The following is a 61,923-nucleotide window of genomic DNA, read 5'->3' on the forward strand; positions in this document are numbered from 1 at the left end:
AAAGTTTGCATTTTCCTCCCTGTCTCTCCAGGTAACACTGAAGACAGTCTGTAAGCATCTGTGAGATGGGCAGTCTCAACCTTTATGGAGTGCCTGGAAGTTTGAGCTACCACATGTGGAAAACACCACCAAGATTTCTACTCCAGCTGCTGCTTGGTGAGGAATAATGTAAACAGAGACTTCCCCAGGGAATTAAGATCTTGTTTTCATGACAGCTTCTTTGATTTTTTGTTATTTAAAAATACAGAGAAAGGAAGGGAGTGTAATTACACAGAAATCTGGCTAAGGATAATTGCTATTCAGAGCATCCCACGAGGCCAAAAAGGGCCTTGGAGGGCAGCATATTTAACTCAGAACAGAAACACTGAATATGTGTGAGTATTTTATAAATCACTGGTTTCACCTCATCAGGGTCTTTATTATGGGTGTTTTTTTAATTTAAAAGACAGGTGAGAATCAGATGTGATCTGAACAGAGATACATACATGGTTCTGTGGGAAATGTGTGCATGTGTGGCTTTTAAAATCTTTTAAAAATTTTTATGCGGTCTTACAGGTGCACAATCACCCACTTGAAATCTTTAATCTGTTTGGCTCCCAATCAGAGCTGTGTAATTTGTAAACTTCTGCTTTGCATTTTACTATTAAGGTGCATATGGTTTCTCTGCAAAGCAGATTCCCACAGAGCTGTGTGAGTTTTCGATGCTTCTGAAAGTTAAAACCAAAGATGGGCTTGATCATGAAAGGAAGTACTAAAATAGAGAATTCACTGTTCTTTCATGTTCGGCTCACGCTTCATCGCTTCAAACTCTTAGAAATAATATTGCCGAGTATTAAACACATGGATTTAAGTTTAACAGTGTAAGGAGGGAAATATGAAGTTTTCCTTTTGATACCATTGGCTTTGCAAGTGTTGCATTAAACCTTGGAGGGAAATGGCATGTGCTGCACCTCAGAAGGGATGGGTGGATATCACAGACTTAATAACCAGACTATACATTTAAACATATATTTATCATCATGGAATCATAGAACACTTTGGGTTGGGAGGGACCTTAAAGACTATCTTGTTGCAACTCTCCTGCCATGAGCAGGGACACCTTCCACTATCCCAGGCTGCTCCAAGCCCTGTACAACCTGGCCTTGGACACTGCCAGGGATCCAGGGGCAGCCCCAGCTGCTCTGGGCACCCTGTGCCAGGGCCTGCCCACCCTCCCAGGGAACAATTTCTTCCTAAAATTTAATCTCAACTTGCCCTCTGTCAGTTTAACAGTTTTGATGTATATTCACTATACATATATATGTATATTCTGGTAGGATGTCCTGTTTGAGAATGAGCCTTGCGTTCACTGAGCAGAAGATTTTGGCTTCTTAGCCACGTTTGTGCTGTTGCCATTCCATTCCAAGTCTGGAGCAGGGCAGTGGATGCTGCCTGCAGCCTGCCAGGTGTGCAGCAGGGAAGGTCGGACTCGCTCCAGCCTCGGAGCCTTGGCAGATCCGAGCCCGAGTCTCCTCGGGCTGACCTTTGCCTGCACGCCCGGATTCGGGATGCCGGTGCCACCCGCACACCGCTCTCTCGGGACAGCCCAAATTCCTGTCGGGGGGGCTCAGGAGGGGCCCATCTCCTTCCCGATGCTCTCGATCCATCCCCCGGCGCTGCCGCTGGCGGTTCTTGGGGCCCGGGATGCCCGGGGGATGCCCGGGGGATGCCCGGGGGATGCCCCGCACCCCCCCCGGCGGGTTCCGCGGCGCATCCCCCGCAGCGGGACCGCTCGGCTCGCACCCCATCCCGGCACCCGCAGCCCCGGGGGGACCCCCGCAGCCCCGGGGGGACCCCCGCCCCGGGGAGCCGCGGGGCAGAGCCGAGCGGCAGCACTCCGCCTCCCGGGCTGCGCAGCGCGGCCGGCGAGCGGCGGGGCTGCTCCCTCCCTCCCTCCTCCTCCTCCTCCTCCTCCTCCTCCTCCTCCTCCTCCTGGTCCTCCGCCCCCCTCCCGCAGGGCAGAGCCGGCGGAGGCGGCGGGCGCGGGGCAGAGCCGAGCCGAGCCGGCGGAGGTAGGAGAGCAGGGATGGGATGAGATGGGATGGAAGCGGATGGGGTGGGATGGGATGGGATGGAATGGAATGGGATGGGCGCTGCGGGAAGGCGGGGGGTGCCCAGGCCGCGGCTCCCCAAGTTTGGAGGCGGCGGGACTTTGCGCGAAGTTGGGCAGCGGCAGCCCCGGGGGCAGCGCTGGGCACGGCTGGGCTCGGGGGACGCGGGGCTCCAGCCGGGGGCAGCCGGGGGACACAGGACTGTCCCCGCTCCCCGGCGGGCTGGGGCACCCCGGGCGCTCCCCGGGAGCAGCATCCCCCGCAGCCGCGGCAGGAGCGGGGCACGGCGGGGGGAACGCGCCCCGGAGCCGGTCCGTGCTCCGGGGGACCCCGCGGGGACAAAGGTAGCGCAGATGCTGTCACTGGCCGCGCTGGGCAGGTCCCCGCAGCCGCGGATGGCGCTGGGGTCGGGGTTTGGGAGAGCAGACACTTGTAAAGGGGCTTTCCTGAAAGAGCCATTCAATCCCGGCAGCGCATCCCACCTGGGATGGAGCCGGGCATGGATGTTGCCATTCACTGTGGATATTTTTGGGTGAAGAGGGGTATTTCTTAAATGCAAGCTGTTGGCTGTTAAAAATAGCTTCATAGCTGCTGAGAATGCAGGCAAGGTTCAGTGACGGGTTATTACGGTCAGAGTCTGTTAAGCAACAATTCACCAGCTGAACTTTGGCGGTCTCGTATGTGGGCTTCTCTTTTTCTTCTCTCTCTCTCTTTTTTTTTTTTTTTTAATTTTCCTCTGCTGCTTCATTGTAATACTACAGCCGTACTCTGCAGTGATCTGACTGTCTTAGGCACAGACAGATTTGTAGGTTAATAGGATATCTGAGAGTATTGCTCGGATGGTGCATCTAAACACCCACCAAACTCTTCGATTTGGAATTTTTTTTAAAATTTAATTTTACTTGTTATATCATTCTATGGCCTAAAGTCCCCTTCACATTGACTTCCTCGTGTATGACATCAGAATGGTTTCACTTCTTGCATTGTTAGACAGACCAAAAACCCATCATCGTCATCATCATCTCCTGTAGAACAAACATGTTCTTTTGTATTTTGAGACTAAAAAAAAAAAAAAAAAAGAGCAGAGTGGCCAGCTGAGCACATCACAGATTAAATCTCAAAGTTTGCTGGAACTGTTCATGAAAAGTAAATATTTTTAAGGTTTAACTGAAAATTGTATGCGCTCATTTGGATACACAAACACCTGATTGAACAGCACTGCACTTAATACTGACTGGGGACTGCTCAATTTCTGGCAAAGAGGGAAATTTCCATCAACAAAAGTCCCCAAATGTACATGAACTATACTGATATTTATATCTGTGCTGTTTATATACATATATGTGTTTATATACTCACACACATATGCACTCACTCATCAACAGTAAATCTCACTTAAAGCCAGCAAACACTGACAGAGTAGCTGCCTTGAAGCCTCTTTTTGTCAGTGATTAAAATGTTGTCACACGTCTCGTGCCCTGAGAGCTTCTCTGCTGCTGCTGCTGGTGCCATTTCACTCTTGGGCATTGAGTCAAAGGATTCATCTGGCTCTTCACATGCCTAAAGAAAGAAAATCAATTTGAATGCAGAAAGGAGGAAACTACTTGTATGAAGATTTAGTAGTGAAACTACCTTCTTTCTTTCCTTTTTTTTTTTAATAGCACTTAGATCCTGTGTCTGTGAGTGCAGCCACCGTGCAGTTCTGAAATCAGTAACAAAACAGTTTTGTGGCTCAGATTTTGCCATAGGAGGACTAATCTCAAATTCAGAGTGTTTTATTTGGTGGTTTGTAACAGGAACACGATGCAACAGTGGAGATTTACATTGCAAAACACTTAATTCCACTAATGCAGTGCAAGGCAGTAATGGATTTTATCTTCATTGCTAAATTAAAAGCAGGTACCTGAAAATCACATAAATGTGAAGGGTGAAGCAGGCTCTCATATTTGAATTATTTCATGTGGTTGAAGGGGAAGGATGAAGGTGTGTAATCCACTAGCAGCATTAACAAGGACATGATCATGTAGGCATAATCACAGAGATGCAAATAAGGTACTGCTTGTGTTATATTTTAACATTATTTTAAGCAGCCTGTGGCAGGAGCTCTGTGAGAACGGGGAGTTTCAGTGGTCAAAGCTTTTGTTGGTAGCCCAGGTGATTTCAGTGTTGCTGAACATGTTTTTAAGGTGTGGCCTGGTACCAAAGCAGCTCTCAAAGCCTTGGTTTATATTTAAGATCAAATGGTTTGGGGGATGGCAGCAAACTCTGCCCAAGTTGATGAGCTATTGCTGGCCAATAAGGATTTCTTATGGAATTCCTCTGCTGAAGGGAATCCTTCCTATTATAAACTACTTTTCCTACACTGAGTGCTTCCTTGTATGTCCGTGGAGCAAAATCTCACGGTTGTAACTCAGCATTCTGTCACCACTGGGTGCTGACACAGTTTCCCCAGAGGTGAGCTGGCAGCAGAGGGCTGATCTCACCTGAATGACACGTGGATTTAGGAACTTGGAACACCCAGCTGTGCTTCTCTTCCAGTGCAGATGCATCACTTAGATGAAGAAAAGCCATGACACAAACAGGTACCGATGTACTCCCTCTCCCTCCTAATTACCCCTACAGTTAATGTGTATCCCACCATCACGAACTCCAAGGAACTGTGCTCTTAAATCATTCAGTGCTACTCTGGGCACTTGCCCGATGTGGAACACTGTTTCTAACACCTCAGAGGGTTTGCAGAAGCTGTGCCCTGGTTTGAACCAGGCTCCTTAATTGCTGTCTTTGGACTTTCATTTTCCTCTTTAAGCCTTTTTTCTCTCCATATCTCGCACAGGGAGGGGTAATTCTAAATTCCCACCATACTCCTTGGCTGGAGTTATGCTGCTCAGCTGGAAGAATCCAAAGTGCTGTGGAAAAACATGGTAGATTTCCAATAAGAGAGCATTTTCTTCACCGCTTCCCCCCACAAATTAGTATTTCTTATTTATTTATGTTTCTTAGTGAAGTGCCCTGTTTTTCTTGCTGACCAAGTGTGGTGTCAGATCTGGAGTCTAAATACAGCTGTTCAGGGGAAGGGATCTGCAAACTCCTGCAAGTTATCTCAAATTGTGCCCATCTCTCCACTAACACTGCAATTTCACTGAAACGAACTAATGATCTATCGCTTTGCAGACCCATCCTTTCAAAAACTCATGTGACTGCCCACGTACCTGGCAGAAAACGTGTTGTGTTCTTCCCCACGGCCTGTTGGGTTGTGTTTCCTAGTCTCAAAGACATGATTACAATTCTGTCCTGGTGCCTGGATTGGGTTTTTACAGGCGAGGGAGACAGGGAAGTCCCCGAGGAGGTGGAGAGCCTTGTAGTGGGAGCACTGTAATCCTTTGATTACACAGCTGTGCCTGACATGCCACTAAACAGCACTTCAGGGGCAAGCAGTTAATGTAGCTTTTCCATGGAATATTTATTAATTTATGTTACACCTGGTTTCCAGCAGCTGTTGGACGTGGCTTGTAAGCTTTAGCTTTAAGGAGCGTCCTCTGAGGGAAGATAAGCAGGTGATGCCTTGCAAGAAGAAACAGAAGGAGAAATGTTTTCCTGATGGGCACTGGTGGCTGATGGCAGTGACAAGGCAGCTGTGGTGGTGATGAGAGACCTGATGAGGTGGTGAATGTGAGCAGGAATGAGAGACATGGCACACTCTGACTCATGGCCTCTGTCCCCTCTGGTGGCAGCACACCAGAGGTCACAAGACAGAATCTCAGACTGGTTTGTTCGGGAAGAGAACTTGAAGCTCATCCTATTCCACCCCTGCCATGGGCAGGGACACCTTTCACTATCCCACGTTGCTCCCAGCCCCAATGTCCAGCCTGGCCTTGGACACTGCCAGGGATCCAGGGGCAGCCCCAGCTGCTCTGGGCACCCTGTGCCAGGGCCTGCCCACCCTCCCAGGGAACAATTCCTTCCCAATATCCTGTCTATCTCTGCCCTGTGTCAGTTTGAAGCCATTCCTCTTGTCCTGTCCCTCCATCTCTTGTCCCAAGTCCCTCTCCAGCTCTCCTGGAGCCCCTTTAGGCCCTGGAAGGGGCTCTGAGATCTCCCTGGAACCTTCTCTTCTCTGTGCTGAGCACCCCCTCTCTCAGCCTTTCCTCACAGGATTGATGCTCCAGCTCTCTGATTGCTCTGGCCTGGAGCACCTCTCCTGCATGAACCCTCCAACCCCAACCTATTGCCCTGCCTCTTCTCATTCCCAGATCCACCTTCCTCAAACTCCCACAAGAGCCTGAGCTGCCTGAAACACTCGTTTCCCAAATCTCAGCAGCCGGCTGCTGATTTCCTTCTGATTTTGCCAGAAGTGAGGTAGCCCACGTAAGCTCCAGACACATTTTTGGAGCTGCTGGTGGTACGAACCTTCCCCTGTTGGTTTGCTGAAAGCAGCCACAGCCCCTGCAGTGTTGGGGATGACAGAGGGCACGTGGCTGCCTCCTGTGCCATGGGTTTCCTTGGAAATGAGCCCAGTCCTGTGGAGAAATGGTGGGATGGAGTGGCAGGGAAGCAACACGGGCTTTTATTTGTTTATACACCAAGCAGTACAAAGTACACACTTAATATTCTAAAACTTACTATGCTATCATTTACTCACCAAATAAGCACAGCATTTTATAAATAAATGGGGGTTTATGCCAAATCTGTATCTAAGGTGGGTCGTTCCTCACTGTAAAAGGTGCAGATCTGTAGCTAAATAGCAAAATACTCAAACTGACATTTTCCATTTGCTTCACGCCTTCCAGTAGGAAAAAATAAGTTTCATGAGGAGATATTTTTTTTCCTGTAGAAAAACCTTGATTTTCAGTGTGGGTGAATGCACCCTGCTATGTCACCGTAAAATTAGAAAAACTGATGAGAGTGAAAAAGGCTTTTTGTGCTATTATGTTGTATTTTGGTTTTGCATTTATTGGTGTTGGGCTTAAATATGACAAGATGAAGTTAGACTGGTAACTTCTCAGGATTGCATGGAATAGAGGGAAGGTCATTCCTTTCAAATAAGTCATTGAGTTCCAGGTGAGTTTCAGCTGGGGAGAACTCTGAGGTCAGACAGGAGTGAAGATAAAATGTAAAGTTCAAAGTCATACAGAGGAAACAAGATAAGACTGCTTTGAAAAATGAAAACCTCTGCAAGGTACAAAGCGAGAAAAATAAAGATTTATGTGCAGCATGTGTGCTTAGGAGATGGAAGAAACCTGGCAGTGTTGAAAGAGTGCTCTGAGGGTGGGCTGCACAGGGATGTGAGCTTGCAGTATTGGATGATTTGCCCAATTTCAGGTCTTGGAACAGTGTGGAGAAAAAGCATTTAATTAAAGTGCTTTATAACTGGCTCCAAATGAGTAGTGAGATACCAACAAATAGGAGAGACCTCAGGAAAAGAGGTGCAGAAATTAGAATTCTGGATGGTTTGGCCCATAATTTGGAGGAAATGTAAGAGCCCAGTGTTAGCCTTGCTGTGCCTAAACTGGGATATAATGGTCTGAGTGCCAGAATTTATTAATCCAAAGAAAAAGGATTCTTTGACTGGTGCAGCCAGGAGGTTTGTCTGTGAAAAGCTGGAAATAGGAGGAAATGGAGAAGGATGGTTTAATAGTTTATTAGGAGAACATAATGAGATTGGGTTTGCCTGCAGGCCCAGCTCCTCACAGGGGAGCTTCATCTCTTGAAAATTCTTTAGCAGCCCTTAAAACCAACACTTCCTTGCAAGCCCATCAAATACCTTATCTAATACTCCTTCCCAGCCTCTTTGATTTTGGTTACTTTTTAGTTGTAATTTGTCTTTTTGCTTAGCTCTGTGGATATTAGCTAATATTAAATAGATACTGGTAATATTAAGTAAATTAAATGGATAATGAATCTCAAATTTTCAAGTTCATCATTTTGCAGATGTATTTCACTCTGTTAGGCTGCTGGTTGGGCTCCTGCTCTTGCCTTCCACCCCTTCTTAGTGCATTTTTAGGGCTGCTGCTGTACAGCTCATCCTTCTGATTGCTGAAGCCTGAGGCTATTTCCTGGGGCCACTTCTGGAAAGGATTTTGGGTGCTGCTGTTGCAATGGAAGAGGGGCAGGTTTTGAACATGTCCATCAGGTTTTGAGCCCGTGCCCGGCTGATTCCAGGGAAGGAATACTGGTCCACATTGTGAGATTCACACCTTCAGCATCAGGGATTCTCTGCCTGCTTTGTGTCTCCCCAGAGCTCCAGGCTGGGATAGCACTGCGACATCTGGGTTGTAACTGCATCTATTGCAAGCGATAAAAATTCAGATAAAAACCCTGCTGTGCATTAAAGACTGCCAATAGAAACTGCAGCACGAGATGCAGTGATGGGCTCTTAACTTAAAAAGACAAAACCATGTTCCTGAGCACTCCAGCATTGAGTACTACAGCTTTATGCCCTGAGCAACTCATCGGAGCCGTTTGTAAAGTAAATAATTTAGATGAAAAGTTTCATCAATTATAAAGCTCTGAAAACAGTTTCTCAGGTTGAGGATTAACTTGCCCGAGGATCAGATAAGGATAAATCAGAATGAAGCTACTATTGCACTTGACATTTAGTAATAGAATTACTTTGTAAAGCTATTTATACCATCTTTAAAGCAGTTCCAACAAGAAATGAGATGTGAGAAGCAAGCAGAAGGGAGGAGTGGAATCTAAGCTCATCCTCTCATTGAGGAAAGAAGAAATAATAATTTGTCTGACATCAGGTGATTTTAAATGGTGAAGTTTTTAACCCTTCAGAGTAGATTTTTGAGCATTGCTGAGAGACCAGCAAAATGAAAAATACACAGCAGAGTAAATGCAATCTAGATTGGTATCCATGGAAATCCCACATGGATTTATCTTGCATTAAGCTAGATCAGGACTAATTCACCTTTTGGGTTTGGGTGGGACCAGAATCTTGTGGGAGTGGGAACAGTTTTCCAGCTGTTTGGAGGAATTCAGAGCCCTCTGCTCCCCAAGGTGTGTGGCAAGGCTGGAAAAGCTGGGTAACCCTCCAGAGCTTGTCAGGGAGCAGCTTTTACTGGGGTCAATAACTCTCTCAGATGGGTTCTGCTCACCTGCTGCTCATTTCTGCTACAGCTGTAAAAATTGAGCATTCTGGTGGTTTGCTATCAGAGTTAGAATGTTGCAATAACTCATTTTGGTGTAATACAGGGGAATGCATAAAAAGCCTCTGCTGAGTTTTGATAGTGTTTTCCTGTAATGATACTCATTAAGTGGGTGTAGTCATCTCTCCAGTTTTCCATTTTTTTTTTGTCTTGCTGTGCTGGTACATCAGACAATAAATGAAAAAAAAAAAAGCCCTAAAAAATGTGCCCTGAAAATACAAATAAACATGTAAATACCAACAGTATTTTTTTTTTTGGACTACTAAAATTCCTACAATCTAAAGCTTTCCAAAACTGCAGAATGAACAGGCACTTTATGACAATTAATATTTATGCATTAAAAACGTGCCTGTTACTGAAACAAGAGTATCCCATCCATCATCACTAAGCATTTTACACTGCAGAATTTTAACACCCTCCTTTCTGTGTTTTGAAAGATAGGAAATAATTCCGAAATAGCAAATATCATTAAGTTGCATTTAACAAAAAACTTGGAGGGTTTCAAATGAGATAATATAAATGCTATGCTCATTCCAAACAGCAATTCTCTGGATGAACCTCTGGCTTCATTAAAGTCAACGAAATGTCTTCCTGCTAACTTCATCATGCCAGGATTTCAAAAAATAAATTGAAATGGGATCTTTAAAAGTTTTCTTCTTGATGAGTGGCTGGAGCCAAAGCCGTTCAGCTGTGCTTTTCTGTGCATGTGTTATTTAGCTCAGCCAGGAGGTTTTAAGGTAAAGATAATGTCTGGTAGGGAGGAGGGAATGTGAGCAGGAAATAATATTTCTCTTTGAAATAATCCATCAGTAGCTGTGCTATCCCAGAGGCCCCTTTTCATGGAGATCCTGCAGATGTGGAGCCCCCTTGCAGTGCTGAGGGAAGCCAACCGTGCAGGTGGACGTTCCTCTTGAGGACATTTAGCCCCTAAAAGTGATGGAAAAGCCCCAAAGTCCCACTCTTTATTTAAAAGTATTGCCCTGCTGTGGTGTGCAAGTGCAGAATTCAGACATGGGTTTGGGGACATTTTTAGCTTTGTCCTCTTGGCACCAGGGGTTTCCATGCAGCAGTTGAATAGGAGGAAGGAATTAATTTGATTTAGCCATGTCAAGCTGAAAATGAAGTTCCTCCTTGCACATCCTTCGAGGAACCCTCAATGGTCTGGATTTAGCTGCCATCCGCTCCAATTTTGCTGGGATATTTTTGAACTTCCTCTGCTGATAAATATTTAGAGTCTGTTTATCTTTCATCTCATTTCTGTTACATAGTGCTTACAGATTTTTCCCCCCCCATAAATACTTATTACTGCAGAAATTGGTGTTGCAAGCCTTGATATTGCAGTGCCAGCAGTTTTGTAATTTTAATTGAGGCTGGCTGACAGTACTTCTATTAATTATCCAGGAGAGGCTTATGGCTTTCTAAAAGAGAAGTGTATTTCTGGCTGGAGGAGTTCGAAGGGGAGTTGTAATTGCTTTATGTCTGGAGTGCAGGTTTAGGTGCAGGATGCTTGGCTGGATTAGATGTAGCCATTGCTGAGGATCAATAAAGCACGAAAAGGGGAAAAGCTGTTTCAAATTTGTAAAAGTTTTAGCTGCCAGGGTGCTGCTAAGCTCAGAATGAAAAATGCAGCTGTTTCTTTTGGGTTTAATTAAAATCCAATGAAAGACAATTCAGAGAGACCTGAGTTGATATTAATTACTTTGAGCATGTGAATAATTGGGGCAGGTGAAGGATTTCCTTCACCAAATTCTGCACAGCCTTTTCCTTTAGCCTGGCTCTATGTGATTCTCACTGGTGCTGCCCAGCTACATCTTAGTGCTCTTTTCCTATGCCTTCCAAATTCCTTCATGGAGCTGTGTTTTTCCTGATGTGAGTATGACAATCTCACTTTAATTGGATAACAGCAGCTGTCACCCTGCAAGAGGGACTGTGATGCCCAGGGGTCTCAGAAGTATCTGTGTGAAAATAAATAAATAAAACATTTAAAAAGCTTTGCTAAGAAGCAGTAAATTTAAACACGGATTTAGTTAACAGCATTGAAATGAGGTGCCTTATTCTATTACAGTATAAAGCCACCAGATGTCACTTATTTTGTGCACCACTGTTCTGGGTATGAGCATGCTCTTGGCATAGAAAAGATTAAAAAGAAAAAAGGGCAACTTGCTGTAAGTGGCTTTGTTTCTGTTTGTGTTCCTAATTGGCAACTGTCTTCCTTGATAAATATTTTCATCTTAAATAGATCGTATAAACTCATTTCTCACAGATCAGACAGACTTGCATTTTTTACGAGCCTTAAATGTCAGCAGTGCCATTTTGAGATTCAGTCTTTAAGAAAATAATTAATAGGCCGACTCCATTTCCAGAAGGAGGAGAGTACACTTTAAGAAAGGATGGTTTTATTGTTGTGAGCTGTTCTGTCATCAAAGACACTTCAGCCAATGGATCACACAGATATTCATCTTCAGCCAAGTTAAAAGCAGTGAGAGGAGTTTTAAAGTCATGCAGGAGGTGGAAGTACTTGTGGAGAGAGAAAGGAATAATTCTGAAATCAGAGATCTGCTTCCAAAGTGGTGCAGTTCATCCTCAGGGTTTAAAGGCTTCGAGGAGAAGTGGAGCAAAGGTAGATGGAGAGGTGTCTCTAAAGGGGAAAAACAACACTTGGTACCCAATGCAAAGCTGGATTTTCCAATTCGGATGGGCATGGCCAGTGTCAGGGAGCAGGATGAGCTGACAATTCCTCACCAGTGAGAGTGAACAAAGGGCTCCTCGTCCTGGGTGTGTCCTGCTGTTCCACTGAGGGTTTTCCCTCCCATTACCAGAGATGCCAAATTGAGAGGTGCAGACCCTCTTCCCACTTTGTGGTAACACAACCCTCCTGCTCTTTCATTTTTTTGGCCTGTACTCAATGGCAGCACCATTAAAAAGGGGAAATTTAATTTTCTGGGCTTGAAGCAGGAAGACTGAAAATTGAGTAATTCCCTGAAGGGTAATGATTAGTGATTTTTTTCCCCCTGTGGTAGTACTGTAGTTTGTTTTTACATTTTAAATGTGTCTTCTCCCTCAGATTTCAGCTTGGGATGGAGTCATACTCACTCTGTGGATCTCATGCAGGTTGGAGGATGTAAATCCACAGCTCTGAGTGAATGATGTGAGAGTTGCTCTCTCTCCAAATAATTTTCCATTTCAGTCCTCAGGAGCAGCTGTGCTGAAAGGCTACCTGCCTTCATTTTTCATCTGAGGTGAAAAATGTACTCCAGCATGGCATTCTCCAGCTGGAGGCAGACTACATGACACACTTTCCTCTCCCTTTTTCTTCTGTGCTTGAGCCAAAATAGAGGTGAGCAAAACACTCCTGAACTGATAGAAAGTGTTGGCTTCTAAATGCACCAAATCAGTGTTTTAGCACCTCGTATGAAACCAATTATATTAATGAGGGCTCCAGTTCTTAACTGGGAGTTGTTTATGACAGGGAGGGTTTCATTTCCTACTGCAGGTCTTGCACCATTGCTCCCAAAAGTGCCATCTGCCAGCTTTGGCCCCAAAAAGTGCTCCCTGCCACTATTGTGCAGGGAGATTCTGGCACAGCTCTGGGATGGGGAGCACGGCTGCAGCTTGGGAAGCTTGGAAAATTCACTTTCTCTGTCTGTTGAGCTTATGAAAGACTGAAATTCATTCTGGTTAATATGGTTACTGGGGGAAAGTCAGAGTCAGTGCTGTCTGCCTTAGATGGGTTATTTAGAAATTGGATTGCTGGTGGCCTTCTGTCTTGTGTAACACAAATCTGAATTTCATTCAAAATCCCTCAATTCCCATGTAATGGGATTCTGGACGGTGAGTTAGGAGATCTAGATTTTGCTTGGACTTCTACCATTTTATTCCATGTGATATTGCAGGTGGCACATGCCAGAACTCTGTCATTTTGTCACCCAGAAATGGAGAAGCACCTTTGAGAAGCCCTCCGAGGTCTCATGCTGGGAGTTACCCACCCTTTATGGACCATAACCAAACCCCAAGATACATTTGAGTGCATTCTGGCCTGAGGCTCCTGTGTATGGCATGAATGGTTACAACTGCATTTTCCCATTTAATTAGTTTTCCCCTTGGGCAGAAGCTTCTCTGCAAAACCACTGATAAGATAATTCACGTTGTATTTAAACGTCCATGTTTGGATAAAACCTTTTGTGTGTTTCAGATCAGTTTTGTTGGCCCTACACAAGTAATCTGCAGGGGGAATAGTAAGAATAACATCAAGTGCAAGTTTTCATATGCAAAGGAAGGAAACCCATGTAGTGGTAAGGTTTCATTCTGATTTGCTATTCTTCTCAAAGTATAATTTAAACCACTGAGCCATGCAATAAAGAAACTGAGGAGTGTTATCAGCATATAATTTATTTTTTCACTTGATGAGAAGAACTGTGACATTTTTTGAGTTTATAGATTATTCTGCAGTAAGTACTTTGATTATAAATGGTTTGGATGCTGAAGGCATTTTCCAGGATTTAAACATGCAGGAAAAACTGCAAATTAAATCAAATGATCAGTGAGTGGTGAGACTTAGAATATTTCTCTCCTGCACCTAGGACGGTGTTCTAGAATGTCTAATTTTTCATATCCTGGTGAAATAACTGCTGTAAAAGGAGCAAGACTTGGTTATTCACATGGGAAAATTGGAGAGTCACAGAATGGTTTGGTTTGGAAGGGACATTAAAGCTCATCCCATTCCAGCCCCTGCCGTGGGCAGGGACACCTTCCACTATGCCAGGTTGCTCCAAGCCCCGTCCAACCTTTCATTTTTGTCCAGGAGGGCCAGAGAGCCCATCCCTGGCTGCCTTCCCTTGTGGACTCTGGTCTGGAGCTCTGCAGACCGGGAGCTGCTCTCCTGAAGCACAGAGGAGATGCACCAGGGGATCACCACACTCGAGATGCCAACTCCCCCTTGACAGCAGGAGCAGAGATGAGCTCGTGGGACAATTATTTTGCCAAAGGGTGGAGTTTTTCATGGCAGGAGCACCACAGCAGCTCATGATGCAAAAACTCAACCAAAACAACCAATTTTGGCTGGCAGCCTCCTCGCCCAGACTCAGGAGGGCTCGCCCAGCCGGGTGACAGTGCTGAAGTGGTGATCATGATTTAGAGGTGAAGGTGGCAGCTTTAGGTTGATGGTTGGCCTCAGTGATCTTAAGAGTCTTTTCCAATTTTAACAATTCTCTGATCAGGCTGCTGAATTGATGTTGGAGCTGTTGCTGTCAAAGCCAAGGCAAGCAGAGCTGGTGGGGTGTGGGCACCACAGCTGGTGGGGTGTGGGCAGTGCTGCTCTTTGGACCTCTCCTGAAGAAGACATAAGGCAGGGTGGAGGGGCTACAGTGCCAAAACTGCTCCAGCCCAGCTGCTGAGTCACATTCCCAAAGCTTTGATGGAATACGTGGCATTTCTTGGCATTTTGTTGCACGTTGCTGTCTTTAGCTATGGGTGTGGAGTGATTTTTGCAGGAGACAAAGATTGATACAGCTTGTGGTGGCACTGCTGTGCTTTTTAAACACTGTTCTTGAGGGTGGAAAGTGTTAAAGACACTGAGGCAGGGCAGCTTCTACAATGGCTCATTCCCAAACCCACACAACTCCGTTCAGTGCCCACTGAAAAATAACTCACTAGCATTACTGATAGGACAGCTGAGGACAGACTTGTTTTTCACATTTCTCTGGGTCTGAGGCACCAAGAGAAGCGTTGCCTCTTGCAGCTTGATGCACCAACTGGACTGAGCTCTTCTGCTGACCAATACAGCCTTTTTCTATTCAGTTATTTGCATATAATATGCATATTTTATTTATCATTGCTTTCTTGGGGCCAGGTGTCACTTTTGAGAAATGAACATTGCATTCCTCGAAAGCTCAAGTCCTCACTTATCTGACAAGGCTTTAGGGGTTTTCCTTAGTGTTATTATTTAGGTTATATAGTAGTGCTTAGAAGGAATAAATGGGCTTGGAAGCCACCTCTTCCAGCCTAAGACACCCCAGGAAGCTTTTATTTCAGTGTAGTCCTTGCTGCAGAAATAGATTAAGGAATTTCTAATCTATTTCACATTAAAAACATACCATCCAAATGTATCTGTAGGCTCTTGATGCCATCTTAGTCTCTTGTGTGTCTGAGAGCTTTGAATGCATTAACAGCCTAAACCAAGTTATTACATTAATCTCATGAAATCAAAGATTCATCTCTTTGACTCAAGGTAAACACCATCAGCAACAGAGAAATTTAACAGATGGAAATGCATTTCAAAACTTGGGAGGCAATTTTGCTGGTGATTTTTTTTGTTAGATATGTTAATTCTGCTAAAGTTGGAGTTTGTAAGTTCCTGTGAAGTATTTTGTGGGGTGTGTTCTGGAGATGCTTCCAGTTCTCTGCAGAGCTTTATAACGTTAACACAGTTTCAGTCTTTCTGCATTAGAAACTGAGCTTTTTGGGTTATCATTAACAGTCATGCATCTGTTCTTGAAAATCTGGCTGCCAACTGCAGTTGATGGGATTTGTGTCACTTCAGATTCCTTGTGTGATTTGCCTCAGTAAAAGCGGCGGAACCTGAGCTCAGAACTCGCGCTGGTGCCATTTCAGCTGCAACGTCCTGCAGTGACTCTGTGTCCTCCTCTATTTGTCTGGAACCAAATACATCAAAAAGCACTGCTGTTTAAAAATAAAACTTCATTTTACCTCCCACTGTTCACTTTCGTGCTCTGCTGCCTCCAGGGACACGGGGATTTTTCATGGGAGCGAGAGCTTTCTGGCTGGAGCAGAGCATTTGGGAGCAGTTGTTGTGCTCCCTTTCTCCTTAGAACTCTGCTCTCTGGGCTGTGTCAGGAGATGCTCTGTCCCACAGAGCAGATCTTGGACCCCCAGACATCCTTGTGTAGCTCCCAAAAGCTGTTCAGGTAGGGATCAGTAAGGATCTGAATAGGGCATTTGTGCCATCTCAGAGCTCCATTAAGGGTGGGCTTTGTCTTCTCAATTTCTCACTGCAAAACCTTAAAAAGTGAATTTTGACCCGTCTGCAGCTGAAGCAGAGGGAGAGTGGAAGGTTAGTTTGGGACAGTTTCCCAATAACAGAAGTTAAGTAATTAACATATCCATTGGAAAAAAAAAAGTCTCTTGGAACGCTTGCCTCGGGTTTCCTCTGCCCACAAATAAAGACCATCTAGTTTGCTAAGCTAAATGTTGTCTTTATATTGAAAAAAATGTTGCAGAAGAGGCAGGGTGTGAGGGAGTGCATGCCAAATTTCTCTTGGTACATTCATCATTATGCAGAGTTGGGGTTTTGGTTTGCTTTTTAAATTTCTTTTTCCCCTTGGTTTCTTTTCATGGAGATTCAGTAAAGAACACTCTCAGATTTTTATCTTGTTTGTTTACAATCTGCAGGCCAGCTAAGTGCAGTGTAAGGCCTGAAAAGGTATTTGTGGTTGTGTTCTTTCCGAGTGGAAAACAAACGTACTGAAGCCAAACACGAGAGAAACCTGCAGGAATAGAGACCCAAGTCAAGGGACTCAATGGTTCAGTGGCTGAGGAACAGACTTTCTTGTCATTGCCCTGGATATTACAGTGTCTACTTACTGGGTTCCATACACAGCATGGAATTTTCCCCTTTTGTTATGACTGTTGTAAACTGGGCTCTTTGTGCAGTTGCAAGATTGCTGGGCTGGATTTTGCCGTGTTACGAGAACAGCATCCACAGCTGTGATGTTTTTGAGAGGCTGGTGACAGAGTGCAGCACATCCTCTCTCTTCCACTAGTGGAAATCAGTAAGTTAAGATTTTGAGTCCCTTGAAGCTTGTGACAGAAGTGTTGTTCTTAAGATGTGGTGACATGAAGATAGGAGAGGACAATCATGAGTGTTTAAACCATTATCAAGTGGCATCAGGTTCCACACCAAGTGTGTGCTCTGCCAACCACATATAACCTCAATAGGCCACAGAGCCCGGGGTGTAGAGCTGCAGAAATGTCTTCAGAATGGTGGGATCTTGTAAACTGTTTAATAAAATCTTACTGCACTTTTGTGTAGTCAAAGAGCACAGACTAGAGAGGAGTGAGTGATGCAGCCCAAGCCTTTGATGAAACACTTAGGAATAGTGGCAGGAGACTTTGGAAGTAAATGTTGCTTGACTTATGCAGAATAAATGCTTTTCTCAGAAGCTGGAAGCAGTATAATGACATTACATCAAAAAGGTTTTGCTTAATTAGGTGTAGCCAGCAGTTACCTGCAAGAATTTTATCTGGTGATATTTTAGAGATAACTAATTAGAAATTTCTTGAGAATGCTTAGAGCTTTCTTGGGTTTTCCACTTTGGACTCTGAGTCTGCTTCACCTTGTAATAAACGTGTGGTTTCTTGGTTAACGGGCTGAGGTTCATCTGATGTGTCATTGCTTAAAGAATAAAAGTTGTTGAACATTTAGAGAAGTTACTATCAAGCTTGGAACAGAGTTAGGTTTTTTTAAAAGTACTGAAACAAAGCCCCAGTTGTGATTTGGCATCAATGAATAGTTTGAGTTGAGTAATTTTTGTTTGAATTTACAAGAAACTTTAATGACAGACTCTAATGCTGAGTTTGTCTTTTCAGGATGCAGCTGTGTATGTTTCCTTTCACCCACTCAGCACTAGATGAAAGATGAAATGCCCTATTCATGAAAAAGCACTTACATGGTACTTATGTACAGATGAGATATGTTTTTCCATCCATTTCAAGGCATGTCTCGCAGAGAAGGTACCATATATGAGTCACAAAGAAAAGAATTCAGATGACTCTGTTAAGATAGTAAAGTTTATGGAGAAAATTCAGCTTGGGGGTGGAGGAAAATCCCTTCTCAGCCACTAAAAATCAAATGAGCAGCTGCGAGCATTTACATTGCTCTAGAATTGCCATAACTGTATTGTGTTCAAAGCAAAGTTAAGCCTAAAGTAGACTGATCCCCTTTGAGAAAAACTGCTTATATATGAAGTGTGAAGGTGTATCAGATGAATTCTAGTAGATACCATTTGGTTGCATCATTGCATACAAAACCATTTTACCACAGGATGAGATAAACAGGCACCGAAGGCATTACGTGATGCAAATTCTATTTATTCCATACAATGTTATTCATCCCTCAAAAGCAGCCTTAAATTAGCAGCTGATCTCTCACAACCCACAAGATTTAGCAATTTGTGCTGCATACCCCTTGCAAAGTGGCAGAAATTATTAGAGATCAGATGGTGGATAGAATATGTTCCTCGCTTTAAATCAACCTGAGGTAGCAGCTGCTAAAATCAAGGAAAATCAAATGTGTAAAAGGAACAGGATGGTAATCAGAGTAACTCATAACTGTGAGTTATGCCCACTGTTTTGCATCATGTCAAGGCTGAAAATGCTTGGCAGGACGTTGGAAATACTCTCGGAACATTTTTCCACCACGTGCTGGTTCTGGACCAGTAATCAATGCAAGAGACAAAGAGCTGGGCTTAAAATAACCCTTCAGCACTGAAAGATCCTTTCCTGAAAATCCAACTGTGCTACACCAGCTCTCCACCTCTCCCTCGAGTAAGAGTCAGCTGGCACACTGAAAGCAAAGCTTTATTCTCTTTAGCACAGTGAGGGTCTTCCACTATCCCAGCTTGCTCCAAGCCCCGTCCAACCTGGCCCTGAACACTTCCAGGGATGGGGAATCCACAACTTTTTCTCTTGTTCAGGTAGAGTGATGAAATCACTGTGCTGTCCTCACCTAACTGAGCTCTGCATCGAGGGAAAACTTTGTATCTCTATCAAGTAAGTTGCTCCAGAAGAGCTGTTTGAGTAATTGCAGCAATATCTTTCCAGAGTCAATGAAGCAGCCTTGGGAGCCTGAAATCAAACACGATTCACAGAGGACAGAAAGAACCAGGTAACTACAAAACAGCTGCGTTTGAGACGTGAGCTCTGTCAATACCAGACCAATTCTTTGCCTCGGGCGTTTTCTGAAGATAAACACTTATTTATTTCTGATTACAGCCTGACTGCAGGGCGTATGAGAGCTGTATTTAGAGATGATATTTTTTTCCCTCTTGCCAACCCCCAAACCTCTTCAATTTGTTCGATAAAAATAACTGCAGTGAAAGAGCTTCATAACAGATTCAGCCTTCGTGCTCCGTGGTTCCCTGTTGCACTCGCTTGTAGAACAGGAATTTGGCTGATTTGTGGGCTGAGAGTGGGATGTATTCCTTGAAAGAGCAGGCAGGTAAGAATTGCTGTTATTGTAAATTATCGTGATACCCTGTTTTGGGAATGAAACCTCAGCAGCCGTTTGGTCTTATTAAAAATGCAATTAAAACATTTGTGGCAAGACCAGCCTCAGCACATTCACTTTCTGCACCTGAAGTTGTATTTCAGGTGATCCCTGTGCCTTCCCAGGGAGCTCTTTGCTTATTTCTCCTTTTTCCATATAAGAAAAGAAAGTACATAGGGCAAATTTAGACCGAGCGATTCTCACTGATATTAAATCACTGCATGAATTATTTAACCTTCTGCATCTGTCTTTATCCTATTTTGGCATTGGTGGCTGTCTGGGCATTTAAGTAGATGCATTTTTCTTAAGAAGGGGTAAAAATTAACTCCCGATAGCATCAGTGCTTTATTCTGGCTCTTAGTGAATCGATCATTTTAATGAGGGACTGGCTGGTTTTTGTTAAATAGATGCAATTTCTGGTTGTGTGCTGAATGTCAGAACTTTCTAATCTGGCTCCAGATTTTTGGGAAAGGAATCTGTGCGCCCCACAGGATGGGTGCATTGGTTTATCCTCGTTTCCATGGAATGACCCCCAGGACCATGTGGGGTCTCTTGGGAGGTTGCTCACAGTTACTGTGAGGATTGAAAATACAGATGCTAAACTTTGACCATGCAGAATGATCTCTGAAAGTGGATTAAAGTGGCTTTTTGTGAGAAGAAATGCACTGGAGTAATTTATGCAAAGACACAGTTTTTTTCCTACAGTGTGCAACTCTTTCATATTCAATATAAACCTGTCAGTGATTCTGTAGCAAGGCACTATGTGAGATGAATAGGAACTAAGGGAAGGGAAAAGATGAATTGCTGGAGCTGTTGCACATCGTAGGCAGCAAGTTTTGATCAGGAGCTGAGAAGCCAGAGTGTACTGCAGGCAAAATTCTGCTCCAAACATCCTCAGAAGTGTATGAGAGCGGCACTTTGCTCCATGTTTGTACAACAGGGAAGATTTAAACACATCGATGGGAGCTCTGCCCTGGCACAGGAGCTCCAGGCATGTGCTGCCACAGGTTGGGTGGCTGCTGGTGGTGCTTTTATATTTCCAGGGTTTTTGGACCTGTATTTCTGGAGTAATGGCTGACTTTTGTTCTATTTTGTTCTCCTGTCTGCATTTTTTATTCTGCCCAAATAATAAACGATGAATCTGTTTTAGACTGATTTAAATCAGATAAAATAGAAAGAAAGAGCACTGAAGTCATTAAATATCATTAGTGGCGCTTTTTTTCCTTCTGAAAAATGCTTTAATTTAAAAATGGGTAATATCAAGTTTTATTATTTTCACATTCTCACGCAGACCAAACAATAACACATCAGAACATGTGGCTGTGGCATGTTAGGAGTGCAAGGAACTGGAGCTTGGTCATTTCCAGGAACTCGCACAAGCCTTCAGGTGTAATAACAGGTTTCTGGGGGAGGGCATGACCCTGCTGTCACTGATCCAGGCCAGGCAGCTCTCCCTCCCAATCCCTCTCTTTTTCCCTTGCTTCCAAGAACCTGTTTATTCAGGCAGTGTTTATGCCCTAATTGAGTGGTGATTCAAACTCAGTAACTATTTCCTGAGCATTGCAGCCCAAATAATAGGAGTCATCCTGATGCGATTGAAACTACGACTGTTTTTAGGGGACTTTGCTGTTTTTTTTGCATGTGGAGCATGTAATTTTTTCCATGCTCGCATTTTATTTGGAAGTGTATGGATGAGGAAGGAGCAGATAATGTTTGGATTAGATTCTGAGAAAAAAACCACTTGTTTTTTAGGCGAGTTTGCTGATTCAGTGGTGATTCAGGAGGTTTTCTTTGGCTTTACAAGGCCATGAAATGGGCTCTTTAAAGAACATTTTAGACTTAAACAAGTGTTCAGCAGTTGTTCACCAGGTTGAGTGTGCAACCATGGGCTGTGGCAACCTATTCTTGCATTTAGGGTGTACCTGTTTTCCAACTGATTGCCTTGAAAATGGTTGCATGGGTTTATACAGTCTTGGGAGTTGAATTTATTGATTCTTTAAAAATTAGGGGGTTTGAGTAAATAAAGGAGCTTTACATAACTTCAGTCTGCAGGAGGTTGCTGAGCTTTGTAATGAGTCCTGTGGCTTTTCTAAATCACTGCAATTGGTTTTTGCTTGTTTTTATTGTTTTGGTTTGGGTTTTTTTCTCTTTTCTTTTTCTCGCCAGAAGTTTGCAGAGGTCAGTGACTCATGGTCCTCTTTTTATTGACATATCATCTTTCTGGCATCTTTCTGATTTCTCTGAGGTAAATAGACGTGAGTTCAGGCAAAGTTTATTTCCAAAAATGTTAACTTGAGGAGCCAAATGTGTCCAATAAGCAGGACAGAGAAAATCTACAATTATCTCTCTCATTTCCTCATATCACTTTCTTTCTTTTAAAATTTAGTTAAGTTTTATTAATTCTCTGGGGATTTTTTTACTGAAATGGTACAACCTGCCCACTAACAGGATGAACTTCCTCCTGCTGTACAAATACTTCACTACACTTGTACAAATACTTCGGGTTGTTTGTGTGCTCCCTGTAGTCTTCAATTCTAACCATTTCCAGTAAGCTCAATAGCTAAAAAAAAATCTGTAATTGTGAAGTTTTGCAGGTTTTTTATGTCCAAAGGTCATAAATTTATCCTGCCTGGGCTGAAGAATTGATGCTGCACAGGAACAGTGTTGCACTGGGTGATGAAGGAATGGAAAAGGAATGACATGGTTGTGCTGCACTGCCACTAAATATTGTTGGGTTTTCTCCTTCCATATGAAAATGTTGTGAGGATTTCACTCCAGCAGCCTCGCTTTGCCCTTTCATGTCTCCATTCCTCTTGATGTGAGTCATGGAAAGTTCATCATCGTCCAACTGTGGGCAGCCTTTCACTTCCAGACCTACATCTCTTTGTGACTAATGACAGCCTCGTCTTCACAGGAGCTCTTCCGAGGGAAACATTTCCGTGGGGAAGTTCATTTCTGGAGTGTTCATGGAGGGCATAGGATCAGCTTTGCTCTGAGATTTCAAAAAACATCAGCAGTGCAAGCTGAGAAGTTGATTGAAACAAACCTTCCTGATTTGGCAGGGAAGGCACTTAGGCAGTGGGAATATTTATCCAGATAAGTGGAAACAATTAGGAGACTATGGATAAAACAACATAGCTGTTACTCTAAGAATGGCATTAGAAGTATTAAATTAGAAGCAATGTGATGTTACTGGCCAGGTGATTCAGCAGTATTATCTTTTGCCTAATCTTTTGTTTGGTTTTTTTTTCTGGATAAAAGTGTTTATCCTTAATTTTATAGCATCTGTAGCTTTTCAGTTGGGCTTCATCCCATCTAACCTGAGAGCTGATGGATTATTTTCTCACTTGCCTTAGACATCCATGTTTTAGGCTGTGACCTGCCCAAGAGGACTGATTTACCTGAAATCTTCAATTATATTGTGTGAAGGCAGGAAACAAAGCACTGTAGCTCCACTGACATAAACCAGGGGAGCATTTATACCCCAGGGTGAGAAATGTGTTCCTGGTGTACCTGAAATGTGTTCATAAAGATGTTAACAGGGTGTCACCCTTTCATGTGGTGGGAGGAGAAGCTGATTGTGATTAGAAGGCTGCTACAAAATTTAGCCTGAAGAGCATCAGCAAAAGTTTGATTCATCTTGTTTTAAAGAGTTTCGAAAGAAAGGAAAGCATATTAAATACTAAGGAACTGGTGACCTGGAAAACACATAGGTATGTATGTGTGTAAAATCTGTTCAATCTGTTTTATCTTATTGATAGGGGAGGAGAATTTTAGCTACATGAGTGAGCATATGAAAGTAATCGTTTTTTATAGCCTGTTGGTCTCTTCTCCCCAGGGACAAGATTTAGGACAAGAGGAAATGGCGTCAAGTTGCATCAGTGGAGGTTTAGGTTGGATATTAGGGAAAATTTCTTCATCAAAAGTGTTGTTGAGCTGCCCAGGGCAGTGGTGAAGTCACCATCACTGGAGGGATGTAAAAGCTGTGTAGATGTGGCACTTGGGGACGTGGGTCAGTGGTGGCCTTGGCAGTGCTCAGTTATTCCTTGGCCTCAATGATCTTGGAGTGCTTTTCCAACCTCAATAATTCCATGATTCTGGGATTCTGCAGCCGTTTTGGTTGTGGTCTTCTCTTACAACCCTTAAAGAGGAAAGGGAGGAATTTTATGAAATGTTTATTTAATAGGAAAAATACGTAATTTCAAATATTTTCTATACAGCCAACAAAACCATGTGAATGATGGAAAATCTTGCATGTTTTCTTTTTGGGGGAATGTCTTTTTTTACCCTGTTTATGAGATGATTAGGGCCTGGTGGATGCTGTAATTACAGTGCTTTGGTGTGAGGCTCGAGCAGGCAGCTCAGACTTTTGCTGTTTGCTTTTGTGGTTCCTGCCAGTGTTACCTGACTGGTGTCATTGAGATCTCTCCTGCATCCTGAGAACTCAACAGCCCCTCCTCTCATGCAGGAATTGTTTGGAGAAACTGGCATTAAAAGCTCTCACCTGTTTGCTATTAAGTTTTCTGTTGCATATAAATACCTTTGTTAGCTTGAGCCTCCTTCAGTTTGGAGCAGTGATGCAAAGTCCCCCTGCCTTCAGGGGGAATATATTGAAATCTAAGAGAGCTTTTTCTTCCCCCCCCCTTCTGCTGTGTGTCATCTTGTATATCCATCTTTCCTCCTTAGGCTATTCCCAGAGATCCTTATTTTTATGAGGACAGTTTACTTTTGGCCAAGGAGCTTGCAGAGGTTGCTGTTGATTTCTGCTCTGTGGTTAGGACTGCCACTCGTTAATGTACAGCAGACAAATGCAGTATAGACGTGATCATAAATAATTCACTGCTCCCTCCAACAAGGGGAAATTACATGCTACATTATTCAATATACAAAGACACTGCTTGTTGTGTAAAGAGAGTAATTTTCTGCCAGTGAACAGCCAGCAGCTTTGCAGCTAAAATATAAGGGGACACACATGGTTTATTACCAGCTCAAGCCTCATAACCTTCCCTCTGCCTGCAATCCACATCCTTCTGCTCTCAGGAGTGGAATACAAAGAGGTGACGTGTGTTGGCGGCTGTGGTTGTGGCTGCTGGGAATGTTGGATGGAAGGAACAAGAAAAAGATGGTGCAGATGTCTCAGTTTCATGGGGTGAATGAGGGAAATGAGGGCTGGGGGAAGATCCTGCCCTGCTGGTGAGCATCATTCATGCCATGGTGAAAGGTTGGGGAATGAACTTCTATTAAAAACTTCTTGGGAAAGAGAAGGGAGTGGCACTAGGGAATTACATCCCGACTTTTATGTGTTTATTACAATTCAATTTTTTTATTTTGTGAACATGACAGTGGAAAATCATGTAAAATGGCGTGTTGGCAACCAGCAGTTATTAAAAAAGATGAGATTAATGTCTCTATTCTATTAGCTGAATGATCAGTCATTGTCCTGTGATAGGTCATCAAACTGATTATCTAATTAAGCAGCCTGATGCAGTGCTTGTGCATGAGCTGGCAGTTATGATCGCTGGTGGAACTTTAAATTTCCCCTCATGATTGGTGTGATTAAGATCTCAGTTTTACTGTAGCCTAAACATATTTCTATTTTTTTTACCCTTGCATCAACTTCCTGATAAACCATTTTCTTCACCTGTCAAAGATGTAGTTAACATGATTTTTCCTAGACTTTGTAGTATTTGTAGCAGATTTTCATGAGAAGTGTCTGACCCTGGGCAGGGTTCAGTAAATTCCAGTCCATTTTTTTAACACAAAAATGGACATAGAATAGGACAGAGATGGTTATGTGGTTTTTCTAAGGTCCTGTGGTCTGTATTCATTAATGTATTTCTGATTGCTCTTTTTAAAAGCTTGAGAATTGATGTCAAATACACAAACCTGGAATTGATTCCATAAGGCTATCTCAGATAAGTCTGTTCGGTCACTGTCACTGAGAAGGTTGCAGATCCCTGTTAGAAGAGGACTGGAAGATAAATTGGATTTTTTCTGTATTCTAAATAGCCAGTGCATAGGAACTGGTGTCTGAAAATAAACAGCAAGGAGCTGGGAGCAGAGGTCTGGGAGGGTACTGAGGGGGATGTCAAAGAGGAGGAGTTCGGGGTAGAAGGATTACATAAAAACAAAAGTGTAGAACATGATCAATTTAATTGAAGAGATGCTGTGGGTGGCTTTTGGTTACCAGATCTTTTCTAGGTACTGCTTTAACCTGTAGTTTCCTCTTCATGCTTCTTTTTTGAGAGGGGCTTTTTTCACCTTCCTTTTTTATCTTTTGTGATGAAGGCCCTCATCTCCATTCTCTCTTTTTTTTTTTCCGTATTTTTTTGAGATATCTCTGTTTTCATTACTTTCTCTATTACCTCTGTGGATGCTGCCTGAATCTGCCCTGACACTGCTTCTGTCTCCAGCCCCCTTGGTTTCTTCTTTCAAAATGTTTGGTCAGGGGTTATTGCTGCCTGAAATATTTAAGTGGGAAGTGGAAACTTCTCATTTCTTGTCAGGACTTCCCTTCCTTGTCCTCCCTCTCACCACCATTGGTGGTGTTTGGACAACCATCACGGTCTTTCCAATCTTGGCTCCTTTCCATAGTTCCTCTTTTTCTTCTGGACATTTACTGGGGGGATATTTTATGCATAAGAAAGAATAAACTTTCTAGGTTTAATATGAAATATGAATCTGATTTAATCTCTCTAGTTGTTCAAACTTCTGTCAAAATTATCACAGCTCTGTTCCTTAGAGAAGTTTTTAAGACTGGTCTCTTTGAGAAGTCTTGCACTAATTTCTTTCCCTTTGGTTTAAATATAGTTAGTAATGATTATGCTGAGATTTCTGTCTGCCTCATCTAACCTAGAGAATAAACTCATTAAGGAAATGAACTTTTTTGGGGGGAAGGACAGTATTTTGTAAATACTTTTGTTCAATATTTATCTAATTGTTCTTGAGTCCCTGAGACACAGTCTACTTGCTCTGATTGCAGAAATCCTCCAATATGTGACTCTGTTCAGTGGGAGAAACATCAGAATTCAAATAATTTTTACAAAAGCACTTTGTCTCATACAAAAATGCAGCCAGAAGGATGAGGATAAATGCAGGATCTGAAGTGACTGCCCCATTTGATCAGGATGCTTTTGTAGGAATGAAGAAGGAGTTATTATCTAGAATTATAGCAGTGTTTCTTAAGCATTAAAAATAGGTGTTGATAGAGCTAAAGGCAAAATAGTCAAATTGTGGGATTCATAATAGTAATGATTATAGTTCTCTGATTTGGTGAGTAATAAGAGGAACCATCATTTGGTCCAGAAACCTGAGATCCTGTCATTAGCATTTCCTTGTGTCTGTTTTTTAATCCCTTCAGCTTGCTGAAAGTTTTACTTGTGGCTTTTGTTTTTTTTTTTTTTTTGTTTGGCTTTTTATCTCCTGTGTTTGAAAGGAAACTGTTATTTTATCCCTGTCTCAAACAGGGTCCTACCCCACTTTAGGACAGTTAATTTAAGATCCCCACGAGCAGACAGAGTGTAATTATTTAAACCTGTGTCACTGGATACTGTCCAGAAATGCTCCCATATTTCAAGAGCAGATTAAGATCTGTTGGGTGGGTCAGTGAGCAGCTGAGGGGGGTTGTGTAGCGTTACCTGTGGTAGCAACCAGTCATTGGTGTGAGCAGATGGGTGATGGGAAAGCAAAGACAGCTCGCTGTGAACCTGGAGCCAAATGTTTCCTGGGTTTAATATCCTGAATGCTGTAATGAACAGACTTGGCAACAGCAGGCATCTTTCAAATAGAATTGTGAAATGACTCGTGGTAGGTTGTGCTTTGCTGTGGCTGTGGGTAATGTGGATATGGTGTCTGGGTGTATAGAAACATCTGGTTTTTGTTTCCCTAGGGTGGACAATGCATCTCTTTGGAGCCACCTGTGGGAAGATGAAGCTTCCAGCAGCTGTAGTGTGGCTTGGAACCTGCTCGCTTTAAGGAATTCTGGACATTTCTACCCATATTTGCCTATTGCAGCACAAAGCAGAGGACAATGAGTTATTTTTATTTTTTGCATATTTTCACACTACGTAACAATATTTCTTCCTTCTCATTTTGTTCAATGGGAAAAACTTGAGCCAGTTTTGTAGCTGATCCTTACTTCGCCACATTCCTCTTACTGAGCCAAATTCTTGGGAACGACATCCAGAGTACATCTATTTTTGTGTGTTGGTGGTGGTTGGGGTTTCTTTTTCTCTCTGTGACACATGTCACTTTTTATTCTGTTTTGAACCTGTCCTTTTGCATTGCTGAGTAGTCGTAGAATCACTCCAGGAATGAAATAATTTCAGACTTAGAGAAGATGACTCATATTCTTCAGAAACATTTTTATGGCTGTGCTCGGCTCATTGATCTAGGAGTTTAACCGTAGTAATATGAGGTATTGCATTAATTGCTGCATACATTTATTACCAAATGACTTGCACAGACAGTGTTTCAGATGCCGTGGACCTGATCACAATAACCAGAAGTGTCCTGTGTGCAGAGGAGAAAATAAAATCCCTTTGTACACCGACAGCAAGCAGATGAAGTGGCTCGCGGTTCTGGAAGTGAGGACTGATCACTGTGAGAGCTGGAATGGATTGTTCTGCCTGAGGAAGGGGAAGCTCTGCAGTCTGATGTTTGGGTTGATCATAATGACTCTGGTGATGGTATCCTACATACTGACTGGAGCCAAGCATGGCCTGTTGCTGATCCCATCTCCCTTCCATTACGGAGCTTTTGCTAGCAATCCCAGCTTAATGGACAATGAAAGCCTTAGTGACATGAAAGACCATTACCAGCCTTCAAAAATGAATATTTCATATGTAAAGGATTATCCAAGCATTAAATTAATTATTGACACCATTACTTCAAAGATAGAGTTTATAACGAGGCAGCGCCCTGATTTAGAAGAGCTGAGGAAGCAAGAGCCACATGTAAGTATGAATTGAGGCGTGTCTTAAACTGCTTCTTACATCCTTGTTTCAAGGCTTTTGGATCAATCTTTTGCCTAGATATAAAAAAGTGCAGCCGCTGGGATGTTCATAAAGTGATTTACACCATCTAGAGTCTCCTGATTCACAGCAGCTGAGAAGTTGCCATTGTAGATCACATCCCTCTGAGTCACGAGCAGGATAGATGGGTTCTGTAAATGGTCTTGACACCTGAAGCAAAAAATCAGGCAGCCCTCTGATAGCTGTACAACATTACTGAACTTTTACCTTGTCTCATGCGAAATTATTGTGACTTAGATTTACCTGTCACCTGAAATGATAAATAAGAAAAGAGCCTTTCTAATAACTGCTTGCCAGGGTGCCTTCCTGAAAATCATTGCAAACCTTGTATTTCAGAGTTAACAACTGGAAGGTAATTTGCTTTGAGTATTGGGTGTTTGACTTTAAAAATAATTTCCTGGGGTTGCAGGGCAGTTGGGGGATTATTAAGGCCCTTTCTGGCCTTAAAATAAAAGGATTTCTAAATACTCCTCTCCCAGTCCAATGGGTTGTACAGGATTTGTTTCTGGTGTCATCAGAAGCAAAAAATGGGGTAAACTTTGTAGGTAAAGATGTCCAGGTAAAGTTTCTGTTCTCTCACCGTGCTAAGTAAGAAAAGTATAACTGTTGATTGCTTGATGCCTTGACTGAAATTGTTGTTCTTTATGTTGCAGATGTTTTCAGTAATTCCTAACAAATTCCTTCCAAATAGCAAGAACCCTTGTTGGTATGAAGAGTACCACGGAAACACAACCACGGATCCTTACGCAACCAACTCCTATGCACTGTACTCCAAGCGCTTTCGGATCATATTTGATTACCTCAGGAAGGTATTTTGGAACCACTTGTACCACTATAAGGACAAACACTACCGCCTGCGCTGCCTCCCACACTTCTACATCATCGGGCAGCCCAAGTGTGGCACCACGGACCTGTATGACCGCCTCAGGCTGCACCCCGACGTTCGCTTCTCGGCCATCAAGGAGCCCCACTGGTGGACAAGGAAACGCTTTGGTGAGTGAAAATGTCCTCTGCTATCCAGGCAAGTTGTGTCTCCTAAAATTTTCTACATGTCTGGGGTGAAATTAATGGATTTGCTCCGTACTGGATTACCTAGGAACCACTGAAACAGATAGTTTTGAGAAATCCTCATGGTGGACGCTCAACCTGCTTTTGTTCAATGATGTTTTGGGTTAAACCTCTTGAGAAAACGCACATTTCATTTGGTTCATTTGCAGTGGTTTGGAAAATCTAAGAAAAAACAAAAAGGGCCGATAAAACCCACCTTAAGAATTTGTAAAGGCAAGGAGAGAAACGAATTAGGTTGTCATGGGAGAGTTGAAGAGTAGCAGTGATAGTTTTGTATTGGAAAATTCTGTAAAGCCTTTCTCACATCAATAAATGATGGGTCACTATTTAAAATTTCAGTCCTTATGGTTCAATAAATACCACTGTAGCAGGAGCTTCTTTAATGTCACAGCTCTGGCCATCACTGAACAGTAGAGATGCTCTGCATGAGGAATCTCTCTCACACTGAGGGCCCTGCACATATTTTGATACTTTTCCTGGATGATATCAATATTTCCATCTGTGAAGGCAGACTTGAATAGTTGGGGCTGTGGCCAACTGGAGTAAAAGGCATCCACACCTCATGATTGCACCTCCAAAGGGCCTCAGGGCAGTGGGGCTGAGCACAGAATTTCATCCATCTGAAGTGTTTTTCTCCTCCTTATCTCTCTTCTCTGGATGCTGAGGAAGGCCAGTCTTGTGGTTAGAGATTAGATGAGCTGCAGAAGACCCATTTTAATTTCCTAACTGCTCCTCTCTATGTGTGGATGAGTGTTGTGCCTTCTGTATTCCACCCAGACACTGGATTTTCCAGCTCTTGGGTCTGGCTTTGTTAAGTGCTGGCGTGCCCTCCTTTTTTATGACTTTGGCGTCAAAGATCAAAGACTTTTCAGTGATTTTACTGTTTCCAAGAGGAAGATTTTGCTTATTTTAGTGACATCTTAATTTCTGTTTCTCATTTGCTGTTGCTTTATGGCAGACACAGCCATTGGAACGGGACAGACCTGGCACTGGGGGGTAGATGAGGACTTTGATCACTACTTTCTTTTGGTGCCTTTCTGAGCTTCCTTGGAATGGGAAAATAGTGAATTGCTGTGGCTAAAGGCAAGGAAGGACACTTTCTGAGGCATTGGGACACCTGAAGTGCTGCTTCTGTTCTTTATTTTGAGATCATATCTCAAATTCTTCATTTCTCCTGCATGCAGTCCTGTCATTTCCATCTTGCTTTCCCATGCCCTGGATCCCAGAAGAACCATTGAGCTCCTGCAGACAGGATTTTGTTCCTTGCTGCTTGGTGAGGTGCTCTTGGCCACAGAGATGGGATTTCATGATTTTGCTGTTAAATTTTCAATTTTTTTCCTTCGCAAATGCCATAAGAACATTGCCAAGATAAATATTTTAGACATTTTCTAAATCCTTTTTTGTAAGCTAAGGTTTAAAGCAATGTGATGAAAATACAGCTATGCTTTTGAGATAATTTCGTCTGGTTTAAGAAACACTGGAGGCACCAGTGTGAACTGAGGAATGAAATCAAGTCAAAGAAGAGAAGCATTGTGGTATCCCTTGAAGACCCATGAAAAGGGACTTGTTCGTCTCAGTAGCTGACTGAAGACAAAACACGGAATGGTTTGGGTTGGAAGGGACCTTAATGATCTTGTTCTACCTGCCATGGGCAGGGACACCTTCCACTCTCCCAGGTTGCTCCAAGCCCTGTCCAACCTGGCCTTGGACACTTCCAGGGATGGGGCAGCCACGACTTTTTCTCATATTCAAGTAGAGTGATGAAAACGAGGGACTGGCAGCAAAATCTATGGAGGATTTTGTGTTCCACGGGAGAGTTGGCAGCAAAGGCTGAACCCAACTGATACCTTAAGCTAAAATGTTTTTCACCAAGTAGTTCTCTCCACTTATATTAACCTCAGCATAAATGTTTGGAATGAATGTTGGAGGAGGTAATGCACCCAACCTCACTTCAGCAAGACTGGGCTCACTAAAGCTCTGAACCTGACCTTCCGAACAGGCAGAAGAATGCAAAAAATCAGGCTGGAGTGCATCTAACTTGAGAACAAGGGTGAATTCCTATCTCTGTGCTGGCATTCACAACCCCTCCACTTGCACAGTCTTGTGGTCAGCCACTGGGGACCAAGTGCTGATCCTTGAAGAGAACATTCTTTGCATAATTCAGGTTTTTTTGAAGTTGTTTTGTAAAGCTGGAGAATGAGGAAAGATTGCAGAGCTCGTGGTCTCATGGGAGGGGGATCTGTAGGGATGACCTTCCGATCATCTCAGCTGTCTGCCACTGAGAATGAAAGACCAAGTTTATTCCTGGTGGCTCAGTCCTTTAATTCTGCCTTAAAAGTGCATTATCTAATGGTTACTATTTAAAATTAAAAAAAGAAAAACAGAGAATATGATAAATACACTCACAAGTGAAACTGGGACAGCCGGCGAGTGGCTATGACTCCTATGCTCCTGGCTATTAACTTGGTTAGGTTTCTAACACAAGCTGGACAAGAAAATCTCTTTGTTCAATGACATCCTCTGATTCAATGGATTTTTATGAGACTGACTAATTTCAGCTGAAGTTAAACAGCCCTCTGGGGAGGCCCCATTTCGCAAATCACTCCTTTCCCCTTCTGCTGGGATGGTTGATGCTCCACAGGACTTTGTCTCAGCTTGACTGTCTCTCTTTCCTGGCTCCTTGCCACTGTTTCTGTTCCCAGGAGTGGGGTGGTAACAAACCAAGGCTGTCTGTAGCACCACGCTTGCACTTTTTTTCCCCTCAAAACAAGTCAAAATACGCTGTTGAACTTTCTTCTACCCTCATTAAATCCCACTTTCCTAAAGGGGAAAATGAGAGGCAATGGACAAAAGAACTCCCTTGCTGAGCTTTCCTCTCACATAATTGATAATTATTGGCCTTGTGGGAACAAGAAAGGGAGAGCTGAGAAGTCCTGTGTGGGGAGCATGCACAGCAAATGGAGAAGTGAGACTAGATTTGGAAACAGGAGTGGGAAAAGGAGTATAAAAATCACAGGATGTGGCTCAAGATGCTGAGAAATGCAGGGGGAAGGTGATACTGAACTCACCCCAGAGTGGAAGCAAGGAGAGGAGAAAAGTGAGATACTACTGTGGAGCGTTATTTGCATACCTGTGAAAGGAAAAAAAAAACATGAATGATTTCCCAGTGTGTATTGATTTGCATATTTGGCATCAGAGCCTGTGCTCAATCTCAGAACAGTAAATCTAGTGGGAGTCCAATATTACTTCAATTTACATGGGTGCAAATGGAAGTAGAATCTTATCTTCTATGTTCTTTCCAACAGCTAAATTTAGAAGAAAATAAATCCAAGCTCATTCATGTAGGGAGTACAAAACAGAGCGCTTAAAATATTTCCTATCACTGTGAATTTATGGTGTAATCATTCAGTAACTCAGATCTCAGATCTCAGCCACTTCATTATTGGCACTTTTATCTGAGGGTTGCACTTCGTCTGTCGGATCTCGTGCTGATGTTGGCTGGCTTGGGGCCAGCCACATCTACGAAATCACCTTGGTTTGCACCATGGTCAGTCTTGCCCTGTTGTTATTATAATAGCTGTTTCTGATTCTCTCTTTTTGCTGCTCTTTCAGGAATCATCCGGCTGAGGGACGGATTTCACGACCGCTACCCTGTGGAAGATTACCTGGATCTGTTCGACTTGGCAGCACATCAGATCCAGAGTGTGCTGCAGAGTGACGAGGGGAAGGAGCGTGGCAGGAGGAACAACATCATCATTGGTAGGGCAAACGCAGCCCCAAAACATCCCTGTAGCTCCACATGGGCAGCACTCAGAGCTGAGGGGCCAGAGGGGGATTTTGTGACTTGTTCTCAGCACAGAGCCCCTGGCGTTGTTTTTCCCTGGTGTGCCTGGAAGCTCTTGGCTTTCTTTCCCTGGAGGGAGGTTTCCTGCTTTGTTAAGAAGCTGTGATTATCTTTAGAAAATTCCTGAGCAAGTGCTGTATATCTGATGAACATCAGCATTTAATTAATGTGGGGTTCTGCTTCCAAGAATGAGAATGACCTTGGCAACTCCTTCAAACCCAGTTTTCCTTTTGTTTTCATAGAATCATTTAGGTTGGAAAAACCCTCTAAGATCATCAAGTCTATCCATTGCCCCACAGCACTTCCAAGGTCACTCCTAACCCGTGTCCCCAGGTGCCACATCCACTTTAAGTACAATTATGAGGGGATTGCCTGTAGTGCTGGGATTGTGGCTTCAGTTCCAAATGCTGGAGCAGTGTGTCTGGGATAACACAAAACTGTGGTGTAATGACACACACTGGGTACTGGAAAAATCCTGGAGCTGATGTGAGACACGATAAGGAAAGCTCTCAGTGGCTCTCCTCAACCTCCAACAGAAGATATTGATATAATGAATTGGTATTAAAATTAAATTACCTAATTACCACTAAAAATGGTCTAGAAGTGCTGTTTTATTGTACTTTATGGAAGTCCATGGTTAGCACTGGGCTCTAGGGAGGGATCCCTGGATTGCTTTCCATGACACACAGTGGTCAATCCGCTGGGCTCATCCACTCCGGTCCATGGTGTACAGGTTTATAGTGCCCATGAGAAACATCACAAACTTCTAAATTCTGCTTTTGCTGTCTGCTAAAACCAGAAAACTGAGGGGATGGGAGTTTTACAAGCATTACTCTGTCACCTCAGAACTTCCCAGGGAAACCAGACACATTCCATGCAAAAAGTAGTTGTGCAAGTGACAGTTCCCTGTCAAAAAGAGACTTTTCAAGGAGGCTTGGAGCCACAATTCTACAGAAAATAGAGACAAGATTTTTGCTTCCTGCCCTCAGAATTACTGGGGGTTTGGTTTAAAAATTTTAACCTATTGTTGGCTGGATGAGATGGTGATGATGCCTTAGCTTGGTTAAACCAGAGCCTTGGCTGAGTCACATTTGTTCAGAACTTCCCCAGCCCCTGTTTAAATCCATCATTCACTTTATTAAACATCTACAACACTGAGCAGCATCTGCAAGATGGGATTCTTAAGAAATGTTGCTGTCAAGGACATCTGCAGATTTGCGTGCTACTTACAATAATATCTCCTGTCCTTTCATGGGTGAAGTGCTTATGCTAATTAAATTCACTAATCTAATTGGCAACGTACATCTTTGATTACTTACCTCCTGTTGCAGCTTTTTGTAGAGTTCACTTTGTGTTTCTTTTTCCGGTGGTCTCATTTCTTGTTTCATTGAGGTTCTGCTGGGTTTTCTTATTAAGTTTACAGGAAAAGTCTTGAATGATTATACTCATTAAGGCAGTCTTTTATGACCTTGGTAAAAAACAAAACAAAGCCATCTAGCCTAAAACAAATTTGTATTAATATCAGGTTTGCTCATAATCTTCCTTTTCTTATTTCAGATGACTGCAAAGAAAAATCAAATTAGAAGTGTAAATATTTCAGTAGTTCATCATGTTATATTATTTTGAAAAGTTAAGCTTCTTTGGATATTAAACCTAGTGGGTAATAACTGCATTTTCCAAAAAAAATCCAACCCCAACATCTGCTTAGAGATGAGCCAGAGAGGACAGGGCTGATCCAGCCTGAGGCATTCTGAGCAGGAGTTGTTTATGTGGGATCATTAATATGATAAATTCAGAGGAATGGCTTGTGAAAGCACAATATGATGTTAATCCATTAATGACTGAATAAGGAGGTTATATGTCCATTCTTTAGGCAATTTAATAATTCATATGTTCTTTAAGTCCATACCAAAAAACCCCCAATTCAGTTGCACTGGAGTAATTAAACATAATTAATTGTCGGTGATTGATTTATCTCATGTTTAGTATGGTTTTTTCTCTTTGCAGGTATTAAAACCAAACTGTCAAACTGTCAGGAATATTTTTGTTTGGCTGCTTCAGGAAATTAAAATTATGAAAAACAGCAGGGACCAGAATGATTATTATTTTTTCACATATATATATGTTTTTTTCCCCTCATTAAATTTGTGACAGTCACCTTGTGGGAAGATTTACCCTCTTGAGCCCAGGTTATGCTGGGCTGACTGCACTGGAGCAGCACCTTGAGCCCTGTTAATGCTCTAGCATGATTTGGTTGTGTGCCTGTGATCTTGGGTAGGACTTGACAGTCTTGGAGGTCTTTCCCAACCTTTCTGATTCTGGGATTTTCCCTGGTTTGGGTCCTGCCTGCAGATTTCGGGTGGTGGCAGCTGATCCAGCTGTCACAATTTCTGTGGAATGTGGGCTCTGATGTTCAGAGAATCCACCCACTTACATGCAAATGCACTGATTTTTTTTGTAGCTCACGTTGCAGAAGTGTAGGGAGGTGTTCACAGGTTTGACCACGTTAATTGGGATAAATGCAACAGAACATTAAATGTGATCAGGGAACAGAGCAGAGAACTGTGAAGGGTGATCATGCCTAGTCCGGAGAGGAGTAGGTGGCTAGATGAGGACATAGACTTTAATTACCTTGGCATGATTTAGGCAAACATTTCTGAGGGAGCTGTCTCAGCCCAGCTGTGCCTGCCACAGAGATGGAGCAGTGACTTCCCAAGGTTGCTTCCATCCCTGGAGTGCCCTCTCCTGTAAAGCCCTGTCTGCAAGGGCTTGTACCCCTTGGCATTTCCCCACGTCCCGGTAGCTCAGGAGAGGTTTCTGTGGCAGGGCTGCCTCAGCTCCTGGCCTCTGTTTAATCCTTTGTGTTTCTGCCTCACCCAGCGTGGGAGCTGGGCTAATTGAGTTTTAATTGACAACTCAAAGCCTGCTGGTGATTAGGCAGTGCTTTGGCTAATTAATTTAGAATGGAAGAGCGGAGCTGCTGTGGACACCCAGCTATAGCCAATGGACCTGATCTCCTCCTGAAAAGAGGCAAAACGAACCTGACAGAAGATTAATGTGTTTTCTAACAACTCCCAGACTTTGTTAATGAATCACATTATGTTCAGCTGAAGTTTGGAGCCAGTACCTTTCTCATGTTGTGCTTTGTCCATCTTTTAAATCTTTATTGGACTTTCCCAGAAGAGGAAAGAAGAAAAAATAGGGAAATAATGTACAAGTCTATAAGCCTACAACATTATTATTTTTTTAATCTCCTTCCCTTTGATTTGAAAAACCTCATTAGCAAGAATTAGCTTTCATAGACTGTCAGAGAGTGTAAGTCCCCAAAAAGCTTCCATATATGTTTTATTAAACAGTACCGTGCCACATAAATGCCAGTATTACTTAAAAAGACAGAGAAGGTTACAAAATTCAAAACATCTTACAGATAATTTATTTAGCAGCTGAACCATCATATACTCACTCTGGCAGAGATTTTTACTGATTATATTTCTCCCTGTAGCATTGCATTCAGAGTGAGCTTCTTCAGTCATGAAAGACACCAGAATCTGGTATTTTACCAAAGTGTGCTATTTATTCTGTAAATCTTTTATCTATTAGTAAATACTTGACTTCTTCTACATGAATAATCGCATAAAAAATATTTCAATCCTCAATGACACAACTCAGCTGCTTTTAAAATATTTCTTATGTGCTCACTGCTTCTCCTGATTCTGTTTTCCACACTGTTGATCAGCAGGGGTGGTAGTTTCCACACTTTTCTGTGGGAAATGGTACAATTTGTTAACAAGCTGCTCCTCTGAGATTGGGAACATTAAGGCCAACCCGTGGGTGCTACAAAGAGCACTGCAAGGCTTCAGCAGGGACAAACTCCTGCTTCCTCAGGGCCAGGTTGGATGGGGCTTGGAGCCACCTGGCCTAGTGGAAAGTGTCCCTGCCCATGGCAAGGGTGGCAACAAGATGATCATTAATGTTCCTTCCAGCCCAGATCATTCTGTGATTCCTTGATTTTTCACTACAGAATGTGATAAAACCCTGAGCAGTCCATTCCAGCTCAAATCTATTTGCATGTGTTAACCACCAGCAGGAAGTAGTGTGCTTATGGACAGTAATATTTCAGGTGGAATTGCACAAAACCTGCCTTAACCATCCCTGCCTTCCCAAAAGCACAGGGCACTGGGCTTGCTGCAGCTCTGGGAACTTTAGCCAGATCAGTTTGCAAGAGCTAAGGTGTATTGAAATTCTTGGAGTCAATTTTGATCTGTCCATAGCAATTTAAAATTCAGCCAATTTCCACTCCAACATGAAGAGTTGAATGAGTTACCAGCAGAGATGCCTCTCATTTCCAGGGGAGGCCAGTGCCTCGACAATGTGGGACAACAACGCTTGGATTTTCTTCTATGACAACAGTACTGAAGGAGAACCTCCCTTCCTAATCCAGGATTTTATCCATGCCTTCCAGCCAAATGCCAAACTTATCATCATGCTGAGGGACCCTGTAGAAAGGTGAGTCAGAAAATTTTCTTGTTATAAATAATATTATTAGTTCTCACTCTGTTGGATGCAAGTAAATATTCACGTGGTGTTGGAGAGCTACTTGGTTGTGGTAAGAGGGGTTTTATTCTGTGTATTTTGGCACAGGTAACCGTGATAATGTTTTAAAGAGAAGCATGTGAGGGTGAATGCCATGAGTGCCATGCCTGAACACCTGAGCTACTCCAAAAAAAAAGAATTTATAGGTTTCCAAATGCAATCAAATGCAATCACATGAGCTAATATGCCTTGGTTTTCAGCAGGGCTCGCTAGATTAGGAGGGCACTGCAGAAGTGGTCAGACCTCAGCAGAAGTGGTCCTGGGAAATGCTTCATTTCATTTAGGGAGAAAAATGTATGTTTTCATGGGGTTTGCAGTTCCAACTGATTAAATAATAATGATTAATAATGATTAAATAGCTCCAGAGTCAGCAAAGGATATAAACATCTTTAAATCTGGAAAGTGCTTGGTGAGACCCTCGTGTAAAGTTTCACTGGGCATTTGTAGCTTGCACAGCCAACAGCTACAGGAGTTCATCCTTGGTGCTCCTGACTTTGTTTGTAGGGAAAGGGCTTGGCTTTTGCCAAGGTATGGGCTGTTTTGAATGGCTGTGGAGAGACAGGAATGTGCAGCTTTCCACTTGCATTTCACTTCTCTCCAGTCTTCCTCCAGATTTCTGGGACATTTCTTTCCACTATGTCCTCTGAGGAAGGATAAAAATGATGAGGGTAATGGGGAGGGTGGACGGGGTGGAGGTAGGGTCCACAAGGATCAGACTGAGGGGATGTGAATTCCTTCTCACTGTAGCTCCATAGGGATATTCAGGGTACCTCTGGCAAGGTCAGTGCCCAAGGGCAGAGCCCCAGAAAAACTCAGGGAAGGAAGGGGATGCAGATGATGGTGGGGGTGCAGACGATGCTGGGATTGCAGATGATGGTGGGGGTGCAGACGATGCTGGGATTGCAGATGATGGTGGGGGTGCAGATGATGGTGGGCACCAGGCTCTGGTGGCTCTGGGAGAAGAGCAGACCTGTGGTGCTTGTGCAGGCAGCCTGTACCCACTGCCCAGCAGCTTCCAGAGCTGGGATGGTGCACCCCTAGGAGCTCCCCTGCTAGCAGGACGTGGCTGTGGTGTGAGCAGGGCTGGGAGATGCTTCCCAGCTCCTGTGTCAGGAAATGCAGCTCTCAACTTCAGTGGCATCTCCTGACCCCAGGAGTTAACAGATGGTAATTTTATGTGAGAGAGCGCCTGAAGTGGCTTCCTCATGTAAATTAGTGACAAACTCCCTGATTGCCTTAACCACCCTCTGTAATGGGGATGTACTCTCTGCCAGCCTTATCAGGGGTGACAGAAAAAGTCAGCTTCATCTCCCTTACTGTGTTTGTGACAAATTGGTTCCTTTTTGTTTACAGTTCCTTACATTCCTGATGGCTCATCTGAGCTGCAGGACCAAAAGCAGAAGGGACAGCTCAGGCATCCACTGGTGATGCCAGGCAGTGGGACAGGTTCCTTGGAGTAGCCAGGAGGGCATGGAGCTGGGACAGGCTCTGATCTAACCTGCACAGGGTCTGGGCTATCCCCAGCAGGGAATATTTGAATGACATAATTTTTGTGATGGCTGTCAACCGGTGCCATTAGTTCATCAGAATGGACAGAGGTTGAAGGGAAGGACTTCAAGCAGCCAGAACAGCTGAAATCCTAATCAGCAAAGGCAGATGTTCCCAGAATTAAAAATACATGGGGGGGGGAAAAAAAAAAAAGAAAGAAAAATGGAAAGAAAATCTCAACTGCCCTGCAGAGGGAGAACTTGTCTTCAAGAATGTCGTTTTTCATAAGATGCCAACAAGCCTTAAAAATGATGCATTTCTTTTGATGTATGGTTAGAAACACTAAGCAGTCATATTAAACCTTTTTAATGACACTTCAACCTGGCCCATGCTGTACCTGATGCCTGCTGGCTGATTTTCCCCAGGAAGAAACCTTTCACCAGTCAGTCCCACCATCCCTGGGACAAGCTGAGTGCTGATATCCACATTTCCTGCAAGCAGGAGATGCTATTGTGTGTCTAATTTAGGTGAACTCAGCAGGCTTGGTCCTTCAGCTGTTCCCTTTCTTCTTTTTTATTAAATGACTGGAGTCTTCATTTGTTTCACATGGGAATTAAAATCCGGTTCTTGCAAAACACTGACATAAATAATGAGTGCAGAGGGGCTATTCCTGTGCTTAAGTGTTTTGCTGGATTAAGGCCTAAACTTTCCAAATGAGGTATTTTTAAGTACCCACAGAAATCTAGGGAAGTTAAAGGATAAATAAAGTAAGTGCAATACAAAAGTACAGAGCAATAAGCAAGACCTAAATAGATTGGTGTTTTTAGGTCATTTCTTAGACACCTGTGGGTTTTTGGAAGAGGCTGAAAAATATGTAGGATTTCTGGAATTTTGTCAAGAGATGGGTACTGTGGAGGCATCAAATCTGTGCTGCAAACACACTTGGGGAAGTGACTCCTCGAGTGATACAAAATCCTGTGGTATTGTTGTGATTCTGGTCATTCTAAGCCTAATTACAAATGGAAGTTAAAATATCATGTTCAGCAGATCCAATATTTATTCCATGTCAGAGTATTTCCTTTGTCTCTTTAAAACATGTTCATCTTGCAAAAGCCCAGTCAAGGTTTCAGGGGTTAATGCTAAAATTCATATTTTCCTTGCCTGTAGGTTTTGGGTTTTTTCACCACATCACCCCCAAAGAGATTTGAATTTACATAAAATTTTAAAAGTAATTTTAAGCAATTGAAAAACTTGTGCTAAAAGTGTGCAATGAGAGGATACTCCTCTGTAACTTAGAGAAACTCCTCCTTCATCTTGAAAAAAAAAAAAATAGAAAATCAACAGGTGGAATGCTGTAAATGGGAAGTTTCTGATGGAAAATCAATATAAGATTGGAGGTGAAGCTTCCTGTAAAAGGAGTGTGAAATCCAGACTCTTTCTTACTCATGATGGTAGCCAGCGTGGTAATCATATAAAAATTACACTTTCTACCCCACCTAAAGTTACAGTTTCTACAATCAGCTTTAAGCTTTAGAGGCAAGGACTGTTCCTGTCCATGGGGCACCAACATCACCTGAGACCGGTTCTATTGCTCACAGAGAACATGAATTTAAAGCCTAAAAATTTGCCTTCAGGAGAAAACATTGGCACCCACAATTTCTAGGGTCAGGTCTCCAGGGATGCTGACCTTGAAAGTGGGAATGCTGTTCAAAATTCCCTGGAGAGGGTTTTGCTGGGAGCTAAAACTCATTAAAATGAATGGAAAAAGTGTCTCTGGGCGGCAGGCTGTGGGTGGGACGCTGTTACACACACATCCCCTTTCCCTGGAGTCCAGTATGGAATTCCAGATTGGAATTGCCAGGTAAATAAATGCTCTTCTATTAAAATGCCCTAGGGTATATCACCATGCCCCTCAGCTGTAGGGAGGAGGAGAAGATCCAGCAAGCAGGAATTGTGCAGCAAGATTGATCTATTTAATTATTTTACAAACTCTCTTATGGACTTTTTCCTTCATAGTCTAATTGGACAAAGGATCAACCACCCCTTGGGGTGATTGGCTAAAATCCTAAAACATCCACTGTCAAAATATTTTTCTACTGTGCTATAAACAAGACTTTTCAAGGCTGCAGGTGTTTGGTTGTTTACATCACTCTGCTACCTCTTCTGTGAGAGAGAAAAGTCTCTCACGGGCTTAGAAAAATAACAAGAAAATCCTTGCTAGCAGCATTTTTGTATCCACACTCTTCCAACCCCCTCAGCCCCTCACTGCCACGTTTTCCCCCGCAGGTTGTACTCTGATTATCTGTACTTCGCCAGCGCCAACAAATCCGCGGAGGATTTCCATGAAAAAGTGGCCGAGTCGCTGCAGCTGTTTGAGGGCTGTGTGCTGGATTACTCCCTGCGAGCCTGTGTCTACAACAACACCCTCAACAACGCCATGCCCGTAGGTATTTCCAGGCACATTTGGTTCCTTGCTGCTCTCACCTGGGGGAAAGGTTGTGAAGACACCAAAATCCTGTGCAAGGAAGCAGCGAGAAATCGAAACGTTGTCCCTTTTCGTTTGTAAAGGGGAGGACATAAATATAAGTGTAAACATGTAAAAGATGGTGTAGGGGCCCACCTGTCTCCTCAGCCTGTTCCCTGATGAATGCCAACAGGAATAACACAGCCTTCCTATTGTGCAAGTGCATGGAGAGTGCATTTAGTGAAGATTGCAATTTAATGTGCATGCTTTTTGCAGATGTCTCCAAAAAGTAGCTCTGGCAAAGATCTTTGCAGTACCAAATTGCCTCAAAATCAGAATAAATTATGTGTTCTTTTGTAAGAAAAGGCTACCAATAGCTAGATAAAACCTTTTTTTCCCCTTTTTTTCCCTTTTTTTTATATTTATATTTTTATTTTTATTTTTATTTTTATTTTTATTTTTATTTTTATTTTTATTTTTATTTTTATTTGTGTGTGCCAGAAAATGATACAAGAAAACACAGAAACTGCTGGCAGGGGAGTGGATAACTATTACAGGCTTAGGATTCCAAAATTCACAATTTTAGCATAGAACTGACTTCAGATTTTGCTTGAGGGCAGAGAATAATATGAATAATATGGAAGAGATTGACTTGAAATATCACATCTGGCCAGTTTGCCAGTCAATCCTCTTTTATTTGCTCAGGCTGTAAAGGATTCAGAGGGAATAGTTCCTTCCTTTGCCTCTGGGGTAAAGTTATTGCCTCATCCAGTGGATAAAATAACAGTACAAGAGTGTATTCCACGGGCTGGAGCCCTGCAGCAGCAGAGCAAACAGGATGCTGCTCTCACTCACCAGGTAGACTGGAGCTGCTGATCCCTGATTGCAGCTGCCAGGACTCCCTCAGACACCAATTGCTGCTGGGCAGCATCACTGAATTTTCCAGCCATCTGCTTGCACAAAAGTATTCCTTCCAGTGTGGCAGAGAAAGGCAGAGAGAGAACCAGAAGGAAAGATTTTCCTCTTACGTTCATCCTCAGGGTGCAGAACCCATCTCCGTTTGTTGTCTTCGGCAGCCCTCTGAAGAAGATGCTTTTGGAAACGAGCAGAGGAGGCCTCTTTCCATAGAGCCACAAGCAGGTGTTTGAATAAAACCCACATGCCAACTGTGCTCCTCAATGGCCCTTTTTAGCTTCTTCTTCAGCCAAGTTGCTAAATCTGTTGTGTTCGTGGTTTGCTGTGTGTTGAAAAAGTGAGGATTGCTGTCCCTGGTGAGCTCATTAGGTTGCTAATTCTGTGACTCTGCCAGGAAAAAAATGGGTTTGCTATTTGTTAATGTATTTCTCAAACCAGAGAGGTGCCCTGGGCATCGTGGCTGCTGCTGGATGCTGATGGTGAAGAAAGGGGTGTTTGGCACTTGGAATCAGTGGAAAGAACATTACCCAGAGAAAGGCACAGTGACCAGGGTGCTCCCAGTTGTGGCCTTCCAGCACCTGAAGGAGTGGACAAGGGAGATGGAGAGACTGTTCACAAGAGCCTGGAGTAAGAAAATAAACATTAAACCACAAGTTTGCCCCAGTGCTGAGTGGAAGGAGGCATTGACTGAGGGCTGGGGTGTTGCCCTGCCAGAATTATCCCATCTTAGCCTGATGTCTTAATCAAATAAGAGGTTCCAAATTCTGGTACAGCACATCCATAAAGAAGCCTGCTAAATATGGAGACTCAAGTTGTAATCAGCCAAAGACACACATCAGAATCACACAGGATAGTAATAATTCAGCAATAATTCAAAATATAGCTTTTTTAGAGGAATTTAGGTAGCCCTGTAGGTCATGGGGCAGTGTCAGAAGTGAAAGAGGCTGTTGTCTGACTTCATTGGCTCTGTGGCAAAGTGAGCTGAAGATGTTAAGTCTCTTTTATGAAAGATGCTTAAAACTTGGGATTCATGTTCCTCTCTTCTGAGCCTGAAGGGATTTAGAAAAATATTTATAAGCATAGTTGGAGGCTGGACTTTTTAAGAACACCAGGCTACACTTTTTATGTTTCAACGTGTTATGTAAAATTGAGGAGGGAAAAAAACCAGAGATTAGGGCAGGAGAGACTGAAAATCTGCCTTCCACCTCTCTAGTCTGACAGTCTGGCTCTGTCATTGTGTACTCAGACAAGGCACCATCAACGCTGCTGCAGCTGAGATCTCAGCCTAATTATTGCAATCAAAGGATGCAGCAAAATGCACCTAAATCTCATACCTGATATCAAGTCTGAATATTTGTCCTGCTCGTGGCAGCATGACCTGGTGCAGCTGATAGTCATGGAATCATTTAGGTTGGAAAAGACCCTTAAGGTCGTTGAGTCCAAGTTTTAATGCAGCGCTGCCAAGCCCAGCCCTAAACCACATCCCCAAGGTGAAATCAAACTGAAATAAGCAGCCCTAGGGACTGGGAATGTGAAAAGACTGAGCATCTTCCCTTGAATGGCTGTTCATCTGGGAGCCAAGAGCCCTCAGCGTCTCCATGAAGGTTGGATCATCCCAAGCACGGAGGAGCTTGGATGTGAGGTGTCTGAGCATCCCTCTACAGATAACTGTGTCTGTGCAATGCTTTTACACACACCTGGGGCTGGTGCAGCGAGTGCACAGCCCAGCCCTTGGTAAAATGACATCTCTCCCCTGTAGAAAAGCCATTTGCAAAGATTTCCTTCGGCTGCTCTGAAAACAAGAGGAAGATACAAAATGTTCACATATTTTCTTTTTGCCATTCTTCAAAAGCACATTTTGGGGATATTTTGCCCAGATGATAGAGGTGAGTGCTGTTTTTCTTACAGCTAGAAGTGTTTTAAGGTGAATTAACTTGGGGGTTTTTGTGCTTACAGGTGAGGTTACAAGTTGGGCTCTACGTTGTGTATCTCCTGGACTGGCTGACAGTTTTTAACAAAGATCAGATACTTGTTCTTCGCCTGGAGGACCATGCATCAAACATGAGGTACACCATGCACATGGTGTTCCAGTTCCTGGATCTGGGTAGGTGCTTGCTGCCTGGTTTAAGCATGCAAAATCATTATATCCTTCTTCTTTTAGGTTGTTTTTACCTTTTTAAGAGACAAAAAGAGAAGCAAAGGAATCTGGCTTGAAGGATGCATTAATCTCGTTGCCTGGAGTCAAGCAAAATTAAATTCTCAAATGCCTGGTGTTAGAAGATCTTAGATTACATAAAGAAAAAAATTCCAGACCGCTCAGAATGCAGGGATTTATCTTCCCATACAGAAGCCAGTCCTGCTTCTGAAGGCACTCAGGGCCTGCTTGCCACAGGCTTCCAGGGATGCAAAGGAACCCCACACAATTTTAGCCCAGAACCTAAATCTGAGCATGATGAAAGGTTGTGCTTGTAGCCAAGGAGAAGGGGGAAATTGTGTTTTTGCTGTGTTGATTGAGACATCTGTTGCTAATCCTCGGAGAAACGCCGGCAGACAAAATGTTGCCCAATGTTGATTTGACAGCAGCAAGAGAATGAAAATGTGGCTGAAAAATTGTCTGTCTGGTCCAAAGATTGGTCTAGATGATGAGAAAGCTTGGATGTAGCAGACTGAACAGATGAAAAGCTTGGCATCTGCTTCCTGAATATGGTTTGTGCTGGAAAACTCTGTAGGTTTTTATCTTGCTGATGCACATTTATTCCCAAAGTGGGGGCATCACTACACCTGTGTCCACTTTGATCCCACTGCCAGCCTCCAAAATAAACAAAACAAGGGCTTACCTGAGTGCTGAGTGAAGCTTGTAGAGTTTCTGTCAGGTATTCGTCAACTCACACTGTGAAATGGAATAGCAGCATAAAATACCTGCAACTCCAAAATGGATGGGAAGTTTTCTTCAATAATTTTTTTTCTGAAAACAGGTCTTTTCCTCTAAGAGTGATTTATGCTGCTTTTTATAGAGCTGATTAATTAAGGGGAGAGGAAAATGTATTATTTCCAAATTTACCAGCAGTGATTTATTTTACTAATCTGAGCCTGCCTTCAATATTCTGAAACAACGTGGCTGCTAACAAAAATCACATTTTTCTCCCCATGGCAAACCTTCTAATTTAGTCATGAATTTTCTTTAGGATGGGCATCTTTTTTTTTAATATTTGAAGATAACATTCTCTTTTCCCACAGGACCTCTGAGTGAGAAACAAGAAGCTCTGATTACCAAAAGTCCTGCATCAAACACCCGAAGACCTGAAGACAGAAGCCTGGGCCCGATGCTGCCAACCACCAAGGCAATTTTAAAAGATTTCTATAGGCCTTTTAATACAAAACTGGCACAAGTTCTTTTTGATGATGCTTTTTTATGGAAGAGGACATAACGTGTACATTTCGTGCCACAACTACAGTGCTTAAAGGAGTTTTTATTTTTTTAAATTCTATTTTTGTGTGTGGATATTGACATTTTTTTTTCCCCCATTCCAAAGAGCAGCCGATGGATGAGCTAAGAGCCTCACCTTCAGTCAGCACGTCTCAACAGCTCTACCACGTTTTCCTTGGGAGAATGGAAAGCATCTTGCTTTAATCAGTTTATTGCAACTTCTTTCACCCCTGCAAAGGAGTGGACAAGAATTAGGACAAAGATGATGTCTTACACTCTTCCACAGGGGTGTTGAAGTTTAACCTTCTCTGAGATGCTGCAACACAGAGTTAGCACCAGTTTCCTACAATTACACTTATAATCTCATTTTCAGTATATGTTATTCACTCATTTTCTTTTCAAACAATCAATGTCATTTAGTCATTAAAATTTTTAATTGAATTCAACCTAAAATTCTGTTTCTTTTTGTCAGCCTATTTACAAATGGTCTCCACTAACACTAAGTGTGTTTCCTTAAATCTGAAAGAAAGATAAAGTGCATTCACACAAATTTCCAAATCTAATTTATATCTTCAAGATAAATGGACTTTCCTAGCCACAGTTCTTGTAAAAGAAAATTTTATAATCCAGGTAAGAATGGATAGCTGAGATCCAAACAGGCTGATTTGGTGTTTAGCATAACAAATTCATTTTGTTCATGTAAGTATGAATATGTATCATTTATTCATGTCACTCACACATTTTCCCAGTGAGAATGGGCTTTATTAAAAGTCCATTCCTGGACATGGAGAGCTTTTATGGATACTTCTGCTAAATTCTACAGGATTTCTCTTCTCCATTGTGAAGGAATATGCATTTTAAAAGCCATATGAAATTTTGTTATTAAAATCATAAATGGGCAGGAAGCTCAGTACCTTACAGAATAGATGTGTTACCTAAGGAATTAGGTGTATGTTATGTGTTTCGCTCTTCAGGAAAAACATCTACATCTGATTAAAGAGGTCGAGATAGGCAGACTTGAGTAAAAAAAAAATAAAAATTGAAAGCTATGGAGAAACTTTGAGATACCTGAAAGTTTTTGTTTGACTAAAATGGTCGGATTTCTATATAGATGTGCAGCAGTTCAATCTTTGATTTCAAACACACCTGGTTAGGTCACCGTCAGCTATAATTTGGAGCTTTTCTGCAGGTGGAAGTCCCACCTAAGTGAGGGATTTTTTAAGAGACAAATATAAATGCTGCCTATTGATCATTTCCTCCCCGAATGTGTGTTGAGTGAGTCAAATGAAGCTCCTGTTCAGCTGACAGCTATCCAAACCCCAGAGAATCCTCTCTGATTAGCTTCATGTGTCCTTTCAACCTTGATGCTGGACCCCACAATGCAGCTTTATTGATGGACTCACGAGTACACTTACAAATATTAAAAGTAACTTCTCCCTATTCCCTTCCACGGGGACGTATTATTCACTTCATGTGTCTCTAAGCTGAGAATTAATGCTGAAAACTTGATGAATCCTGAACATTTCAAATGGGAATATGATTGGTAACATGTGAGATATTTTGCAACAGAAGACCATTTCTAGGTTCTCTGTGAACTGGTAATGTGCTGCTTGAAAAAGGATTCAGTCTGGGGTTTGAAAAGCTTAATATAAATAACTTACTGAAGTATTCTCAACAACCAGAACAGATTAGTTCTAGTTCAGAAATGCTCACAGTCCAAAAATGGTTGGAGAGCTGAGAACGGACTATTTTAGCAGTACAAATAAAAAGTGTCATGGGACCATGAAACAGAAAATCAGAATGAATTTTCCACCATTTGCAGATGTAAAAAATTTCATCAACAACTTATTTACACCAAAAATTTCACCCAGATGTGCTTTGATTTGGAATCAACACTGTGTGGTCAGGATAACTCTACACAGATGTTTCCTAACCTGGCCTGCCACGGTCAGATATTTCCATTTAGTTGTCAGCTACAGCCATGATCTAATGATATTATTTTACCAGCCCTAAGAGCTAATTAATACATCTGTCCTTATCATTAACTTGAGCACTGAACAGCTCAGGCACTCTTGTTTGTGCCTGGGGTACTTCTGAAAGTGAAGTCTTCAACGAGGCTGCTTTTATGTCTCCAAAAGAGGATCTCCTGATTTTATCACATTGCAAACTTATGTTGTTGGGTTGTGGCATGACTAGGAATCAAACAGCAGCAAATATTTGTCGAGAAGGTGTTTTGGAGGTAAGGATATCACTCTCTAGGTTCAGGCTGGAAAAATAAAATTGATCTGGTGACTCTGAATGAAATAAAACAGCGTTTTCTCAAGTGATGTTGCAGTGCTGGGTGTCAGAGCCCCTCTTCTTCAGCCACAGCCGTTCTGTGGCTTCACAGCAAATCTCTACCCAGGACAAGGCTCACCCAAGTTCCAGTTCCCCTTACCTTTCTGCTGACAATTCTAGCTGTGAAAAAATTCAATTTTATTGTTATTAGTCACTGTAGCACTGAGGTGAACTACACCCACAAAAGGGCAATGTGCCAAGAAGTTGGAATTCATATCAAGACAATATGTTTCAATTTTTTGTGTTTTGTGCCAAGGCATAGCAGCAGCTCCTTGCAAAGACCTCAGAAAATCCATGTCTCATACTGTGCTTCTGCTCTTATCTCTGCTGAGCAAAACTAATCAGACAAAGATGCAGCTTTCCTGAGAGCAAAGGCACTGAGGAAAGGGCTCTTTCCAAATGTTCTTGCTGCTACTGCAGAAGAATGTGAAATGTGTTTTCTGTAAGACCTTGAGTGTTTGGGCCAAGCATCTTGGCTGTCTGGAAGAAGTACAATGAAAACAAAGGATCTCCTGCGAAGGAAAACAGGCAGTGGTTGACATGGAAAACGGTGTGTTGTTATCTGTTCAGTCCAGGCCCCAGGCCCTGGGCCTCAGCCTAGCAAGCTGAGGATAAATGGTGAAGTTGTTGCAGTTCTGAATGTATCTTTCTGCCAAGAAATTAATCCATTTTCCAACTGAGCCAAATGCTCTTTTGTTAAACACAAGGCACAACAGTGTCATAAAAAGTCATTCCTGCTTGATCCCCCTCGCACAGTTGAGGGGAAATTTGATAGGACCAGAGGGGACAGCCTCAATTTGCATCAGGGGAGGTTCAGGTTGGATATCAGGAAAAAATTCTTCACTGAAAGGGTTGTCAAGCATGGAACAGGCTGTCCCGGGCAGTGAAGCCACCATCTCTGGAGGGACTTAAAAGACCTGTGGATGTGGAGCTTAGGGACATGGGTTAGTGGTGGCCTTGGCAGTGCTGTGGGATGATCTGAGATCTCAGAGGTGTTTTCCAACCTCAACAATTCTATGGTTCACGCTCATGGTTCCATGAGCAGATCGTTCCCGACAGGAATTCTTGTCTTGCATTACCATCTTGTGGCCAACCCCGGCAGTGCTCTGTGCCATGCACTCATGTTTGTCCTTTGAAAAAATAAGAGGCAGGTGCAGAAAGACGAAACAATTTCCACTTCTTCTCAGATGCTCACAGGAATAAAATTTCCGGTGCAGCTCAGGAGCTGGGGAGCGTGTGGAGAAGTGCTGGCTTGGCACAGCCTCAGCATCAGGGAATCACGGAGTCATTTTAGGTTAGGAAAGACCTCTGAGATCGAGTCAGAGATCTCAGCACTGCCAAGGCCACCACTAACCCACGACCCAAAGTGGCACATGGACACAGCTTTTAAATCCCTCCAGGGATGGGGACTCCACCACTGCCCTGGGCAGCTGTGCCAGGGCTGGACAGCCCTTTCCATGAAGAATTTTTCCTTAATATCCAATCTAAACCTCCCCTGTTGTAATTTGAGACATTTCCCTCTCGTCCTGTCCATTGTTAGCTGGGAGAAGAGACTGACCCCCACCTCATCCAGGGAAAGATGTCACCAGCAGCTGAGGCTGGGAGCGGTTCACTCTGCTGATTCCATCCGTGTCCTGCTGGGGACAGATGCTTTTAAGTCGCAGCTCCTGTGAAAACTCTGCCCAGCCTCCATCAATAGAAAGACCCTCAAAATGATTGCCAGCATAGCAGGGGCTTAATGGGCTGCCAGGCTGGAAGCTGCCATTAAAATTCGAGGCCTGCTGTGCATATATTGTCACAATTAGCAGAAAATAAGGTCTGAAAGAGACACAAGTAGTAATCACTTCATCACAGTTCAGAGCAAAGGCACTTTCCCTCACCCTCATCATTTCTGAACATCCCTTTGCTGGGTGAAAAACTTCCCCTTCCAGCAGGTGTGGATGTGATGGTGCCTCAGCTGGGCTGGACAGGCATGGAAGATCTACTGAAAAAATGCTGCAAATACAACTCAAGAGATTTCAAATTGCTGTTGAGTCACTGAAGAAACAGTTGCTGTGTGACACTGCACTAAAGGGCAGCGCTAGCACTGCAAGGCAACTGCACAGGACACCTTCCTCGAGGAAAACAGGGCAGATTTCCAATTCTTTCCTCAGTCTGGGTTTGTCTCATACACTTAGAAAATTATTTCTTCCTCTTCTAATGAATGGGAATGAAGAGAGGGAAGGGTTCTGCTGGTACTCAGAGCTTTGCAGTAGATGAACAGCTCCAGAGCAGCTCCCAAAACTTCATTTAATTTAGGCTACAGAGGCTTAAGCCACAGGTGACTTGCAAATAACTTGGGGCTCAGCTTTTGATGAAGCTAAACCCAGTACATCCTGATTGTTGAACACATTGTGTGTCTCAGACACCAAAGACTTGGGGCTGCTGCTGCTGCTGCACTGTCTGGGTGGTTAATTGGGTCTACACACGTTATTTCCTCCTCTAGGATGTTGAAACTTCTGTCCATCAATACAAGCTGGGCACTCCTACAGGGCAAGGAGGCAAAGATATGGTAAAACAGCTGCAGAAAGGGATGGAGAAAGGGGGAAAATAAGAAAGAAATCCTGTAGCTGAGTCTAGTGAAGTCCTGGAACGCTGAGAACAAATTGATGACACAAAATTGCATGGAAGAAAGTAAAGCCAAGCAAGGGAGCCAAAACCCCCAGGAGAAATAAGACAAATAAGCAGAAAGGGATGTCTGGCTGTAAGATGAAAAGGTGGATTTTTTTAACCATATGAAAAGGCTTAGGAAAGCAAAATATTCCTATCACCTGGGAAAGGATGGTGGCTTGACTGGAAAGGCATCAGCTGAGCCCACTGCAGGCTTTGCTTTTGTTGTTTGTTGCACTGAGAGGTCTAAATTCAGCATCAGGGATGGGATCCATAGAAATATGGGTTACTCACCTCCTCTGCCTGGCTTGTACAAGACTTGAATGCTTCATTGAAACTTGGGAAGGAGCAAACCTGTGGAAGGGAATAGAACAATTATTGAGAGGAAGGTCTGAAAAAAGAACAAGAGGTGCTTGACTGGATTAAGAGTCTGAAAAGGAGGCTAAAAGCTGCATTTCTGGCTAAAAAAGAGGAAAGGATTGGCATTAGAGATTTCTCAGGTATCTCTGTCCCTGAGTGCAGGCTTATAGATGAGAGGATCCATAAAAGGGCAGGATGTATAACAGGTGGCAAAAATATGCCTTTCATTTTGGGCTGTTTAGGGGAAAACTCGTTGATTTTAGGTGCTGGGGTGTGCTGCTGCCGACAGAGGCAACGTGGGGAGCAGAGAGGTGGGGTACAGCACTTTGCCACCCCAGCCCTCCAGCTGCATCTCTGAGGGGTCACCAGGCAATCTTTTATTTTCCTCTGGTGTAGGAGCAGCAAGAAATAAGCATGGCTGGGCCGGCAGCACGCCACGAGAGGGCAGGGCATAGCTGGAAATTCAGCTGCAGCTGGAAATCCAGTGCCACAGCCAGACCCAGCTCCCGGTCCTGCAGCGCAGCTGCAGCAAAGGACACCTGGAAGGTGGAAAAGGGGGGAAAAGGAGGGATGTGTCTGATAGTGAATGTCTGGTGGGCAAAAAACCCAGAGATTTCACCAGAATTGCACCAAGCGGTGGAGAGAAATAGGTTCTCATGCTATGGAGCATAAACACACACAATATAACAGAACACAATATAACTCATCTGTAACTCAAGACAACTCATGCAAAACATAACACAAACAGCACTGGGAGAGTACAATTTACACACAGTATAGAATCATGGAATTGATTATGTTGGAAAAGACCTTTAAGGTCATCAAATCCACCCTCATGGCATTGATGTTCCTCACACAGAGCCATTGGCATCATGATCCCACTCTCTCTCCTGCATGAACTGACCAGGACTGGGAGAACTTTGCTCTGCTCCATGCTGCTGAACACAAATCCCTTCTCAAACCTCAATGCAATTTTGAAAGTGCCAAATAAAAATCCCATTTCCTTGCTGTGACTGGCAAATGTAAGCCCAGCTTCTCTGAGATTATCATTTCAGTGCAATATTTTATTGTCCTGTATCAGGATGTATCAGGAAACGGACACACGAACAATTCATCCCCACTGAAAATTCCTCCTGTGACAGTGGCACACTCAGCAGTCAGCTCAGTATTCATGGAATCATTAACAGCATTTGCTAAGTGCTCTGGTGCCTCACGGTGGTATTACCAAACCAAGCACTGCTGAAGCATTGCTTTGCTTCAGTAGTACTATTAACGCATGAAAAAAGTTTCTTGGACTGAAAAAAATTTAAATAACACCTACCAAACTGGCAAATATGAGTCAGTCCTTGACAGTGCTGTGTCACACAGTCCAGAGTGAATCCTGGAACACTTGTTCCCAATCCAAGTGAGCAGGATGCCTGGCCTATTGCAATGGTTAATATGTGCCTTCCTGAAACTGGATTTAAAAATATTTCACTTCAGCAGGCAGTGCTGGAGAGCAGTTCTGATATTCTAACCATGCCTGAGCTTTTGTGCTGCTGTGTTTGAGAACTGAATTCATACATTTACATTGGGCTGCTTCTCAGTAGTTTCCTTTCCTTCTATCTGTGCCACAGCAGTGAATATTACTTAATGAACATCCCAGGAGGTCTAGCTTGCTGTGGAATTACAGACAGCAGGGGGGGTGGGGGGTGAAGGCAGCGCAGCAGGAGCTAAGGCAGGTGTTTGAAAGAGAACAATTCAGCAAACAATCAAACCACTGAGTTTCTGAAGCCAGGAGGTTCGAAGCACTTGGGCTAGCAAAGGTATATGGTGTGAGCATGGTAAAACCTCACGAGGCAGAAGCTGTAGGTGTCCAGCACTGCAGGAGGCAGGGTTTGCTGAAGTTAGCTGCTGCCAGAGCCAGGAAATTGGGAATTTTAACACTTAAGTTGAGGAACTGACATGCTGGAGAACTGGAGAACTCAGGACAGAGAGGGATGGAAGGCTCCAAGTGCAGCCCTGGTGAGGGTAACTGATTCATTTTAGAGAAACTGAGGCTTGTGCCAGAGTGGTTTGGTACTCCAGCTGCAAAGAGAACCAGCTACCACAAGATGTTTGCTCACTGTTCACTGCTGTCTTGGCAGGTATGTCAGACTTTTTATACTGTAAGTATTTAAAATTTGAAGGGCCTTCACCTGTGGGTGTTTAAAAATCTGTTATTGCTCTAAGGACTACTTTTTAAAGATTTTTTTCTGTGTCTTCTGTATTTTCTTTACTTCCAAGAATGCTGCATCAAGGATTTTCCCACAGACAATAATACACCCAGCTCATGGCTGTAGTCACCAAACCTGAGGGAAAGGAAGATAATTTTGCAGCTATCCCCCGCTTCCTTGGGATTCAGAAGGTGTTAAGGACCTTGCCATCCGAGATCCTCCTCAAACCTCAAGGAAGCCTCTAACAAGACAGCCCTGGGCTCACCTTGCCTTCCCCTCAAGGCTGGCAAACCAGCAATGCTGGCTTGGCTTTATGCCTAAGCTGATATTTCCCTGGGAGTAAAATATCACCAAAAGTCCCTTGTCTCATAAGATAGCCTGGGGGGGGAAAAAAAAAAAAAAAGAAAAGGTAACTTAGGCCACCCATCCTACCCACACGCAGCTCCTGGTGAGAAGACTGAAGGACAGTGGAGAGGATTTGGTCAGGTTTGCATCCAGGCATGGGGAGAAATTCCTCTGCTGCAAGGAGCCAGCCCAGTGTTTGCCTTCTGGTTGCTTTAAAAGGACAAGGCAAAAAGGGATATGAGGAATGTAACTGATTAGAATAAGTAGCTTGAACAATATCCTGAGATTGTTTTGATACACGGAGCTGTTCACAAAGCTTTGCGAGGGTAGCCAAAAACTGGGTGTCATTAAGTCCAAGAACCAAGAAAATATTGATTTTTTTTTTTTAAATATAAAATTATTTTACATACTTTGAAACATGCACATTGTTATTTAGCCCCATTCAGGCCTGGGTTTCTTAACATATTTATCCTGCTTTTCCCCAGAGCAACCAATTTCCACACACATGCTGCAGATTTTCTGCTCTGCCATTCAAACAACTTCCCAGAATAAGCTGGGCTGGTTCCTGGTTGTCTTTGAAGCATTTCCACACCAGCCCAGTTTTAATGAGCAGATGCAACACAAAGGGCTCATGTTTGCAGGTTAGGTCGATGCAAACACTTGCATAATGCCAAAGCTTTTCTACGGAATCACAGAATCCCAAAGTGGAGGGGACCTCAAAAACCATTAAGTTCCAACCCCCCACCACAGTCAGAGACACTGCCCATGTAACATATGCACTCTAACACGTCAGGAAGGATATTGAAGTATAAGTTTTATTTTTTTTTCCCCCTGAACTACAATTTTTCAAAGTTACTCCATGTTAAGGATAAGGAAAATGCACACATTGAGATGCAAAGCCCTGTGAATATTATTCAAGAATAGCACCTCTAGCTGAGTCACTACAGGAAATGTAGATGCCCAAAATGTACATGTAGTGCTGTTCATTGCAGTTTAGAAATAATTTTACATGTTTAAAGTCAATTTGAATATGACTGTAAGGGGCAGCAGCACCTATTCCCAGCATCTACCATCTTATTTTTATATTTTATTAAATATATTTGGGAAAATAATTGCTTTCCCTTGTTCCAGCATGAAAATGAAATGAAACTCACCCTTGCAGAGCAGAGCTGAAGCCTGAATGTCACAAGTCCCAAGAGATGGTGCCACCACATTCCTATAAGCAGGGACACCCCTCCTGCAGACAAACCCAGCTGTGCACTGCAGGGAACATGGGATGGCTGCACAGGGACAGCAGGAGAGGGTGGGACAACGCCAAAGTCACCCGTGGAGAGAACAACACAAGTTCTATGAAGCACTGGGCCTCCTCTGGGTGTTTCTTTTGGTGAAAAGACACTTCTTTCTTCTCCACCGACGTGTGAGGGTGGGATGCACAAACCCTGCCTTGCAGGAGCAGCCAGCCCCAGCTGTGGGAGGCTTTTCTTCAGTGCTTGTTCCACCCAGGGCAGGTCACAGCTCAGCAGGTCCTGGGCAAACAGATGTGCATCCAACACACCTGCTGGGAGCCAGCTGGCAGCTGGAAAGGACCTTGGCTGCTGCTGGAGGGGTATTTCTCACACCAGGAATTTGTTCTTACCAGCAAATCCAAACTCCAAGCGTGGGCTGCTGTCTTGGCTGTGTGAGTTGAAGGGCTGGAGTGGCCCAGTTTCAGTAAAAGAGGCACTTTCAGGTGAAATGTTCAATCTTCTCACCCCTGGAAGAAAATGCCTCATCAAAATTTCATATGGCCTTGGGATCTTGGTGTTTCATCTACAAGGCCTTTTCAGATGCATAAATAAGAAAAGACTGCAATATCACAAATTGCTTGTCTGGGGGAAAAAAAAAGAAAAGTAGATTAAAAAAGAAAAATTCAAGAATTTACTTTAAATTTATGGACATTTATAGACACAGCAATACTGCTGCTCTTGCAGGAAACAAAAGTAACTGGGAATTTCCTAGATCATTCATTCTTTTTTCCTGGGGTACTTCTTAACAGGACCTTTGAGTTGAGGTCCTGAATGTGTTCTGGGATAAGTGGTGCAGGCTGTAGGGGATAGATCACCTCAGATGGGTTTTTAGGTACCCTTCAGAACTGAGCATCCATTTATATGGCAGCCTTGGGATATGGCAACCTATGGGATGTGAGTAGATGACCCCAAGCAGTCTTTTCCAGTTTCTTATTAAAGAAAATTAGTGAAAGAAATGTTTGCTGTTCTAGGGCTCTTTTATAATTCCCATAAAGACACTCTCATATAATACAGAGAAAATTGTAAAAGACCATAATAATGTTAAAGAAGGTTTGATCTCTCTGTACTCATCATTCACCTCCCTAGTGAAAATAACAGGTTTTTCCTTTGCAAGAAAAAGAAAACAAAAGTTACTGTTTGTGGTGAGGGTTTTTCAGTCTAGATATAAAGTCCAGTTACACAATGCCCCATCCCTGGAGGTGTCCAAGGCCAGGTTGAATGGGACCCTGAGCACCTGATCCAGTGGGTGGTTTCCCTGTCCATGGCAGAGGGATTAGAACAAGATAAGCTTTAATGTCCCTGACAACCCAAACCATTCTGTGATTCCATAAATAAGTCATTTTCCAAAATTACAAAATGTGTTTCAAGCCTTTAAGGAAAGAATAAGAAATCTTTGGGCTGCTATTACTAAAGTACTTTAGGGTCTTCCACACTGCTTTGATTCCTACGTGTGCTTTTCCACCCTTCCCAAATATCCTTGAAACAAGTCAGTTTCCTCCATTGCTCAGGGCCCTGCAGTGCTGCTTGTTGGGCTAACACAAAGTGGGAGAGAGGCATTACCAACTACAAGGTTGTTACCCCACCCCAGAAGCCAAGAATAACCCAGGTTTCTATTAATAGAGCCCTCGGGGCAGATTAGAGTGAAATGACACTGAACGATATTTGTAGAATTACACATGGAGGGGTCACTGGAGAAAAATTCGGTTGCCCAGGAAAACATGTATGGAGCTGTTTTGGTTGTTGTTATCCATAGGACTATGACAATATAAAAGCACAAAAATATCACTTGAGAAAATGTAGAAGAAAGAGAAGGAAAGGGTAAGAGTAGAAAGATCTCACCCCCTCTAAGCCTTGCAATGAGACTTGGTTGTTGTAGTTTAGACATCTTGGTCAAAGCAATAGTTGCAGTCTGGATCCATCAGGAGGAGGGGAGAAATCCCAAAGAAGCAGTGAGCAGAAAGCCCCAGGCCCCTCTATTGGGTTTATATCACTCAGGTGCATGGGGGAACTCCCAGGTACCTCCCCTGGGGCAGGGAGCTTCAACTGGATGATGTCATGTTGAGGATCATGGACACCTGGATGATGGAATGTTGTGGATCAGACATTTCAGGAGTCTTTGACACCTTGTAAGGTGATACAGCTGATATAATATCAGTGCAGTTGAGCCAGTTATGGCACATCATCGCCCATCAGCAGAGGGGAACACCTTCAGGCCACGTGTGGACTTACCACAGCTGAGTTCACTTGATAAGGACAAAGAATCACTTCCTGCCTCCCAAGGTTTGCCTCTTTCCTCATCTCACTCATCACCAGCTGTAGCCTGGGGTGGGCTGTGCTCTGCACCATTCTACAAAGGATGGGATTCAGCCAAAACATCTGTAGGACATTTGTTCTGTACAGGTACCGATAAATGTCTGTTTTACTGAGCACTCCTGCACAAGGCTCTTCATTCTTGGACCATGGTGTGTCTACAAGACAAAAGAAAATCTCTAAAAACCATTTGGTCACAAGAGAAATTCTATACTCTCAGATCATTCAGGCTTAATTAAATGAAAAAGAAAATTCTATAAAACATGAGCTGCTGCTAATGCCATATATTGAAAAATGCAAAGTTCACACCCATGAAATGTGAGATTAAAATAAAACATTAGCGCTTTTTCCGAAACTTGCATTTTCCTGTTTCCCACTTCATGTTCATGTTTGCCTTCCCAGCCACCTAACCTAGAAATGAACCTCTTTTTAAAAGAAAGTTGAGACTCTTACACATTAAATAAGTTCAACTGACGGAGCTCTAAAGAAAGTATTCATTACCAGGTGAGTTGAAATAAAATCTCCAGTGTCTGGCACAGTGTGTGCAGGGTGGTTCTCTGGGCTGGCTCCTGGGAGTGCTGGGTGTTTCTCCTGGTGCCTGGCTGATCTCCAGCCCTCTGCCAGGTCAAGGCAAACATTGGAAGCCTAGGCAGTGAACAAACTCCATCGACTGGCCTCATTATTGACCTCATTATTGCCTCATTATTTGCCTCATTATTGCTGCAGGTGAGTTGGTTACTCAGGTAGAGTTCCTTGAAAGCCAAGCACTTGCATTCATCTATTTTCACAAGATTCTGCTCACACTTTGACCCTAAACCATCACATTTCTGTGCTTTTACCATGACAAACACTGTACAAATAAAAATGCATTTTCTGTTCTAACACCTGAGACTCTCAGGAAATACCAAATCTGTGCTGAACTAAAGGAGGAGGAAGTGCCAGCACAGGAAAATAGAGCAGGCCTTGAATCAATTAGCACCACATGGTTTTATTTAATGCATTTATTATGGTTTCTACTCAAAAGCCAGCCCTTGCCCTGTTACATAAAGCTATCATTTCCTGGATGGCAGGACTGGAATTGCCTTTATAAAATATGATATTATTTTGGTTCATTATTCCAAGAAAATTTTCTCTTTACTTTTGCTAAGCTCAACAAAGCAGAATGAGGCTGATTCTGATAGTTTGGAAGGAAACAGGTAAGAATTTTGTAGAATAGCGATTGTATGGGTGAAGTGAAATGTATAGAGAGATGCTGTCACCGTTCCAGGTGCCATCATGTGAGTTGGACACCATTCAGAGAGAAAGTGGGACAAATACACAAATAAGTGACTTTACAGGTCCCCAGGGAGCAGCACTGGCCAGGGGTCTTAAATCCGTTAAACCCCAATCCTTAACTTTCATCATTGCTCCCTGCTGTCACAGGCTCATTCCCAGTCCCTCAAGCAGCCTCCTGAAGGGTGGTGGAGCTGGTGAGGGACGTGCTGAGAGTCTGGGAGGGAAATCCTGAATTATCTGTGTTGACACTGATGAGCTGATATCAATGTACAGCCACAGATTTGTGTCAGCTGGAGATCCAGGCTTGGGGATATTCCCATACCCTAAGGAAATAATACAGCTCGTTGTGTTTCTGCCCTTCTCTTCTTATTTCCTCCAACTTCTCCTTGTTTATCCCAACCTTTTAACACTAATTCCCATAATCAATTATATTACACTTATTTTGGGCTTTGTACTGGTACATATAATTTCAGAATATACATTTCCATGTGTTTTCTATATAAAATGCCATACATTTTTCTAAAACATGGCTTACATGAAGATTAAAAGGAATAAAGTCAAATGTCTGGTTAGAAGTTTCAAAGTTTGATTTAAAAATTAAAGCAAGAGCATACACATTAAAAAAAAAAGGAAGAAATCAACATTTCAACACATCCTCCTGAAATCTACTGTCTCCTTGCTCTGGTTCTTGGTTGAACTGGCAAAACCCTCTACAAAATGATCTGTGGATCTACTCCTATTGCAGAGCTGATGTTTTACAGCTGGAAACAAGCACAGAAGCAGAAGTTTGTGTTGCTGTTGAATATAGGACCAGTTTCACTGATTTCCAAGGTGTTGCCTGAGTATTATGTGACTGATCCAATTTTTTTTAGAAAAAAAATAGAATTAAGATCTAAAATCTGAACTGAAATCTCTAATGAAAACACTTTAAGGCCTGACCCCACTCTGCCTCATGCTTGACAGAGCTACAGACTGAGACCTTATTACTGAGAAATTGTTTATTTAAATCACCACAAAATCCCAAATAACTGCAAATAAAGTACCTGAAGTTTTCAACTGTTCAGAACCAGAGCTACAACCACAATGGCCTGAGTTTAGAGTACATGGTTTCACTCTAAGTTAGTTAAATAGCACATGAGTTAGTTAAACAGAGCAGTGGGGTTTTGAGGATATTGTCTTTGGGAATTCCTGCAGTAGTTACTGTGGAACAGCACATAACACAATCACAGCCTTCCCAGTGTTAATTGTTCTAAAAAGCAGGATAAAGATTATACTCCTGACACACAGCCAACTCGAAAATTACCCTCTTATTAGAGCTCCAACCCAGGAAAAAAACCTGTGACTCAGGACTCATTAGAGCATTAAGAAATATAGTAGGATCTTTTAAACTTTTTATTGCCTCTTTCCTCCAGGGATAACAATAATAGGACTAATGACAACACAGGTTCTACCATTTTTAAAACTGAATTTGTTTCCTTGGTTGCGACATAATGACTTTGCTTAGCCTGCCTGAACTCAACATGGCACTTTTTAATGAGCATTTTTATTAGTGTTTAAGGTTAATCATCTTAATTTTTTTTTCAGGAATCAAAAAATTGGACTAATTTTACTTCTTTTTGATGAAAATCCAGATGAAATCAACGGAACACGTGTCACTGACTGCAGCACTGTAACACCACAGCTGGGTCACACCATGGGCTTGTTCTCCACAGGCAGCAGCATCTTCTGCTGGGCACCTCAGTGACTGCAGGGGTCAAACTGAGGAAGGTTTTGGTTCTTTTTTTAGGGCAACCAACCAGGATCAGGATTCAAACCTGTACAGATTGAGGAATGCCACTGAAACCTCTTTGCTGGGCTGACCTTATTTTTTTTTTATTTCACTTACAGGACATATCGGAACAGGCTTTTTATTACTGGGATAACCTCTGGAAAACCTACAATGACTGCAAGCAACAAAACACATTTTATTAATGCACCATGGGCTATTACCAAGAAATGGCAGCAAATTCAGAAAAATCTGTTCTTATTTAAATAAAATAAATGAGCCGGCTTTGAGATTTGCAAAAGCTTTTTAATAATATTTCTGTCTCAGAATGTGCATTTTTTTCATGCTGATCAATACGAAGAATAACCTTACAGAAGTTAGTGGAGAAAAATGAATGTAGGGGGAGAACTGAGGAAAGTAATCAGAAGCAGAAACCACAGCCTCATGGTAAAGGAAAAAAGGAAGTGTCTGTTGTATCTCATAAGTGAAATTTATCTGTTACACTGACATTTTGAGGCTGTAGTTGCAGGTCCTTTGAGAGTAAATATTATTACACAAAGAAAAAGAAACTGTAGGGTCCTGACAACACAAGTTGTCAGCAATTTGATTCATTGCCTCAAGTAATTCTTGCATGTAAACAGAAGCCCCCCGAACCCACTCCCACACACTGCTGAAAACGTTCTCTGTTTTGTTTTGTCAGCTGGATGAAAAGCCATGCTACAGTTTGTTTAAAGAAAAAGCTTTTTATTTCAGAAGACATACTCCTCAGTAAGTCACCAGAGACCAGCCTGTGGAGCAGAAAGTACAACAAACAGATCCAGGGTAATCCTTACCCTGAGAATATCAGGATAAGAAAAACACATTTTCTAACTTAAAAAATCTCTTGCCTTCCTTGGTTTATATTGTGTGATGAAGCCACAATGGGTTTAACTTCTAAAGTATGGACAGGGATCTTCACGAAAAGAAAGTTTAATTACTGTTTATCCTCCTGAGTGTGTTCTGGGGGTGTTACTGATTCGCTGGGTTTTCATATCCACACCAAGAGTG

General features: G+C 42.9%; 1 protein-coding gene across 6 annotated transcripts; it reads left to right on the top strand.

Annotated features, from left to right (window-relative positions):
• The first annotated feature begins 1,975 nt into the window (after positions 1 to 1,975).
• On the top strand, positions 1,976 to 46,800 carry CHST15 (carbohydrate sulfotransferase 15). 6 transcript variants are annotated; one of them, XM_048311613.1, is made up of 10 exons: positions 13,436 to 13,533; positions 19,079 to 19,142; positions 19,250 to 19,475; positions 27,412 to 28,477; positions 29,209 to 29,548; positions 33,236 to 33,382; positions 37,817 to 37,973; positions 41,835 to 41,991; positions 44,884 to 45,031; positions 46,165 to 46,800. In XM_048311613.1, the coding sequence occupies exons 4-10, from the start codon at positions 27,935 to 27,937 to the stop codon at positions 46,353 to 46,355; spliced, it is 1,683 nt and encodes a 560-aa protein (XP_048167570.1). In that variant the 5' UTR covers positions 13,436 to 13,533; positions 19,079 to 19,142; positions 19,250 to 19,475; positions 27,412 to 27,934; the 3' UTR covers positions 46,356 to 46,800. The 6 variants fall into 6 exon arrangements, with proteins under 6 accessions (XP_048167572.1, XP_048167567.1, XP_048167566.1 ...); XM_048311610.1 differs by lacking the exons at positions 13,436 to 13,533; positions 19,250 to 19,475 and adding an exon at positions 2,028 to 2,051; XM_048311609.1 differs by lacking the exon at positions 19,250 to 19,475 and having other exon boundaries at positions 13,434 to 13,533.
• Positions 46,801 to 61,923: the final 15,123 nt, after the last annotated feature.

Source organism: Corvus hawaiiensis, chromosome 8 (genome assembly GCF_020740725.1).
Source record: "Corvus hawaiiensis isolate bCorHaw1 chromosome 8, bCorHaw1.pri.cur, whole genome shotgun sequence".
NCBI classification, from domain to species: domain Eukaryota; kingdom Metazoa; phylum Chordata; class Aves; order Passeriformes; family Corvidae; genus Corvus; species Corvus hawaiiensis.

Coding starts and splice junctions, on each gene's coding strand:
- CHST15 (XM_048311615.1), top strand. CDS start 27,935: ATGAGGTATTGCATTAATTGCTGCATACATTTATTACCAAATGACTTG. Junction 29,549..33,235: donor GTGGACAAGGAAACGCTTTG/GTGAGTGAAAAT, acceptor CTGCTCTTTCAG/GAATCATCCGGCTGAGGGAC. Junction 41,992..44,883: donor CCCTCAACAACGCCATGCCC/GTAGGTATTTCC, acceptor TTGTGCTTACAG/GTGAGGTTACAAGTTGGGCT.